Raw genomic sequence first — 72089 nt, forward strand, 5'->3', positions numbered from 1 at the left:
CTGTGTCTGTGGAGGTGGGGGCTTGGCTCACATAGAAGGAGCTTGGTTAGGGTAGCTACCTGTTGGGGCTCTGATCCATGGGTCTCTCATCCTCCTTCTGACACCTGCAGGCTGGGCATGGTCTTCTCATGGAGAGGGCAGAGGTCAAGAAAGCAAGCATAACCATATAAGGCATCTTATTGCCTAGTATCAGAACTGAACACCACTGTCACCTTTGATTGGTCTGTTGACCAAACCAAGCCACGTGTCCAAACCCAAAGTCAGGGGGCAAGGAAATTTACTTCGTTTATGGGAAGAACTGCAGAATCACATAGCAAGGGGTGTAGATAGAGAGAGAGAGGTGAAGAACACGGGCCATGACTACAATCTATATAATCTACCACACTGCCTGTTTTGTTTTCCCGAGATTTCTGTAATTCAAAGAGTCCTAGCCTCATATTTCTGATAACAATAGGCATTCTGATATATGTAACATGATGGATATTGAATGGTTTCTTTCACATATGCTGAAAAGGGATCTGCTTAACACTTTAAACTCAATTTATTCCCAGTCTTTTTTCATGCTCATCGTTAATGTGACGTTACAGAAAACCACCTCATGCTAATTACAAAATCAGTTCAGTTGCCCAATGTTATAGATTTTTTCCTTGCCTGATAATATAGCCTTTCAGAAATGGTCAAATCACACTGGGGAGAATTGCTGAATGTAAATAGTGGTGAATAATTCAAACACCAGTCATGAATCTATTGAGAAATACGTTCAAGATAGGAAATCCAAGGAATTCATCTATCTATTAGTAGTATTAAAATCCTACTTTGCAACAACTCTTTCAGATTATAAAACAACCTTTAATTTTCTACCTGAAGTACCGTATAAGGAAAATGTTTTCCGTAGCTTTGGCAAAAGACTGACTTAAAGGTAAAGCAGGATGATTGTCTTAGGTGCTATGATTTGAAGGTCTCTTATCACACTATATCCCTCCCTGCCTCTAAAATTTCACCCTTAGAGAGCTACTCTTTGGGCTAAGATTGTATTGATTTTTAAGACATTTATAATCTATCAGTTTATTCTGTTTTCCAGTTCAGGAGGAAGATGGAAAAATCAGTTATCAAAATATCAACCTCCAAAGAGGCCAACCTTTTACATAATTTTTCACTTTAGCTACCTTTGTTTTATTCTTCTTATCCCAGAATGGGCTATTGCCTTTTATAACTAAAGTTCTCATTAAAAATTATGGCTAAACAAAGCAGCAATTTTTCCTTAGGACGAATTCTGTTCCTTTCCTAGAATTGTACTCATGGGATTACTGTGAGGATTAAGTGATTTAACACAGGCAAACCACTTAGGAGAGTGCCAGACACAAAATATATCATGACTAATGATATTTTGCCATAGCATCTGCATCACTTTATTGCATTTATTTTTAGGTTGTCTGTCTTTTCTTATTAGGTAGAAGTTTTTTGAAATACCTGGAAAAGTCCATAGCAAATAATATGTGCTAAATATTTATTAATGGAATGAATTTGTTGGGCATTGATTATGTGTCAGAACCATGCAAGGCATTGGGTATGCAAAAATAACAATTAGCTAATAATGTTATTAGCTGCCCTAGAGGAGGGCATAACCTATGAGAAAAGTCATACTTGTACACAAATCATAAAATATAATATGAAAATGGATAGAATAGAGGAATATAAAGAGTAGTGTGGGGACTAGAAGTAGAAAGACACTCAAATGATCCCACGGTCCTGGGTCCAGAGTCTCTAGTTTAGTTGGTCTGGGATGGGCCTGAGAATTTGCATTTCTAACAAGTTCCCAAATGATGCTGGTCTAGAAAGCACACTTGAGAACCACGAAGGAATGGGGAGGTAACACTATAAATAGAGTCAATTCTCGAAACTCTGTCATCATGGAGGGACTAGAGAAGTGCAAACACTGAAAGAGGTGGAAAGGCACCCTCACGTAAGGTGCTTCACATTTACTCTCATCTATTCCTCCTGCAATGTTATAAGGTAAGTGTATTAAGCAAGGTAGTGTCTAGGCTATGCTGCTGGTAAAAATAAACCATGAAATCTCAGGATTTAACATACACACACACAAATGGTTTATTTTTACTTATGCACACGTCCTGTGCAGGTGGATGGGGCTCTGCTCTACACAGTCACTTAGGGACTGTAGGGGATACTGTGGACCACCAGTCATAGGGATTAGATACTCAATCCCCTCAGCTGTTGGGACTTGTTACCATCTGAAGACAGCTGCTACGCCCTAGGGCACATTCACTCCCTAGGGGCAGCCCACATGCAATACTTGGACAATGTGGGAAATAAAGGCCTAGTCCACTTGTGGGAGGGTGGGACAACTCTGTAGAGCCTTTCAGCTCTAGAACTTGGTTGGACTGAACTAATTTAAACCTAGACTCCTGTAGGTTCCTGTCTTAGGCCACATTCCCCAGGAAACAGACTCTGACACTTTTTGTTCAGGAAGTTTATTAGGGAGTGCTCTAAGAATCAATATCTGGAGGGACTGAAGAAAGTAGGACTGGGCGGCATATGATTGGATATGAGGATATGATTGGGTTTAGAGTCTGGAGCTGAGATGAGTGCCTACGGCTAGCAGGGATGCTTAGCTTAGAAGCAGTGACATGGCCTTAGCAGTGAAGGCTCATCACCATCATGCAAGAACAACAGGACCGATGGATGAGAATGATGGGCTCTGCTTTGGCTGGCTGAATCTTTGGAGAGCCACACTGGCATTCTCCATGGATTTCACTGTTCTCTTCATTGATCAGAAATTGATTACAGCATCAGTGTCATCTGGAGGAAGTTTTTTGAAGTATATAATCTAGGCTCTGCCCAATAAACCAATCTGTATCTCAGACTCACTGGGTTTGAGTATCATGTTTCATTCTGGGCAACATCTTGTTCAGATGACCACTAAGAGACAGAATCCCGCAGAGAAGAGGCTGACTGGGATAATGAAGGGGTCTGTAAAACACTTCAAATGAAGATATGTAGCCTAGAAAAGAGACACAACTTGAGGGAACCTGATCATCATCTCAAATGTTGAGACCATCCTGTGAGAGAGGGTATCAACTCACTCTGGCTCACTCCAAGAAAAGTCTTTAGCTAGATGTATAATTTCCAATGGGTTAGGGATAGTGTCTGTCACGATTGCATTGTATCCCCAGGGCTTGGTATAGTACCTGCCACAACAAAGTTCATGCTCAAGAAATATTTGATTAAATAAAAGAAACTGAATAAATGTTACATGAGTTCAATTTTAACTCAACAGAATGAAGGTCTGCACACTTAGGACTTTCTCTAAAACAATGGAATAGGCTGCCTTACAAGCTAAGTCAAGACCACATCATTGAGAGGGCCTGGATGTAGGTGGGATGACTTTCTCTCAGCAAGGGATATTGCAAGATCAAATTCTTGCTTTGGATAGAAAGTTGGATTTTTAAGACTTCTTTCAATTTTAAGATACTTAATATATATATATATATATTTTGTGTGTGTGAGGAAGATCAGCCCTGAGCTAACATCCGTTCTAATCCTCCTCTTTTTGCTGAGGAAGACCAGCTCTGAGCTAACATCTATTGCCAATCCTCCTCCTTTTGTTTTCCCCCCAAAGCCCCAGTAGATAGTTGTATGTCATAGTTGCACATCCTTCTAGTTGCTGTATGTGGGACGTGGCCTCAGCATGGCTGGAGAAGCAGTGCGTCGGTGTGTGCCCGGGATCCAAACCCGAGCCACCAGTAGTGGAGCGCACGCACATAACCGCTAAGCCACGGGGCCGGCCCCTAAGATACTTAATATTTTAAGGGTAGAAAATGACTATTCCTTGTGGAAAGAACTTCTAGAAGGCATGGTGGCTACTATACACAGGAAGTTTTGAATTTTCTATCTTACTGAATTCCCACAGAGATTCCAAAAACAAGTTGAAGGAAGTCACATTCACTCTGTGACATTCAACTTAAAACATCAATTATTAATATACCAATTATTTTCCTGCACTCAGAGATGGTTTCTTGGTGAAGACCATGGGATCCCCAGAACTTCTGGACATGTAATGACAGAGGGTTGTAGATCCAAGAATGATTCCTATTCTCATGCACCCAGTACCCCAAGCTAGTACTAAGGAGTTAAATCCTTTATACCATAATTCAGGATAATGGAGTAGGAGCAGAAATTACGGTGCAATCTCTGTCAGGTAGGAAACCATGATTTCTAAATTCAGAACCATGGTTACCTTTGAGGATTTGAAGAAAGCTTGTATAAATTATATGAAGAAAAATGCATACTTGTATGATATTTTACAAACATGGACTTCTTAAAACCCATTCATGAATTAAGAAGCTTGGGATAAAGATGGAGATGTTTAGAGGCCCCGTGCCTTCTCGGTATTCCCCTTTAAAGCATAGAAAGCTACTCTCAGCTCTGATGCCCTATAAGGAAATAATTTATAGAGATATGACTCATTGCATTTATGAAGTCCAAGGAGAGAGGAGTGAGCTGACTCAGAGTCATACAAGATGGGTAGGGAACTGATGTCTCATTTATGAGCTGGCTATATGGAAGCAAGTCAGGCTTTAGCTTACAATTACAATAATTCATCATAAATGGTATTGATTGGCACTTGGTCTTAGGAATACTTGTCTGCTTGTGTCATATTTCAAAGTCCTTCTAGGTGTGGTACTCTGCCTAGGTTGTTGAACATCATGCTTACTTGACCTGATTAATGGGCAATGATGGACCTGCCCATTGTAAGATATGTCAAGCCAAAATGGATATATGTCTGAAATTACTCCCATATGGTGAGCCCTTCAGGAATTTCTGGATGCATGGACCAGTTAATAGAGAGAAGGCAAAATGTGACTTGAGACGTTCTGTGGTAAAATGAAAAGGACGCGGCTTTGGGGACAGAAAGATCTGGGTTTGAATTCAGTTTCACCACTTGTTAACTATATGATCTTAGGTCAGTTACTTAGTTATACTGAGCCTGAGATACTTCATCTGTAGAATGGGCTGAGAGTACCTCTTTCACAGCTCTGTTGTGATAGTGCATGTAAAGCACTTATCTTCAGGTTTGGTACAAAGAAGATGCTCCATCTTAGTTTTTGCCCTCTTTTCACATAGAACACATTCTAGATAAGTATTATCCAATAACAGATTAGTTTCTTTGACTGAAAGAGCATCAAGAAGATCTCTAGTAGACAGCCTCTGCAAGAGGAGCACCCTGCAGGGAATACTGAGAAAGTGAGATACCAGGAGGAGGAGGCAACAGGATAAAAGGAACTGGGTCAGCCAGAGGGGACAGGGAGGCAAAGTTCACCTCCCTAGTGATTCTTTCCTCCAGGGCCAGTCCTGAGCTCTCTCCATATCTCTTCAAGATCTCCCTAATTCCAACCCTTCATTTTCCACACTGGACACTTCACATTGGTCCAGAAGGAATGAAGTTGAAACCTGACTGATTCCCCACATTTTCACTTTATCTGCATTAATCCTTGCCTGAACCAGGAAAAAGAGTTAAGAATGCCGAGTTGGTCACACACAGAGGAGAGATATGTGACCCTCTCTTTGGAGGAGTTTTAGAGAATTGGGAATATAATTGTTGGAAGGAGTTTTACATTTTTCTAGGCATTGACAATTTGGGCTGGATAACTCTTTGAGGCTGTCCTGTGCATCCTACAAGAACATACTGAGCCGCATCGCTGTTCTCTTCCCACTAGATGCCAGTAGTCCCCCCTGCTCCTGAGTTGTGACAAACACAAATGTCTCCAGACATTGTCAAATGTTCCCTGGGGAGCAAAATTGCCCCCAGTTGAGAACCACTGTTATAGCCCAACCTTTTATCCAATAAATGGCTATTCTTTTCATGGCTTTTTACTTTCAAATTAACCTCTGGCTTGATATGCAGATATTTTCATCTTCATTTATATTACATAGATGTTTAACTAGAAACATGAGGATGAGGAAACCCACATTTAAATTGTGGTTGACTGGAATTTTAGTAATACAAGGCTTTGAGCTAGAAATCTTAAGAGAATCCAGTATTTTCTTTTCATGGTGGATTTTGGAGTTAAAACCTGATTCATTAAGGGCATTTTTGATGTTCTATTAGCTAGAGATTTAAGAGATTAGACAACAAATCTTAGATTTTCCTGCCCCCTTTCATTTGACCTTTGGCAAGCTAACTTTGGCCTCTGAGAGTGAGGATAATCTCTGAAAGGTGCCTCAATGCCACTCCATGGAGACTGAGAATAAAGTTGTTTTCCAAATCACACCTGCAGGAGCATTTCAGACAGGAATGCAAAGAGAAAATGCATTTAGAGGATCTTGTACTATATGTAGCATGGTATTTACTAATGGATATTGGCTATTATTATCATTATCATATGGTTATCACCAACACTGCCCTAGTTAAACTGCTAATCCACCTATAGCTAAACTGTAAGTCTTTGCTTGCTTGTTCGTCTGTTTTAATTTTTGTCTCTTTGAGTGATAAATTCATACCTTACATTAGGTTATAACGATGAATTTATTTTGAGTTATTCAGTTAGTAGTGCAAATGTAAAAGCTTTATGTGGTTCCATCCAGTTGACAAAAATTATAGGAGTACGCTGAATAAGCACTTGGAAATTAAATAGTCAAGACCCGTAAGGTATTTCTTATGTCTTGTCAATGTCCTCCAAGGACAAGTAGCAGATTTTAGCAAGGGCAAAGAGACAAAAAATAGAAAGTCATTGTTGGCTAATTGCCAGAATAATCCCAGGTGTCTCTGTGAACATCAGGGCAAAAATAATTTATTTTAAAGCAACCCTGAGGGAAGCTCATGGGCTTTGAGAGCCAGAACCTCATCTGAACCCATGTTTTGCTTCTTAAAAAGGACTCTATCTTCTTTGAATCCCTGAATTACTCTGTTAGATGCTGAGGCATTGTTCTGGAGAATTACGGAGTTGGATTAGAGATAGTAGAACCAGCTAAGAGATCATTATAACTGATTCTTAAACGGGGTAGGGACTGTGAGCCTCCAGGCTACACTGCTGACTGAAGGGTCTGGTGAGGAAGTCTGGATGCTCAAGTCCTTTCCTCTGGAGCTAATTAAGGGAGGAAGTGAGCTGTGGATGGGGAGAAGGGCAGGGTAGGAAAATACACAAATCTGCTTAGGTATACTTATCCAGGACACAAGTAGGGATTGCCTGAAGCTGTAACTGTCGGTGGATTAGCAGTTTAGCCAGGGCAGTGCTGCTGATAAACATAATTATAATCATAATCAGAGCCAACATTCCTTAGCATGTACCATGCTGGACACAGTGCCAGGGGCTCTACATGCCTTCTGTCATTTCATCCTCACAGATATCCTGTGAGGACTGTTATTAACCTTCATTTTGCCAATGAGGAAACAGCAAGATAGGAGCACGAAGGAACTTGTTCCAGTGGTAGAATTGAGTTTCAAATCCAAGCACAAACCCAGGGCTCTTAACCGCTTCTCTCTACTGCATGTCTCAAGATGTGGAGCGTAGAATCAGGATGGGGGTCAAAAGGCCAGAATGGCCGGATCAATACCAGCAAATAAGTATCATGGCAACACCCACCAGAGGCCTGTGGCAAGTCGTTTCTGAGGAAACTGGAGGCAAATGGTGTTTTTGTGTGCTCGTGGGAACTCGTATTCTGAAGAATGGCAGAATGAACAAAAGAATATCCTGATTTCTATGGAAATATGTCTAGTGGCCTGATATTGTAAAATTTAGCCAGTCTGGTTTGTATAGGATAAGATTTCAATACTGAAATGCTCCATGGCTCAGTTTCCTCCATGCCCAAACCTACCAATTCTCCCTCACATCTTCTATCTGGAGCTGTGAGAATGGTTCGTGGGATCATGTTCGTGAGAAACTCTTTGATTTGCTTTGGGAAAATTACGCAAATACGTAATGTAATAATCTGATTTATGCTACCTGGAGAGAGTTAAATGAAGAGGAAAATTAAATGATCATGGGCCTAAGTAGATGATTTATGAGTAAGGGCTACAAAATGTAAAAGTTCTAACAACAAAATCCCTATAAAAGTTGAGATGAGAGAAAAATGATGTGGGTTGGTACAAATGCTTCCAGGTAAGATTAACAGGCTGACATTGAAAAGAAAACAATTTTGTCTCTTATGACAAGTATCAAGACATTCAGATCAATGATATACTGAGTACTTTTATAGAGACCTTTATACCCTCCAATTCTAGAGGGCCTGAAAACAAAATACGGCAACATACAACATATTTGGAGGTAAGGAGAGTGGAGGCAGTAGAATATAGTGATTAAGGCTTTGGGGACCTTCAGAGATCCCCAAGCTCATGACGGCTAAGGTTAATGGCAAATACAGTTTCCGTGACTCTACTGCTCAAACTTAGAATATATAAAACATACATTAAGAGTTAGAATGCCTCTTTCAGATCATCTATGATGTATGGACTCACATGTTAGCATTATATAATCTTAGACAGATGAGATAAAATATTTCTATCATACAAACTCTACTGAGTGTGGGACAATTCTGTACCAGTGTTCAGAGAAACTATAAACTGTGTAACTCTCTTCAGAGAAATAGTACAGCAATACTAGACAGAAACGCTTGGGCTGGGTCATGTTATAGCAAGGAGACAAGGTACCCAGTGTCTTGAATAGTATTTCTGCCCTATGTGTGATTTGATGCCAAAACTTATGGGGAATTATGACTTTAGAAAAAAGGTGAGTGTTGAAAACGGAAGCAGTGTGTTATCATGTGGCAAGGTGGAAGAGATGGTCAAAAAATAAATAAAAACAAGTATTGGCTCTTTTGGGTCATCTTGAGAGGAATCATTTCATTGCAACAACAATCTATTGAGAAATGACTTTGTGCATGGTGCTATTCTAGAAACTCAGAAGAGAGCAAGATAAACATCAGTGGGTACTCACAGTGTAGTGAAAAAGACACAAATCAACATTAAAAATAATGATGTACACCTGAAATTTATACAATGTTGTAAACCAATGTTACTGCAATAAACAAAAAATTTAAAAAAATGATCCTTGAATAAAAAGGCAGGCTAGAACAGTGTATAAAGGGGAGATATAAATGGGAGGAGGGGATAAGAAGAAATTCACGTAAAATGAGATAATTTGGGATTAGTCTTCAAATCCCTTAGGTGGTGAGGGATAGCAAGCAGAAAGGGATTTATGATAAAAAAATTTCCCAAATTAATTTGCAAGATAAGTAGAGCTGCCTTGTTTTAGCAATTACCATGGCAGAAATACTCTCTTTCTAACTTATTTTTGGTTGTGTTTCAGCACAGGCATAAGATATGAATGCACAAATTTATATAGATATATGCAGTATTTTTCACACTAGAACAGTGTATAGTTTTAAGAATGCTATTGTATAAATCATACACACACGTATGTATAGACTTGGGGTCAAAAAGACCTGGGTTTGTGCTCAGATCTGCAGCTTTCTAGCTGTGTAACTTTGGACATTTAATGTTTCTAAATATCACTTTTCTTATCCGTGAAATGGAGACAATGATGAGGTGTGTGTATGTGAAATTCTTAGACACAAGCTAAGATGGACCATTGTGTAAAAGGAATAATCAGGTAAGATTGGTGTGATGAAACCACGACTGGAGTGTCAGCAGTGGTATGCCGGTAAAGGTTTAACAATTAGCTTTTTGGGAGAAAAAGCCCTAATGTGTAATGTTTGGCAATTCTTGTGGTGTAAATACTCCCACTATGGTTCATGTCAAGTAACAACATGATGTCACTGAATGTAGAGTTGGAAATTGATGTACGTAATTAGCTCTTATTCACTGACGCAAACCAGGCTCAGCAAACCACTGGATGTCAGCGTTTCAATGTAATGGAATTTAAAACTAAATAAGCCTAATGAGAAAATAAACTGCTGACAATTCAGATTTTCTTGTTTGGATCATTGTGCCAGAATATAAACTGAAGGAACAGTTAACTCTCCTGGGAAGGAGTTAATTTAGTGACAGGAAATAAGTTAGTGCGGATAACATGGAAAGGAAGAATTTCCTTCTCTCTGGGGCTGGTGGGCAGGTAGACTTAGGCTCTAAACTGGGAAGTTGTATGGAATATTTCAGATGCTGTGAGAAAGCTAGTCTTTGCAATATGGAGATAGGCTGGCACTAGGCAAGGAATTGTGCCAGCTGATCTTAGGTATCTGAGACTGGTTTATGTCCATGGGCTTTTAAAAGTAGAGATTTCCTAGAATCAGTTTTAAGTTATGCAGTTATATTTCTGTTTTCTGCTCTGCTAAATTGCAGTGTCAAGTTATAGTTGGGTGTCAGTTGTGAAATAAAGAGTTAGAGAAACTAGGATCTCTTTCATAGCAGGAGTAGCTCTGGCTCCTGGAACTTTCCAAACTAAAGGAGACAGTCAATTACTGAATCCATGTTTATCCCATGTTCAAGATATAAGGGTCTCTGCTTCTTGAATATCAAATTCTCTTAAGCTAGGTCCATGGCTTCCATCTGCCTCTCAAAAGGACCCATGGCCCCAAAAGATTAAGAACCACTTATGTGTACACTACATATCTTGAGCTTTTTTTCCTATATTAATTATTTTAAATAAGTATTATATCGTCCTTCAAGACATCTCAAATTCTCTTTGGCGAGATGGTTATAAATGATGCATGAAAGTGGACGAATGATGATTATTTAATTGACTTAAAACTGCATTCTAGTTCCTCAAAAATTAAACATAGAATTACTAGGCGACCCAGAAATTCCAATCCTAGGCATATACTCAAGAGAATTAAAAATTAAAAAGCAAAAACCTGCACAAAAATGTTCATAGTAACATTATTTACACTAGCTCAAAAATGGTGATAACTTAAATGTCCACCAGGGGCTGAGTGAATAAATAAAATGTGGTATATACCTACAATGGAATATTATTCAGCCATAAAAAGAAACAAAGTACAGGAGCTGGCCTTGTGTCATAGTGGTTAAGTTCACGCGCTCCGCTTTGGTGGCCCAGTGTTCACAGGTTCGGATCCCAGGTGTGGATCTATGCACCGCTTATCAAGCCATGCTGTGGCTGGCATCCCACATGGAAAGCAGAGGAAGATGGGCATGGATGTCAGCCCAGAGCCAATCCTCCTCAGCAAAAAGAAGAGGATTGGCAACAGATGTTAGCTCAGGGCTACTCTTCCTCACCAAAAAAAAAAAAAAAAGAAAAAAAAAGAAACAAAGTACTGATACATGTTACAATATGGATAAGCCTAGAAAATATTATGCTAAGTGAAAGAAACCAGATATAAAAGGCCACTTAGTATTTGCTTCCATTTATATGAAATGTCCACAATAGGCAAATCTGTAGTCAAAAGGTAGATTAGTGGTTGCCAGTGGCTAGGGGAAAGGAGATGTTGGAATAACTGTTACTAGGTATGGAATTTCTTTTGGAGGTGATAGAAATGTTCTGGAATTAGATAGAGGTGATGGTTGCACAATATAGTAAATATACTAAAAACTACTCAAGTGTACATTTTTAAATGGTAAATTTTGCTATGTGAATTATATTTCAATTAAAAGTGCATACGCTAACTCAAAAAAATGAAACTAAACTAAAAACCCACGTCTATGGTGGCATTCCAAAGAAACACAGGAACCAACTGAAAGAGCTCCTAATGGCCAAAGCTCGTATAATTCGAGAAAAAAGAAAGGTAATTAAATAATTAATTTGGAATATAATCTGAAGTATAAAATAAATATCTGTAAACCCATGAATAAATTATTGAATTAATAAGTAAAAGGGGAGAATAAGCGAATCTCCTCTATGGAAGAATTCCAAATAATTCATGTTGATATTCTGCCCTGATGGAAGGGGGAGAATAACTCCCTATTCCTTAAACGTGGCTTGTACTTAGTGACCTCCTTCCAAAGAGTACAGTATAGAAAAGGAGGGAAAAGGCTAACTTTACAGTGGAGAAATATGACAGATACTACCTCAGGCAGGTGATCAAAGTCAGCATCAACAATGATAAGTCACACTGATAGTGTGTGTTATTGATATGATGTGACGAAAACAGCGCTTTATCTCTGTGATCTTCCTCCCCTGAACACACAATCTCAGTCTAATCATCAGACTAATTTCAAAAGAGGGACGTCCTCCACAGCACCTGACCAGTACTCCACAAAGCTGTCAAGGTCATCAAAAACAAGGAAAATCTGAGAAACTGTTCCAGCCAAGAGGAGCCTATGGAAACATAACAACTAAATGTAATGTGGTGTCCTGGATGGAATCCTGGGACAGAAAAAGGTAAAAAACAAAAACTAAAAAGGTAAAAACTTAGGAACTATGAAGAAACTATAGACTTTAATGAATAATAATGTGTCAATAATGGTTGGTTCACTAATTGTAACAAATGTACCATACGAATGTAAGATGTTAATAACAGGGAAACTGTGCAGGGTATGTGGGATCTCTCTGTACTATCTTCTCAATTTTCCTGTAAATTTAAAACTGTTCTATAAAATAAAGTGTTATTAAAAAATTGCATGTTAACATTTAGAAAACAAATTAGTTATATTTAAGTGTATGGATGTATAATCATGGAAGAAAATAAATATAAGATTATATGAGCTGAGCTTTGATTTATTATATCAGCGAGTTTTATGTAGGAAAAACATTCAGTCCTGAATTTCTTTCAGCTTAATCCCTCATGAATTTAGCAAGACTATTAAGACCATAAGAGTTGGAAATACAAATCTCACGCTGTCAATATCATCTGGAGATATATCCTCAGTACCGATCTATGCAGACGTGAGCAATGGACACCAATAAATTAAAAACATTCTAAAATAAATTGGGGTGTAGCCATAAACCAACCCAATTACACTCCTGGACCACACTGTTACCTCTAGTTATAGAGGAACCATGTCTGATTTGTTCAGTGATGTAGCTCTACCGTGCGTTTCAGTGTTGGCCACGTAAGACATGGTCAACAATATTGGTCAAATGAATGCGTGAACCAAATAAAGGAAGAGAAGGGGGCTCTATAATTCATGATTCATTGAAGTTTTTGAAAGGTACGATGCCAACTTGACTATCACCTTGGTCTCTAATCAAGGTTTTTTTCTTTTTCAGTTTTCTTCAGTAACATGATAAAGGGAACACAGAAAAAAAGTAGGACTGAAGGAAATAAAAGGGGATTTCTCTCCCTTCCAACACTAAATAGTATTCCTCTTGCATTCCTAATAGACTAAAAGTCTTCTTTGAGGAAGGCCAAAATAATTTAGTTTTAATTTGATCAAGGGGACTTTGCCAGATAAAGACTTACATGTTTGGTTCCTTAATCAACTGTTAAAGCAGCTGGTGACATACATGTTGATTCATTCTTATATCATACAGGTGTTTGATATTTTTTAGAGGATATCTTAGTAAGAGATGCAGATAAGATAAAAAAAAAATTTATCTTTCTGACTGAAGTATGGTCTTTAAACATTGAAACTGAAGTTTTTTATATGTGGAATGTTCTTCTTGAAAGCTATATTTTGTTAAACTCCCACTTAGTTTGATATTTCCAAGGAAAAAGATTGTCCATTTTTATCGTGTCTATCTTCTTAATTCACTTAACTGTATGGAATTTGTATTTTCCACTTCTAATCTGAGTATTTATTTTTAAGGTCCAATTTAAATTTCCCTAAATGATATGTTTATAATTCTACTTCTTGATTTATCAACTTTAGACATTATCTGTTGATTCCTCAGTATAAAAATAACAATGTACATTCATATAGTCCTTGGATTTAAGTTGTGGCTAAGTACAGCATTTTTAAAACATAGCTGAATACAAAATCTTTCTTTTAGCTTTATTGCTATTTTTCTTGTTATAGAAGTCATACACACTACAGTAAATGTTCTTGGTTTCTTGCCCAGATCTCTTTTATTGGATCATTGCCCCTATCCTCCATGTGCTGTGCATGCTGCTTGCTGATGGCTGATGCCCTGATCAGGTGGCTATCCCCACCCCCAATACTCTGGGAGCCTTTCGTGCAATGGTTGACATTGCCTCAGACCAAGGGGCCAACTATATGGGAAAGTGGGTATGGCTATGGATACATAACCATGGGATCCCTGATCCTACCACATAACTCATGATCTAATTGCTGCTAGCCTGATTGATTGGTGAAACAGATTCTTGAATCAGCGGCTGAGCTGCCAGCTTGGGGATAACACCATCCTTCCAGTATATATCTTAATGAATATTACAAGGTTTTGATAGGTATTAAACATGGGAGCAGAACCACAAGGTAGAAACAGGAGTGATCTTATTCATTGTCATTCTCACTCTCCCACTAGGGCCATCTGAGCTTCTGTCCTAGCAACTTTAGGCTCTGTGGGTCTCAGAGAGCAGACACTTCCACCAGAGGCACAGCAAGCATTCCATTAAACATAAAGCTATGGCTGCCATTGGTCACTTCAGGATTTTTATGCCAGCAGGACAGTAGTCAAAGAAAGAAGTCACCATAAAGGCCAGGCTATTCACCCTGCTCATTTTGGGGAAGTAGGACTGTTGCTACGTAACGGGGGGCAGGAAAGAATATGTTTGACAGTCACATGACCCACTCGGGCATCAACAAGTACTCTCACAGTAGTTTGTGAGGAAGGGGAATAACTTTGTCTTGATAAGGGCATGGCAACCAGGGAATAGGCTTCTTGGGAATATGTCAGACCACCAGGCAAGACACCTGCACCGCCAGAAGTGCTGTCAAAGGACAAGGAAGATATAATATGGATGATGGATGAGGGAGATGATGAGTATCAGTTATGGTCTTGGAATCAACTGCAGCAGGGGGGGCATGTAGTTCCCACTAATGTGCTCTTGTAACCAAGAAGAACTCTGAAGTGTGCCTAGATGGAGTGAATTTATTATGAGAAAGCAAAAGGTTCTGAGCAGTACAAAGTATAGACTGTAGAAGATGTTGTTGGTATCCCACCCACATCTCCTTTTCAGGCTGGTACATTTGTCCCCGAGATGCCATAAGTGTTGACTGCTCGTGGCTCACAGCTGCTGCCCTCTCCAGTGAAATGCCCTCAGCCCACCTTGCCTAGGAGATTATATACACTCCTGGGAGTGGCTTGCAACCAAGGGCTGACTCTCGGGGTATGTAAAGGGATGGAACCCTGAAATCGAGGTAGGGCTTACTCTGCGTTGCTATTCATGCTCCAAAGCTCTCCATGGGGTGAGGCTGATGTTAGACTTTCTGGCTTGGCTTCTTCTTCTTTCCTATTCTGCTCCCTTCTTCCTTCCAAGTTCTTTCTGAGAGCTCTCCTCCAGTAAAGTATGTACGCAAGGATCCCTGCTTCTAGGAAATTCAAAACAAGATAATGTTCACTACAAAAAATTCAATGAACAAGAAAAATGTTTTTAATTCATTCATAGTCCTACCTTATAATGTTTACCACCTATGATAGTATATAGGCTTCAAGATGCTTCCATATTTATTGAAACATTTATATAAAATGGAATCATATACATGGTATGTGTTTGTGTGCATGAATACACAACTGTATGTAGTGTGTGTTTTTGTGTGTGCATATACAGATGCATACAATGTGCTGAATATCTTTTTTAGTCAATGGGTAAAACTATATCATCATTTAATACATATCACCTGTATAAATATACAATTATTGAACCAATTATCTCTTTGTCCTAATAGTTAGCTCTATAAATGCTATGATAAAATTATTGATGCATACATCTTTGCAGACTTATGCAATTATTTTCCTGGGATAATTTTTTAGAAGTGTAACTATTAAGTTAAAGTGCACAAAATTTAAGTATTTTGTTTCCTTCTGGAAAATTGCCTTTCAATGAGCTATGTATGAGACTGCCAGTTTCTCTACATCTTTGCCAACACCTGGTCAACGACAATCTTGTGCTCAATAGTCCGATATATTAGAAGTGACGGTTTAGAGTAGACGTTTTAGAATGGCTGATTAAATTGAGTATTAAGATTATTGATTAATTTAACATTTTAAATGAATGGCTAAAATAAAAACAAAAACTATTAAGTGCCTACATGTTCTGTGCTTAAGATAACTTCACGGAAGCTTTTTAAAACCTCAAGAGGTAAGTTTGCTATTATCCAATGTAACAATGAACAAACCATCTGCGAGACAGACTAACTTGCTTATATTTACACAGCGAGTTAAAGACAATTTGGTCTGCCTGATTCCCAGCTCTGCTTTTTCTACATTGCCCACTATCTCCCACAGGTTATCGTAAACCTCAAAATATTATAGTATGAAAGTAAAGTCAACACAGAAAAAGATTTGATGAATGTTAATTAGGAGGCTGCTGATATCTGAAGTGTTAGTGAGAAGCATCCCTTTGCCTTTCCCTAGGACCTATTAAACCTTTCCCATCTTACCTGTTGACCCTTTCTCCAAAGGTAGTCATTGCTTTGGTGGATGCTCACTGTCAAGAACAAAAATGTAAGACCCTAAATAAACAAGGCCAAAAGGATATCCCTCCTAATATGACATTAGACTAGTATGGAGGGGCAAAGAGATTTCTTTTTCTGTTTATTTTTTTACCCCACCCCAGTGGTGATTAAAAAGGGCTTGCAGTATTTCCTTAACAAGTCTTTCCAAGAAGGGGGTTTGAGGAGTAGGAGATCATCCTTTCTCTGCCAGAGAGAAAGGAGACCGCTGAGCTGCACTCCTCATGGTTGTATCTGCTGTGACTGGGGTGAGCAGTAGGAGAGTGGTGACACAGTGGCATGATGTCTCCAGGCAGAAGATGGTGGAGGTTGTCCCCTGTTCCCGTGGCCTGCTCATGTGATGGAAGGAATCCAGATGAGGGAGCTGAAGATTGATAACTACATTGACTGCAGGGTGTCACCAAAGAACAGAGTTTGGGCACTGAGAGGACCAGATAGTTGTAGCCGCCAGGGGAGTGGGCAGCCTAACTGGGGGCTTACCCCACTGGGGATAGGAGTTCATCTACAAGAAATCCAAAGAAAGCATCCATCAATATTAGTATTTTCAAGACACTCACCTAAGTTGCCTTTTCTATCTCTCCCTGTTCCAGTCAGTCCAGGGGAGGGGATGAAGAACTGCCTTGTTAACAGACTTAAAACATTGTAACTTTTCTAAATTGACTGATAAATCACTTGATAGCCCTGAATTTGCTGAAGGCAGTGTAGATGCAGTTGCAGTAATGTGGAATGTATGTGAGTGGGTGCGGTACAGTGTGCTCAAGACCAAATTATTTCATTTATAGAAATAGTTTCACCACTGTACATTAGGACTTGTCTACTACCCTAACTTTAAAATATCTGATCAGTTACAGGTGCAATGATAACATCTCAATCCTAAATTTAGTAAAAGTGATGCAATCCCATGCTATTTTATGCAGAACATTGCAGTAGATAATTGGGGAGTAATTGAAGATGTAAGTCAAATCTTCGTTATGCCATGTGAATTTTCTTTAAGAATTGGCTTTATGATTCATATGCTAGCTTGAAAATTTCTTCTTTCAACAACTTCATCAGTGTAACAATTGCTGTATTGTAATAGATGCTTTTGGGGAATGAAAGGGGCCTCAAATCTTATAGCAGTGATTGAGACAGAACTTTATTGAACAAGCATCAGCTAAAACCATAACTTTACCCACAATACAATATTTGAAGAAAGACAGGAAGTTTCATAATCTTCCACTCCACAGCACACACAAAATTTGATTCTATTCATAGGTGAGGTAGAAAAATAGAGAGGAAGATGTGCTATTTATGGAATCCTAACAAGGAGAGAATTCCTGCCTAAAGAGAGGCAGTTTGGTTTAGCAAATTTACAGGCAAGTTTTAACATGTAATATTCTCAGGTCATCTAAAGCCTATGCTACTTGTACAACTCATCTAAGTTACGAGAAAGTGTATTTATTTCTACGTATTTTTATAGATATGAATTCACAGTAACATTTGGAAGTGAGAAATGTCCATTTTTTTCCCTTAAATCTAGGCCCAAATTCTTATTCATCAGGGTGAAAAGAAATTCTATCTCATTGTTTTGGAGGCGAGGAGGACCAAAGAGGTGAGAAGTGGATGGAGGGTATTTTCTATCTCTGGATGATATAATGATCCAGGAGAAGTATAACTAGCTCCAGAAATGAGGTAACGACCTGGTCCTTATTTCATGGTGCCTAGTATAAAGGGAAATCATCATTGATGTCATCTCCTACATATAGGGCAAAATGAAGCAAACACTCTGCTCTTGGCACTTAAGGGGCTTAATATCCCAATGAGGAAAATGAGACTCACGTACATGTGACTAGATAATGTAAAAGTAATTAACTGGATAATCCAAAATATAAGGGCTTTAGGACTGCAAAAGCTAACTGCTTCTAGAAGGGCTGATTAGATTGGATTGGGCAAGACAGGCCAGTGGCTTGGGGAAAAGTTAATGTTAGTTTTGAAGCAGGATGATGGGATATACTATCTGTTCTCTTTAAGTGAATGAGAGGCACTTTTCCCCTCTCCTATCCCAAGAATGCAGACAGACTGTCCTATTCTAACAGAGGCTGGGCTTCCTTGTCTCAAGAGTTCTTTGACAGATTTGTCCTCAGACTAGGAAACAGAATTTTCCAGGCCTCCAGAAGCAATTAACTCCTCCTTTCCAGTCTCATTCTTTTGTTAGTTATGTGGAGGCTCATCGAAGGAGAGAGGAGAGAGGCTGGTACCAGGCATTGAAATGTTCCTGTTCCAGGGACAGGTAGAATTAGCTTCTGAAGACCAGGAAGACATTGGGGTTTTGAGTAGAAGACCTGGGCTTTGCTTACATGTGGTGTTCTGGGTGGGGGAGGCCTGTAGATGCTGCAGAGGTGGCTCTGAGTCCTTGAAGACAATAGTAGGGTCAGTGAAGACAACTGTTGTGAAGGACACCTCTGATATTGTCATCCTTCTCCAGTGCTTGGCTGGTGTCAGAAACAGCACATTTGAACCTGCACATACCTGCAGAATGGAAAGACCAGAGCCATCATCTCATATGCCTTTTCCGCAGACGCTACTATGGGGAATAGACTATTACTGCTGACAAAGAAGCAAGGAGAAAGTCCTGCTTACATCCCGCTTAAATCGTAATTTTACCACGTACATCCCAGCAGACACTCACTCCCCAATTTCAGAGAAACCAAGAAGGGTTGGGGACCAGATCAATGACTCCTATACTGCCAACAGATAAATGGGTGTCACTAAATCAGGTAGATCTGGATTTGAAAAGGGGGAAAAAAAGACATAAAAGTTCTCAGGACAATAAAACAAGAGTCCATTTTAAATAGACCCTCTGGGGATTATTCATAAACAGCTTCAGAAATCCAGAGGATTTTAGACAAATGGAGATTTGGAGGGTATCTGGACTGTCCTTTTTCCATTATCTTCAACCACTGCCTCCATTTATAAATGGAAAACTGTAAAGAGGCAGATGTCAGTGAGATAGTCAGACAATAACAGTTTATTCACAATTGCAAGGCTCCAAAGAGAACTGCTAAAACCTAAGGCATCCCTTCATTCAGGTAGAAAGTTTTCAGAATGAAATGGAAAATCAAAACTCTATTTGAAGAAACTAGCTTTGAGGATTGAAAGTAAAAGTGGACTAGCTATTTCTCAGAGCTGAAAGGATGGCTTATAGTTAGCATGCTGTGACTAAGGCCAGTGCACCGGGGAGGACTTGCTCTGATGTCCACAGCCCCAAGGGTGGGGATTGGCTGACACTTCAATTTCTGCTTTTACACATACTAATCTCATTGGGATCTAAGCTGAGAGAAAACTGTAGGCTAGATGAAAGAAGCACCTTTAACTATGTCTAATCATCCCCATTTTGGTTGAACATGGCTCTGTCTCTTTGGTCCCAAATCTTGACACACTTGGATTCATCCAGATAACTTTCAATTTTGTATTCCAGACTACTTAATCTCTAGCATTAGGACCCAGGCATCAAGGCTGCATGACTCCAATGTGAGGCTGCATTTGAGACCAAATACTAACTTGCCCCACCTTTCTCCAGTATCATCACTCATGCCTTCTAGAATCCCATAGAATCGTAGCGCAGAATGACTACTAACTGTTCAGATGAGAATTTTTGGCAGGTATAAATATCATTTTTTAAAAATAACAAGAAAGAAAAGACAGATAAAAAGATACAACATATTGAGAATGGTAAGTGGAAACTGTACTTTCTGCTCAATTTTGCTATGAAAATAAAACGGCTCTAAAAAATAAGGTCTATTAAATAAATTTTTAAAAATCTTCAAAACTTTGGTAGTCAGTTTGCACTGCTATAACAGAAATACCACAGGCTGGGTGGCTTATAAGCAACAGAAATTTATTTCTCACAGTTCTGGTAACTGGGAAGTCCAAGATCAAGGCACTGGCAGATTGAATGCCCGTGGCTAGGACCCGCTTCCTACACAGCTGTCTTTTCTCACATGTTGGAAGGTAGCTTCACATGGTGCAAGGGGTGAGGGATCTCTCTGGGGTCTCTTTTGTCAGGACACTAATCCGATTCATGAGGTCTTTGCCCTCAGGACCTAATTACCTCCCACAGGCCCCACCTCCTAATAACATCACCTTGGGGGTTAGAATTTCAACAAATGAACTTTGGGGGAACATAAGCATTCAGTCCATTGCATTCCACCCCTGGCCCCCCAAGATTCATATCCTTCTCACATGCAAATACATTCATTCTGATATCGAACCAAGTAGACTCGCCTCCTGGTGAGTTAAATGAGACTCTACACCAGTGGAAGTTGTCTCACAAAGTGAAGTGTATTTGCAGCAAACAGGAGGCCATGAGGAATCATTTCCAAAGTCATGGCATCCCCGAACAAAGCAAAGTAGGAACTTTTATTTCGATTGGGGAATGAATATTCAAAAGGGAGAGGCAGATACACTGCAGATTATGGTAATGAGGCTTAATCTCCTTCTGAAGAGGTCTTCGCATTAAAAATAAGACAAGGTCATGGGCATAGCTCTTGTAGGGAGGCATGGTTAGCTTCAGGGTGGTTGCTGGTTGTGTCTCCTTAACATAAAAAAACAACTTGGAAAAACAGTTAAATGTTGCCAAACCCACCCTTGAGTTCCTCGGGGCACTAGTTGGTGAAAAATCCATCTCAATAGCCCCAAAGACTTAACTTTCTTTCTAGCATCAACTCAAAAGTCTAAAGTCCAAGATCTCATCTAAATATCAGTTAAATCAGATATGGATGAGACTAGAGGTATGATTCATCTGAGGCAAATCCCCCTCGAGCTGTGAGGCTGTGAAATCAAACAAGTTATGAGCTTTCAAAATACAATGATGATACCCTGTTTCCATGGTTTTGTTGGGTACAGACCATGCCCCAGCTCTCACAGGTTGAAGTCTTGTGCCTGTGGCTCTCCTGGATTGGAATCACATGTTGGTGAACCTACTGTTTTAGGGTCCAGGGGATAATCCTGCCCCCCAGGCTCTACTGGGCATTGCCCTGTTGAGGGCTCTCTGTGATAGCCCCATCCCCACAGTGCTTTTCTGCTTGAGTGGCTTGCCTGTGGTTCGGAGCAGCTCCATCCTTCTAAATCTAGATGGAGGTAGCCATGATCCCTAAACTCCTGCACTATGCACACATGCAGAGAGAGTACAGGATGCCAAAGTTAGCTGCCTGTGCCCTGCAGAGGGGTGGCTACTATGGCCTCTGCCGCACTGGGGTTGCCAGAGCCACTCTGGGCGGCCAAGGAGCCTGGCACTGGAGTGTGGGGAGCAGAGTCCTGGATGTGAGGCTACACTTACGCAAGCAATGTGCACCGAGGTACTGCAGGCACCAGTGGCCCCTCATTTGAAATTGTTCTGAAGATCTCTGGATCACCTTGAGAAGAAGGGCAGTCATTCTTCCATTGTCTTGAACCATAGCTCTTGGGTTCTGTTTAGAAAGCTGACTAATCTCCTTATCAGATGATCGTTTGGCCACACCCTGAAAGTTTTCTCTCAAACAGCCCTTCTCATTTTTACAGTATGGATAGGCAGAGAAAATTCCATATCTTTAAGTTTCACTTCCTTTCTGATTAACAATTCCGTCTTTAAGTCATTTCTCTCTTCTCTCATTTTACTCTCAACATTCAAGAGCAACCAGGCTACTCCTTCAACACTTTCCTTAGATATTTCCTCTGCCAAATACCCAATTTCGTCACTTACTTGCTTCACTGTGGAAATTCTACCTTCCACAAAACGCTAGGACACAAACCCAATTCAGCCAAGGTCTTTGCACTTTATAACAAAGTTTGCCTTTCCTTCCAATAACAATAAGTGATTTTGGAACTTCCAAGTTTGCAATAACTTGTTTCTCATTTCCATCTCAGACCTCATCGGAATGGCCTTTGCTGGCCATGTTTCTACCAACATTCTGTTCAGGATTACTTAGGTATTCTCTAAGAAGATTGAAGCTTTTTCTGCAGCTCAACTCTTTTCTTTCTGGGTGCTCACGACAATCTCCCTTAATGGGCCATTCACAGCAACGTAGGTTTTTTCAAGCATGAATCTCAAAACTCTTCCAGCCTCTACTCATTACCCAGTTCCAAAGCCACTTCCGTATTTTTAGGTATTTGTTATAGCAGCACCTCACTCTAGGTACCAATTTCTGTCTTAGCCAGTTGGGGCTGCTATAACAGATAGTATGACCACCCTCATGACAAAATCATCTCTCAAAGCCTCCACCTCCTAACACCATCACCCTGAGGGTTAGGATTCAAAATATGAATTTTGGTGAGGACATAAATATTCAGTCCATTGCAAAAACCAAAAAAAATAAAAGGTAAGAAAGAAATAGATGGGTTTACTAATATTAATCTTGCCTTAGTGTTTGTTAGAGACTCAGGTCAAGAGAAACCAGCCATGTGTCTGCCAGCTCAGCTCAGTGGCTTCTCTCTGTCCTTACCACTTTACCTATAGTTTATTCCCCAGCACCAGCTCAGATTAGTTCTATGTACAGGAGAAACTCAGCTTCCTTAGAGCCCAACTGATTGCAGCTCATATGTACCTTCTAACATCTCAAAGCAGGGTTCTTCTCTCTTTCAACACTTGTAACCCTGTGGTGGGCCATCCATTAAGTCCCTCTCTTCTGGCTGAATCAGCTCCCAGTCTTCATTTGCTGAGCCCAGATGACTTGCTTACTCTCAGACCAAAGGGCAAGATCACCTCATCTGGACCAGGTTGAGGTACTTAGGTGCTCTAAAACAGCTCATTTCTGTCACCTAACCACAACAGGTATGAGATATGACAATGACAGCTGCTCATAAAGCAAGAAATACTGCCCATATTTGTGAAATCAGTGGTAGCCATTTATGGTATATGCTTTGCATATTCAACTCTGGCTGCACCTGAATGGGAGAATATTTCAATACGGAAACTTGACTTTTGCTTTTTCCTGCTCCTTTTCTGCATTAGAAGGTTGGAAAAAACATTTCCCTTCACCTTCAGGGAAAGTTTAAACTTTAAGCTCCTCCTGCCCTCAAGGGAAAAAAGAACCCAGATTTTTCAGTTGCTAATGATGCTGGCTTTGAGTTTAATGAGCCATAAAAGTTTAATAAAGAAAAAAACAACAAACAGAGGAGAATGTGGGGGGCAAGAAGAAGAGAGAGAAAGCGCCTCTTGAGAAACTTGAAAAGAGAAAAGGCTTTTCCTCAGATTAAAACAGGTCAAAGCACAGAGGGGAGGTAGACCAGGGAATGAGCCAGGTTAGTTGAGGGGCTCTCCCTGCAGCTTCCTGACACCCAGGAGCCCCCAAGATACACAGGGGCCCTGCACATTGGGTGAGGGTGGTGGGGTTGGTGAATAAATCCCACCGTGCTTTGCCAAGCGACGATACAGCTGAACTAACCCCTGAGCTGGGCCATGGTTTATGACACACAATCCAGTCAGTTCTTTCAGTAAACAGTAGCCTTTGGTGATTGGATGTAGATGGAGGCTCAAATCTTCTACCCCCTTTCCCTACTCCTCTGCTGTCAAGTGTTATGTTATAATGAAAGCAAGACTTAAGAGCAAGGCTCAAAAACAATCACTTTGCATGAGAGATTTAATCCAATATGAGCAAACAAGAGGCTGCTGGTAAAATAAGTTCATCTTCTTGTCAATATTTGGAGATAGGGTCTTTACAGATAAGACTTTACAAACTTTACAGACTTTCAAATAAGTCAAAATGAGGCCATTCGGGTGGGCCCTAATCCAGTCTGACTGTTATCCTTATAAAAAGAGGAGATTAGGACATACAAAAAGACTGAATACACAGAGGAAAGGCCATATGAGGACACAGGGAAAAGGCAGCCAAGGAGAGAGGTCTCAGGAGAAAACAAACCTGCCGACACCTTGATCTTAGACTTCCAACCTCCAAGACTGTGAAAAAATAAATTTCTGCTGCTCAAGCCTTCTGGTCTGTGGTATTTTGTTATGGCAGCCCTAGCAAACTAATACAGTTTCAAAGTTCTACAGGCAGCTTTTTCAACTTGTATTGAACTCTTTTGTTTGAAGTGCATACATTCAAGTGTCCATCTTGTGGCAAGTACATTACTCAGAACCACTAATTCTCCTAACACTTGCTGGATATGTCTTTCTGGACCAGAATCCTTTTCCTTTGTAGTATCAGGGGCCCTTGATGTGAGAATATTTCTTCTCTAGTCATTCCTTTCCATGAGAAGGAATGTTCCATTAAAAATTCTGGGTGTCCGAGGCTCCCTCCTTCCCTTTATTTCTCCCCCAGAAGTGGAGTGAGTTATCTGACTGGTGAGTTTGGGAGCGGAACTGGTTATGAGTATCTTAGCCCCTTCTTTCTTCATTGTCATGGAAGGCAGTGTGCCCTCAGAAAGCATGTGTTCTAGTCTGCTCCTCAGTGCCCTTGATTATATTGGGGAATCCCTGCTTGGAAATGCTGTGATGATCCAGTGCTGTTTGTGACAGAGTGGGGAACAGGAAGCCCACTGCTACTGTACACCTTTCCTAGTTGCCTATTGCTGTGTGAAAAACTATCCCAAAGCTTAGTGGTTTTAAAACAATAATCATCTTATTAAGTTCATAATTTTGTGGGTCAGAAGTTTTGGGCAGGACACAACAAGGAAGACCTATATCTGCTCTGTGATGACTAGAGCCTTAGGTTGGCTCAAATAGCTAGATTTGGCTCTTCTGGCTTGATTGGAGCTGAATGTCATCAGCCTTAATTCCAACCATCAGCTGGGTTCCTCAATTTTTCTCCACATTGCATCAAGCATGGCCAGAATGTCCAAGATTTTCACTGACATTTTCACATCTTTGTGTGGACTGGGCTGGCTGAAATAGCTAGGGCTAGCTGGGCATCTCTACCTTTCCACATGAACACTTTACAAAGTTAGCTTGGGCTTCCCCACGTTATGGTGGTCTCAGAGTAGTTGGACTTCTTACATGGTGGCTGGCTTTTCCCAGAGCCAGCATTCCAAGAGACCAAAGTGGAAGCTGCAAGGCTTTTTCTGACCTGGTCTCGAGAGTGACACAGCATCACTTCAGATGTATTCTGTTGGTTATGAGTGAGTCACAGGGTCAACCAAGGTATAATAGGTGAGGGGTGGATACACAGGGATGTTAATACTAGGAGGTAGTCCAAAGTGCGGGGGAGGAAGTGGTCTTTTTTAGAAACTAGCCACCACAAAGCTTAAGCCCTGTTCTTAAATTTGTAATTAAAGTACTATTGACATCTCCATCTGTCTTACTCTTTTATTTTGCTTTCCGTTTGATTCAAAACTGAGGCCAGGAAAAGTAAAATGTTTTTTATTGGTATTCCCATATATCAACAACAGCTATCATCTCTCCCTGCAATATGGCTTGTATCAGAAATATCCTAATTATAGACAACATTCAAAAATGCTCTGCTTGCATGAAAATAAGAGGATGTAAATAGATGCTTGGGTATTGGGATGTTATCTAGCACCATGTATTAGACACAGATTAGCATCATTAGTGAGTAGGAGTAGGAGGAGTGGGAGATGGAGGGAAGTAGTGGAGGAATAGAGCACTTGGTGAGGGTTTTTTGAATTAAAATTAATATTAATAGAGAAATAATGGACTTGATTGTAACTGCCAGGAAAGAGAAAGGGGAACCATTAGTACAACAGCAAAGTATAGTAGGTAGATCCCAAATTAATAAGCAGTTCTACTTGTAAATAAGCTGCAAACATAAAAAGGAAGAAAAGAAAAATATCAAATTAAAATTAAATTAAAATAACTAACAGAGTAAAATGGAAGATATGGAAAAAAGTGCATATAATATGTATATATTATATACATATATATGTTGTGTTAGTTATCTACAACTGCATAAAAAATTAACCCAAAACTTGGTGACCTAAAACAATAAACACATATTATCTCATAGTTTCTGTGGGTCAGGAATTTGGAGCAGCTCAGATGGATGGTTAAGGCTCAGGGTCTCCCATGAGTTAAGGATATTGGTAGGAGTTGAAGTCATCTGAAGGCTTGAGTGGGGCCAGAGGATCCACTTTCAAGATGGTTCATTCCCATGGCTGTTGGCTGGAGCTTCAGTTCTTCACCTAACCTTTGGAGCAGCCCTCTACAGCTAGAATGCCATTTGAGCCTGTGTTTGCTGCCTGATCTGACTAGAAGATTGGCTGATCCAATCATCAGAATATTTGTTTTATTCATGAAGGGGTGAATTTTTCACACAAGGTATTCTTTGGGGCTCTTAAAAGTTGAAGTGATGCTGGGATTTCATTGAGTTTAGAAATACAGAGCATGTGACTATTTTGGTTCCTGATTGCTAATAAATGGTTGTATGATTATTTTCATTTTAACATACAATCTGATATTAAGATGTGGAGAAATAGACATTTAGTTCTCATTCACCTTTAATTGTTGGAGATTATTAATATTAATTTTTAAAACCCAGATAATCATAAATGATAAAAATAGCTTAGTGAGTATGAAATAATTATTTATTCTTAGACACCCCAAATAATTATAAATATCATTTTAAATGGTCAAATATTAAAACCATTTCAATTAAAACTAAAGAAAGAATTTTGGAAAAGAAATAAAAATATTTCATTTTACTGATGAAAAATTGTGTAACTAAAAAATCAACAAGATTGTAGTACCTTTATAAGAATTAATAGAAAAATTAGATAAAATGACTGGATGTAAGATAAATATATAAAAGGTAGTGGATTTTCTCTACAATAATGGTAACCAGAAGTAAAAGTAGGAAAAATTTTCATTCATAATGGTGACAAAAGTGATAAAGCACTTAGGAATGAACTTAAGAAGAAAAGCATTAGAACTTAATAGGAAAATTTAATAGGAAACTTATAGAAAAAAATTAGTTTTTATTGAAAGACATAAATGGATCTTTATGCAATTAGAAAGACATACCATATTTTTAGATGGTAACATTTAATAAATAAAAATATCAATTATCCCAAAATAATATGAATTCCAATTATAATTGTAAGAATTTCACAAGGACGTTCTTATAGAAGACTACCTAAGTAACAAAAATAGCCAAGAAAAGTATGAAAAAGAAATATCATGATAAGGATATTACCTTGCCAAACATTAGAAGGTGCTATAGAACTTTGGTATTTAAATAGACAGATCGTTGGAACAAAGTAGAGAATCAAAAAATAAACTCTAATATTTATGAATTTTCTTTTCTTTTAAATTGTATAACCCTTTCTAATGTTCCTTTTTTTTTTTTTTTTTGAGGAAGCTTGGCCCTGAGCTAACATCTGTTGCCAATCTTCTTCTTTTTTTTTCTCTTTTTTCTCCCCAAACCCCCAGTAAATAATTGTATATCCTAGTTGTAGGTCCTTTTAGCTCTTCTATGTGGGATGCCACCTCAGCACGGCTTGATGAGTAGTGAATAGGTCCGCGCCCAGGACCCAAACCAGGGAACCCTGGGGCGCCGAAGCGGAACACGTCAACTTAACTGCTATGCCACTGGGCTGGCCCCTGAATTCTTAATATATAATACAATTGGCACTTTATTTCATTGGGGGAAAAGATGGTTTATTTAGTGCAGTTGACAATTAGTTCAGCTGGAAGAAATTGAAGTGAGAGTACCCTCTCATACCATATATGAAAATAACTTCCAGCTGGATTAAAGACTTAACTATAAATTTTTTTTAAAAGAAATAAATAAGAATCTTAGAAGAAAATCTAGGCAGTTACAGTTACTGCCTAGGTGTGGGAGAGAACTTTTTAAACCAGATCAGAAAATCCAGAAAGTATAAAAGACAAACACATTTAAACATATATAAATATGGCAGAAGATATCAAAGTCAATGGATACATGATAGATTTATAAAATATATTTGCAACACAAATTCAAGTAACAGTTTAAAGTCTGCAGAATACAAAGAACGTATAGGATTCAAACTGACACGAAAACATAACTTGATAGAATTGTGAACGATGTAAATAGGAAATTCTTAGAAATAAAAAAACGTGATAAAATCCTTAAACTTACCATTAATAGAGTGAATCTGAAGATAGGAAAGGAGAGGGAAGGTGTGGAGAAGTAGAAAATAAAATTAAGAGAAAAATAAATACTGAACAAAAAATTTCTCCGAATGTTTGATATGAACCTGTGTATATAAAATTTTCAATGTATGTGAATATCTGTATAAAGTCTTTAGAAAATAAATCAAGTTAGATCTATATCTACTAGTACTGGGTATCTTAAATATAAATATAAGTGAGTGAAGAAAACCCATGTTGCATAGTATTGTGTATACTATAATTCTATTTTGTTAAAAACAATAACAATAAAAGTCCTATAGATGTATTTATATGCGTGTATAAATTTGATGGAGAGAATGGTTTGAAAGGGTACACACCAGGCTTGTTACTCTGTGTGTGTATGTGTGTGTGTGTGTGTGGTGGGAGGTGCTGTTGTTGAGAGGGGTGACAGCCAGCAGATTTGCTTATCTGTTCTTTTATCCTCTTGTTTTTACATGTTATAAGAATATATTACTTTGGATATTTGAAAAAGATCAAATACTGAAAATGTATATATATTTATATTTCAGTTTCCTATGCTATGTTAAAATAATAAATATTTATGAAAAATAGAATTCTAAATTGTTGTATAAGGTGAAAATTGGCTATAGTCAGAATTACTCTAAAAATTCCTTATGACACTCACATTGTACATAATATTTGACTTTTGGGATACAAGCCCATAAATATTTTGCACATTAAAGTTTACAAAGGAAACATCCTAAAGAAGAACAAAGGAAAATCTATTTGCAGATATCTGAGCATGAAACCACTTTGTTCTAACACAACCATCAGGACCCTGCAGGTGGCGAGAGATGAGTGTAGAATTCTGAAGTACTCCTTCTTGCCTGTAGAGTTTACTCCCTTCAGGTTTAAAATTAAGTTTCTAAACCATAACACATTTTAATTTATTGTGAGGATAAAAATAAATGGTAGTCAAATTGCATTTTTAGTATAGCTTAGATTCTAAGGTTACTCCACAAGTTATATGATCTTGATGGTTTTATATAATTAAGTGACAGCTCCAACCTAGCTGACAATCAAATGAAACCTGCCTACATATCAGGTTGTTGGATTAACATCTCCATTTTACCAAAAGGAAACCAGTTCAGAGGCTTTAAGTAACTTATGCAAGGACACACAGTCAGGAGCACAAAGGGAATTTGAATCCATACCTGCCCGTAACCTAAGCCGAGTTCTCCACCTGTGCTGACCTGCAGTGGAAAGTTGACACTTTCCAAAGTTGACACAAATCCACCACTCCAGCAGGTCAAGGGACAGAAGATAGAGAGGCAAGGAAGGGCTTAACGTTTGGGTTTCCAGGGATGCCCGTAGATTGGGGGTGGGACGTTCATGTAGGATAAGTGTATGGAAGAGGTGAGAGGAAGTTGACTTGGCCCAGGGAAATCTAATTGGCTTGGGAGTGAGAATTGTGGGTGACTTAAAAACTGCAGTGGCCTCCAACTAGTAATTTGCACTTCATCCTACCTTTATTTCTTGTCCAAAGGGAGGAAAAAGGCCTTGAAGAACAGGAGTAGGAGGGAGAAGAAAGGAAGAGCTGGTGGGAGGTTAAGGCTGGGTTGGTTTCCTTCCTGACCTCACCCACGTTCTCCCACTCTTCCTGTCTGCACCCAGCTGCTGCCCAGGCGGAGGCCAGTAAGGAGAGCTGGGTTTCAAGGAGGAAGCTGGAGGCTTATGATGGAGCACAAGCCCCAGGGTGACTCTTAGGGAATCTGTGGCTGGGATTTCTGTGTCCCCTCCTTGCCATCCATTGAGTTATAGGGGCAGCAACAAGAGTCTCCTATGTGGTAGGTGTCCCTTAAAGGGTAAGTGAGCGAATGAGTAACAAGATGACCATAATCTTCTCATTTGCCTTGCAGAATATGGATGTTTGTGACTCTGTAGTTCTCTGATTCTCTGAACACCAACTGGGTGTCCAACAAATCAATTTTATTCTGACACTACCTACCTGGAGTTAATGTCAGACTTCACAGGTTTAAGGGCCCATTCCCAAAGAGCGTTCCCACTTCAGATGCCAGTTGCAAGTATCAGATCCCAGGTTACCCCCACTTCTGTCTGACTTGCCTGCAAATCCAATGTTTCCCACAACCCTCTTTTCAGGTTCGATAATTCCCTAGAATGACTCACAGAACTCAGGAAAGCACTTTACATACTATTACCTGTTTATTATAAAGGATACAACTCAAGAAGAGCCAAATGGAAGAGATGCACAGGGCAAGGTACGGGGGAAGGGGCACAGAGCTTCCATGCCTTTTCTGGGCATGCCACCCTCCCAGCACCTTGATGTGTTCACCAACCTGGATGCTCTCTGAATCCCATTGTTCGGAGTTTTTATGGAGGTTTAATTTTTAGGCATGATTGATTGAATCATTGGCCTTTGGCGATTGAACTCCATCTCTAGTGCCTATTCTCTCCCTGGAGAGAGATCTCCAACCCTCTAATAATGCCTTGGTCTTTTTGGGGAGTAGCCCCCATCCTGAAGCTATCTAGAAGCCCTCAAGTGTCACCTTATTAACATAAACTCAGCTATGATTGAAAGAGGCTTGTTATGAATATCAAAACACACTCCTATCATTCAGGAAATTCCAAGGGTTTTAGGAACTCTGTGCCAGGAACTGGGGACAAAGACCAAATATATAGTACCCCTTATACTGCAATGACATATTTTTATATTAAAAATGGAACTTTCTTTGGAGGGGTGACTTTTTTTGGTTACATGGGAATAAATCATTTGGCTCATTTTAGGGGTGATCTGATATTCCCCCCCAGTAAAACAGGAATTGTTGTTCTGAATAAAAGCCATCTCACCCTAAAGAAAATGCCAACATCAGCTGTATTAGTTTTCTAGGGCTGATGTAACAAAGTACCTTAAACTTTGGTAGCTTAACCAACAAAAATTTATTGTTTCACAGTTCTGGAGGCTAGAAGTCCTGAATCAAGGTATTGGCAGGGTTGGTTCCTTCTGAGGGCTGTGAGGGAAGGATCTGTTCCAGGCCCTCTCTCCATGGCTTATACAGGTCCTGTTCTTTACCTCCTCTCATCATCTTTGTCTTCCCTCTGTGCTTATCCCTATGTCCAAATTTCCCCTTTTTATAGTCATATTGGAAAGCCTACCCTAATGACCTCACTTTTACTTGATTAGCTCCATAAAGAACCTATCTCCAAAGAAAGCTACATTCTGAGATACTGGATGTTAGAACTTGAACATAACAAATTTTGGGGGACACAATTCTACACATGAACCACTCTTTTTTAGTGGTTTGGCTCTTTATGTGAGATGAACACTTTCTGAATCAGTCACTAAGGGCTATTATGAGGGATTTTGTGTGGAGGCATAAAAGGGACTTGTTATGGACTAAATATTTATATCCACATAGAGTGTGAACACTCTAAGGAGAAAGCACCATAAATTATCTCTTTCATTGGAAAGTCCCTACTTGGACACATGAAACTGCCTAGCCCTATTATCCTATGCTCAACTCTATGCCCCTTTCCTCCAACCTGCACAGTTTGAGACTTCATCCTCCCACATCCCCTGTTATTCACAGACATTGATTTGGCTCTAATGTTTTTCATCAATCCCATCCACATTTCCAGGATATATTGGCACAAAGTAATACTCAGCAGTGTGTTTCCCGAATTCTGATATCTTCCAATCTGGAACACAGATTTGTTCTGTTCAATTTCTCTGTTATGTTTAGAAACAACGGTTTATTTGTATCCAATGGCCAGGCCACATTCCAGCACAGCCAAATCAGAATTTCTGAGAGCGGGACCCTGACTTTTTAAGCTCCCCAGGTGATTCTACAAGACAGAGTTAAGAACCACTGATCTAGAAAAGCAGCATGAGGAATGGCCAGAGAGGGGCTGGCTGTGATATGCCAAATACAAGACTTCTATGTATTTCCCAAAAGCAAACATTATGTCTCAGAGACAGTATCGTCCAGATACATATCATGACAAAGAAATATTTCCTGATTGCAAAATAATTTAAATAATTTTCCCTGCCCACAGTGGATGTAACATCTTACCTCATTAGGAAAAGAAGTTGTAGTTGCTTGGATACCTGATTACAGACTGTACCTTGATGGCTTTTGGCACATAAGAAGAAAACCACACTCAGAAGTAGCTACCCTTCATTCTACCCTTAGCTGCACAAAAAGTTTGCTAAGGTTTTAAAATTAAAACCTTTCCATTACTTTTTTTTCTTGGCTCTTTGCAGTTTACCTTTGAATCAAATTATACATTTACATAATTTAAAGGGCTAAGTAGTTCTAGAATTATTTATTAGGAAAACAGCACCTTCATACCCCTCATCTCATTTCCTTCTCCTACAGTAAAACATTTTTATCATTCGCTGGGGCTTTTATGGAGCACTGCTTTGTAAACTTCAGCTCCTTTTGTCATCTTGCCCTGTCTTAACTGAGCCCTGCCCTCTCTACCTGCGTATCATGTATGTGAGGTGATGGATTCATTCAGTTGAGTAACTTGGTACTACATTTTGATCATAGTTTTCATTTGCTGTGATGCATTGTTTTTCTTGTGGGTGTTATCACATAAATTTGTAGTTTTCCTATCGTAATCTTTTTCTCCTAGTTTCTCCTAGTCTTCATTATCCCAAAAGGAAACCTCTTACCCGCTAAGCGGTCTCATTACTTTTTGGTAAGTTCAAATACTTATTGTATTAGTTATCTATTGCTGTGTAACAAATGACTCTGAAACATAGCAGCTTAAATCAGGAGTCATTTATTGTCTCATAGTCTCTGGGGGGTCAGAAATCTAGACACAGCTTAGACTTCAACTCAGAGTTTCTCACAGGCTATAATCATAGTGTCAGGGGCTATAGTCATGTCAAGGCTTGACTGGAGGAGGGTTGTTCTAAGTTCACTCTCGTGGCTGTTGGCAGGATTCAGTTCCATGCAGTCTGTTGGACTGAAGACCTCAGTTCCTTGCTGGTTTGGGGGCAGAGGCAGACCTCAGTTCCTTGTTATGTGGGCCTCTCCACAGGGAAGCTCATTCACGATGGCTGGCTTCATCAGAGCAAGCAAGTGAGAAAATAATAGAGGATTCTGAAAGAGAGAGAAAGAGAGAGAGAGAGAGAGAGAGAGAAACAAGGAAAGAGACACAGAGAGATTTGTAGCAAGATAGAAGTCTGAGTCTTTTTGTAACCAATCTGAAAGTGATATCATATCACTTTTGCTCTATTCTATTTTTTAGAAGCAGTCACTAGGTCCAGCCCACACTCAAGTGGAGAGGATTACACAAGGGCATGAGTTACCACCATGCCAAGGGGTGGGGATCATTGGGGGCCACGTCAGAGACAACCTACCATGGTATGGCTTTCTCCAGATATTTTCTGTACAAAAATGGTGGCAATTTAGGATCTAATATCCAATTTTTAGTAATCTTTGGTAATCAAAGGATGATTTTGCTTTTCCCATTGCACAGCTAAAAGAATTTGCATTAATTTGAAGGAAAGAAAACTTATACAGGCAAAACATAAAAAGTAAGACAGAACAAAATAAAAATTTTAATATATATGCCTTGCACATGAAAAAGGCAGGCAGATAGAATTGAATAATTATTATAATCCTGTGCCCAAATATATATATTCATAAATTTATATTCTACATACTAGGTATGGAGCAAAATTATATTGATAAGTTAAAAAGGGGAAAATTAATGTTGGCTGCAGCTATTAAGAGGGGAGCCAGTTTTAAAAATATCTTGCTTAAAGGAGAATGAATGGTGAGATTTAAAACAATATTATTTAAGCAATGGGAATCAAGCAATTTTCAGCATATAGACAATATTCTGTGAGTTTTGGCAGCTGTTTCAAGAACAACCAGAAGAAGAGGACTCTGATGTCTTTATGTTTCCCTGGGGGCAGAGATACCTCAGGGTGAAATTTCTTGAAGTTCTAGGTTTTGTGTCTTGGATCCCCCCTCTAACTAGCTATGTAACTTAGAGCAAGTTACTTAATATTTTTAAGTTTCCACTTCACTGTCTATAAACTGAGATAATCATAGTATATATCCCATAGAGTTGATAGAATGATAAACTAAGGAGACGTCCAGGGACAGCTTACATTGGACTAGAGCTAAGGGATGGAAACATTGACGGGGTAGGTTTTGGCTTAACACTGAGAAGAATCATCACTATTCAGAGCAGGAACTGGCAAACTATGAGAGCTGGGATTTTGCCCATGGTCTGTTTTGTTTTGTTCTAGTTTTATTGAGAAATAGTTGACATACATCACTGTATAATTTTAAGGTGTACAGCTTGATGGTTTCATTTACATATATTATGAATTGATTACCGTAATTGGTTTAGTTAGCATCCATCATCTCATATAGATACAATAAAAAGAAAAGAAAAAAAATTTCTCCTTGTGATGAGAACTCTTAGGATACACTCTCTTAACAACATTCCTGTGTAACATATAGCAGTGCTAACTATAGTCAGCATATTGTACATTACATCGTAGTACTTGTTTATTTTATAACCGAAAGTTTATACCTTTTGACCGCCTTCCTCCAATTTCCTCTCCCCTCATCCCCTGTCTCTTATAACTACAAATCTGATCTCTTTTTCTATGATTTTGGAGTTTGTTGTTTTTTTTAAATTTGATTCCACATATAAGTGATATCATACAGTAGTTGTCTTTCTCTGTCTGACTTATTTCAAGGTTCAACCATGTTGTTGCAAATGATAGGATTTCCTCATTTTTTTATAGCTTAATAATATTCCATTGTATGTATATACCACAACCTCTTTATCCATTCATCCATCGATGGACACTTAGGTTTTTTCCATGTCTTGGCTATTGTAAATAATACTGCTATGAACATGGGGATGCAGGTATCTTTTCAAGTTAGTGTTTTTGTTTCCTTTGGATATATTCCCAGAAGTGGAATTGCTGGATCATATGGTAGTTCTATTTTGAATTTTTTGAGGAACCTCCATACTGTTTTCATGACCTGTTTTTTTGCGGACTGTGTCTTAGTTTGGGCTTCTATAACAGCATACAATAGACTGGATAGCTTAAATAATAAACATTTATTTGTCACAGTTCTGGAATCCAGGAAGTCCAAGATGAAGGTGCCGGCAGATCTGGTGTCCAGTGAGAGCCCACTTCCTGGTTTGTAGATAGCTATCTTCTCCTGTATCTTCACATGGCCGAGAGAAACAGAGAAGAAGCAAGCTCTCTCATGTCTCTTTTCATAAGAGCACTAATACCATTCATGAGGGCTCTAATCTCATGACCTAACTACCTCCCAAAGGCCCCATCTCCAAATACCATTACATTGGAGGTTAGGATTTCAACATATGAATTTGGGGGAGACACAGATATTCAATCCATAAGAGGCTGTGAGTGAAGAATGGTTTTCATACTTTCAAGGGGTTATTGAAGCAGCAGCAGCAGCAGCAGTAGCAATGGAAACTGAATGTGGCTCACAACGCCAAAAGTAATGTCTGACCCTTTACCAAAAAAAGGTTTTCCAACTCATGGAAAGCTTTCTCAAAATGGGATGTCAGCCTAGGTAGTGAGTGAGTTTCCTATGCATAAGAGTTTCTTAGAGGTGTTTAAGAAGGAAACACAGTATCTCTTCAATGATGGTGTAGAAAGAATTCAAACCTGAGAGGACAACTGAAGAAACAACCTCGGCAGCCCTCTTCAACTATAAGATTCTGTTAATTTTTGGCTGCCCATTTCATATTTTGACAGCTCTGGTTGTTATAGAGTTCCTCTTTATATTGAACAGTTTCTTTGTAAATTCTATCCATGGCTGTTCTTTTCTGCCCTTCATTCTTTGTTGCTCTGTGTTTGAGAGTGATTGTCAGAAGGATGTTTGGAGAATCGAGGCCTAGGCCATTTCTGAAGTCTTGATACTAGATTAGTCCATATTTTATTGCAAAGTGTTGGACAGCCATAGTATTCGTAACAGTGAAGGGACAAAGGAAGATAAGAAGCCAACCTTCCTGATAATAGTAAGAAAAATAAGAAAGGAAATGTTGGCTTGGACTTATTTAGATTTTCACCCTGACAGTTGGTACCAAGACATATTATAATGACAATAACAAATATTTACTGACCATCTATGTGCACGGCACTGGATATAGATGTACAATTTATACACGTATAAAATCTCATTTAATCCTCACAGAAACACTATGAGGTGCCATTTATTAACACAACGGTAACTGAATACAATAATAACAACAAATCCATATACAACAATATAGGTAACTATTATTATCCCCATTTTACAAATAGGAAAATGAAGCTTAGGAACATTAAGAAACTTGTCTGAAATCAAGTAAGAAAGTGAGTAGCAGGTTCTGGACTCAAGCCGAGGTGTGCCTGACTCCAAAGGCTGCTCTCTTACCTGCCCTAGGACCCAACATATCGTACCCTCTATTTGTGCCAATTATAAGTAATGTGAATACCACTGGTCCAAAACCTCTCCCCTCCTCCTGAAAATAATGGAAAATCCAATTGTTTCATTTTACGTACTTTCCCCCTTTAAGCTATGGAAAAGAGCAGTGTCCCTTACACATCACCTTCTCTGGGTGCCTAAAACATGACTGGTATTTTTTAATGTTTATTTTGGTTATCTAGCACTGTGTGCATAGGGAAATGGGTTGGTATGAAATCCAACATTCTTCCTCTGCTTTGTTTGGCCAAAGAGCAATGGTTTTTCAGGTCTCCAGGCAAGTGTAATGAATATTTTTTAAAGAAAATATTATCCTTGAGCTACCTGAATCTATTATGTGTGGTAAGCTTCCACATTCCTTTCCGCCTGTTTTTCTTGTCCAAGAATTTGGCTCTTCTGTATGCCTTTGTTACTTAGATGAAAGTTTGTGTCTCTCTGCTTTTATTTCTTTTACCTTAAAAGTCATCAAGATGTAAAGAAATTGGGCACCATGTGTGCTGGGGCGACCATTAATTCTTTTAAAAAGATGAATCTTCCATGATCGTCATGTGTACAACAGTGAAAATGACCTCAATGTATGGTGTGCGCATAGCAATGACTTTTCCATTTTAATTTTTTATAACCAGGACGTGTGAATTTGGCTAAAGAACAGAGAAATTCTTGCCTTTGGGTTGAGGTCATGGAGGGAGGTTGAGACGGAGGCGATTTTTAATTTTCGTGAGGGTTGGTGGTGAAGGTACAGAGGGTAGAAGGCTGATGCCTGAGTGGGAACGTTTCTCCAGCACTTAATGCAAACCTAGATGTTCTCCATAGGCTTGGGATAAATTGGGATCTGATCAGTCAAGGGGAGCTGCATGTGACCCCAAGTCAGCTAGTTAAACTAGCTCTCCCCAAAGCTTGAATCCTAAGGTGACTCTAATGATGCTGAATCATTCCAAAGGTGGCCTTGGGAAGAGGCTGTCCTTTAGGTCCTGGGGAGCTCTGGGCTCTGGGTGGCAGAGCCAACTGGGATCATGTGTGCATGCTTTGACTTGGGGTTGGGAAAAGCCATGAGTGACAGAGCAAGCAAAACCACAGGGAGTGAAGGAAGTATAAGCAGACTGAGGTTACCAAGGGGAAAGGATGTGTTGCCCAGGCAAGAAGCCACGCAAATCCTGAAGCGAGTGTTGGTCACAATTGCTTAGCTTTGTTACTAATCCTCATCCTAGCCTAGGGTAGGCCATATCTTGTCATTTACTTATTTTATTAAAAAAAATAAAAGTTTCTACCTCATCATCTTTCTGATGCGCTTGTTTTTACATTGCCTGCAAGGGATGGTGACATTCCTTTATGATTCAATGCAACATCTTCTATGTGTCTCTGCCTTGAAGTAGATAATATCTGCTTGTGGCAACTAGAAATGAAACGTGAATAAAGAAGGTTATAAGCCAATATATCCTTAAGTATTAAAATGTGTGTGAATTAATTAAGTGTGACTGAGGATTTGGAGAGAGATGAGTTCTGATGTGAGCGAAAGATCGGCCCCGGCAATGGTGGGGATGAGAAGGAGGTTTGCTACAGCGAATTCTTCCAGCTTCACAGTCCTTACTTCTATCTCACATGTTCTATGGCCTTGCCTCTGACTTACAATTTATTTAGCAGACTGTTGAGCCGCCAGTTTGCTTAAACCATCTCCAGGTGTCTTTCTTTTTGTGAGGAAGATCAGCCCTGAGCTAACATCCATGCTAATCCTCCTCTTTTTGCTGAGGAAGACCGGCTCTCAGCTAACATCTATTGCCAATCCTCCTCCTTTTTTTTTTCCCCAAAGCCCCAGTAGATAGTTGTATGTCATAGTTGCACATCCTTCCAGTTGCTGTATGTGGGACGTGTATTTAGCAGACTGTTGAGCTGCCAATTTGCTTAAAGCATCTCCAGCTGTCTTTTTCAATATATTTTCTCTAGCTCAGCCTTCCTTTCTCTTCCCCAAGACCACTTTGCTTTATTAATGTTTCTTAATCCATTAATACAGAAACCTAGTATCACCTGTATTGAATCCCTCTCAGGCTGCTCAGTTTGGGATAATTTCGTTCCTTCCAAATATTCCATGCAAATATCTATCATTGCAGTTACCATATGTTATTATAATTTCCTATTTATATGTTTATCTCTTCCCGTGACTCTGTGGCTTATTCTTCTTTATGTAGAGAAAAATAAATGGTGTTGAAAGGCTACAGACTGAAATAAGTCTCTTTTCTGAACAGGACTGGTTTCAGATAAACTAGCCCATGATCACATATTTGACTCATGTTAAATCATCTAAGAAGCCAGATGTGAAAGGCCACATAATTTATAGAAAATATCCAGAATAGGCAAATCCGTAGAGAAAGAAAACAGATTAGTTGTTGCCAAAGGTTGGGGGAAGAGGGAATTGGGGAGTGATTGCTTAATGAGTATGGGGTTTCCATTTGGGGTGATGAAAAATTCTGTAACTAGATAGTGGTAATGACTACACAACATCGTAAATGTTCTTAATGCAGCTGAATTGTACCCTTTAAAGTGGTTACAATGATAAGTTTTATAGTTATGTATATTTTAGAACAATAAAAAAACAAAATAAAAATGGAAAAGTAAACAAAAATACAAACAGCCAAAAAAAGAAAAGTGGTAAGACCAATTCCCATATGTCCCTGGGTGTTCCTAAGACGTCTAATCAGAATGTCCTGACTTCCTTTACCTCCCCAGACCCAAAATCCTTGACCTTTTAGGATGCTATGAGGTGAATCCATAACCTACAGGCTCTCCACTATCATTTTCTTCTGTAACAAAGTTAGCCTGATGGGGCAAAAAAAAAAAGAGAAAGGATTTTCATACAAGGAAAATTGTATTAAATATTATCAGGTAAAAGTACTTATCAGGCATGACCAGGGACTGTTTTTCCCTTTATATACGTAACTGTTTTAATTTGTAAAGTAATAACAGTTATTTGCAAAAAAAAAAAAAAAAAAAAACATAGGACAAGTATATAAAGTAAAAAATAAAAATCATTAAAAAAACCCCTCTGACGGAGACAAAGCTATATATAACCAAACTGCAGTTTTGTTTACCCTTTCTGTGCACACAAACTACATTCCCCAGCCTCTCTTACAGTTAGGGGAAGGACTGTCTAAGTGTGTTCGGGCCAATGGGTGTTAATGGAAGTAATGTAACTCACTTCCAAGGCTGGCAATAAAATCCCTGTGTAGCCATCATGATCTCTCTTTTCCTTCTGCCATGACTTTGGAGATGACGTGTTAGAGATTAAGTAGATCTACAAGTTAGGAGAAATGTGGATCCCTGTGTTGCTGCTAGGGAGGTGAGCTGCCAAGGAGAGTGAGGCAACTTGCATACGATCATGACATAAACGAAGGAAAACCTGTATTGTTATTGCATTAAGCTTCTGAGATTCAGGTCCTATTTGCTATCATAACATAACCTCTCCTAGTCTGATTCTTTTACCTCTCCCTCTTACTCAACAGAGGTAACTGACTGTACAACCAAGTTTTCAATCAAAGTATAGAATATTTCCATGTCATGTCTTCTTCTTATTCCTTTAAGGTAGATCCCAGATGTAGTTTAGGTGACCCACTCACTGCTAGGAAGCCATGTTCTTTCTTAAACCAGGTAAGAGAATTCCATTCTCCTTGTTAGGCATTTGCTTAGGAATGGGTATGTGATATAATTCTGGCCAAATGGAAATGAAAGGAAGTCTAACAGAAGGTTTTTTGGAAAGTTATTCCCATAGGTTACAAAAAGATGGCTGTTCATCTTTTTCTCTGCGTTGTTATAAAGCCTGGATTTGTGGTACCATATGTTGGTGAGTGAAGTTATTGTGAGAACAAAGTTTACATGCCAAGCAGAGGAAAAAGATGGTTGTAGCCTTCGTTCTTCATGACATCCTTGAGCCAATATATTACCCAACACTCGAGATCTTCTTCCCATTAAATTTTTTGCACATAAGATAATAAAGCTTTCTTATTTTTTTAGCCACTTTGAAATGTTTTTCTGATATTTGCAGCCAAAAGTATCCTAAGACATTGATATTTAGGTTGTTTCCAATGATTATAATATTTCAAACACTACAGCAGCAAATATTCTTGTACATTTATATCCATAATTATTTCTGTAGTTGTATTTCTAGGTCAAAGAGTATAAGCACCTAAATTTTTTGGAGATAATACCATATTTCCCTCCCAAAATATTACCTTCCCTTTGGCTTTTAAGTTTGCCAATCTGGATATTATCAATCCATTTAATTTTGCCAATCTGATGGGAAAAATAATATCTCATGGTTTTCCTTTGTATTTCTTTTGTTATTAATTGAGTTGAATATGTTTTCATGTGCTTAGTGACTATTTTTAGGGCTTTTCTAAGCTGCCTATCAACTTTTCTGACCTTTTTTCCATTAACATTTGTATTTTTCTTATTGATTAATAGGAGCTCTTAATAAAAATAGGACTATTAACCTTTGCATTGGAAATATTTTCTTTCGGTCTGTTGTTTATTTATGACTTTGCTTATAACATCTGTTCCCACATAGGAATTTAACATTTTTATCTCATCACTTTCATCACTCTTAAATTGAATGCCTTCCAAATTTTTATATCTTAAAATCCCAGGTGGTATTCCTCTCAGGGGTATTTTCAAGGACCAAGAAATCATTGAAGTGCAAATAATCCAAATTTTAAGTGATTGTGAAGAGATTTAGAGGACGAGGGTCTACAGACACATACTTCTTAAATTAATTCATGTAGATAATTGATTTTCCTGGAAGGGCACCCGAAGGAAAGGAAATATATTTTTGTCAGGTACTTACTGTGGGCTAGGCATTATGCTAGGTGCTTTACGTGTGATTTTTTCCCCTCAACTTTAATCCTTAGGACAATTCTATAAATTGGTTTTTATTATTACTATTTCAAGAGAAGCAAGGTGAATAGCTTGCCCATCGTCACATAGCCAATAACGAGTAGGTCTGTGTTATGAATCTCGATCTTCTTAGCTTTTTTTTTTTTTTTTTGTGAGGAGGATTAGCCCTGTGCTAACATCTGCCAATCCTCCTCTTTTATGCTGAGGAAGACTGGCCCTGAGCTAACATCCATGCCCATCTTCCTCCACTTTATATGGGACACCGCCACAGCGTGGCTTGCCAAGCGGTGCGTCTGTGCACGCCCAGGATCTGAACCCGTGAACCCTGGGCCGCCGCAGCGGAGCCTCCGCACTTAACCACTTGAGCCACTGGGCCGGCCCCTAGATCTTCTTAGCTTCTTAACACCACCCTTAATCAAGGTGCTATATCATCTCTGAAAAACATGGATACTGGGTAAATATGTTGAATAAAATTTGTATTTCCCCCCCTGACACTTCTCTTTATGGTGCTCTTTCTTTTATCCAGGAGTCAGGAATAAAAAAACTAGATCTATGTGACTCTAACACTATTCTTTTTTCATTGTATCATGATGTCTTCCCTTGAGCTTAAAAAAAAAATGGGACATTTAAATTTGTTTTAGCTCTTTTAATCAAGCCCTATTCATCTATAAAACTTAATCAAATCACCAACATTATCAGGAAAACATTCATGATGTTCGCGGGCTAGATCCCTATGTTTTTGGAGACATTGATACATCCGGGGATGGCTTTGTCTCATTTATCACCAGTCTTATTCGTTAGGGACTTACCTTGCTGAATCCTTCCCTGTTTGAACAGTCACTTCCTCCTGTCTCAGCTGGCTGTCTTTGATGTCTAGTACTGTCTGGTATTATTTTTAAGATGAGAATGTGGGAAGAAAAGAGGAAATGTGTCTGCATATTGCACCCACCTCTGATTCAGGAGAACTTTTCTACTTCTGAATTTTGAGATGTACTCTACCAGAGGTTTAAGTTTCTTTGCATACTAATCCCTATGTGAGCCCTATCTAATAGCCTTTTCTTGAATAAACACTCAGAATAGCCAAAATAAAAGAACCTTTAATTCAAAGACTAAAAAGCCTCGAAAATAGGATCTGGAAAAACCCTAACCAAAGATCCTAATCTTGAGAGCTGCCAATTTTTTTTTTTTTAACTTAGCAAAGCAGGTGGGGAGTCAGGAATCTAGATTTCTAAGCTTTATTCTGTCACTTGCTGAATGGCCTTGAGTAAGTCACTTAAATGCCCCAGGTAATGTTTTCTCTAGACATAAAGAGGAGGAATTGAAGCAGGGTGTCCTCAGATTGTTTCTGTTGTTCAGTCCCATGCTAGAACACCAGAGCAGCCCTAGACAAGATCAGAAAGTTGCCAGAGTTGGTCTTATGTGCTTTATCTTCCCTTCACATTCTCTTCTCTCTTCTGAGCATTCTACCCAGTAGATACGTGAAGGTCTTAGGTCCTCTGCTTCTGGGTTCCTTTGTTCTGTTCTCTCTAACATTATCTCTTATTCCAAAACCTTTCATATTTACAGTCTCCTAAGGCCTTTATCCTCGGTATGAAAATGATATATTAAACCGTGCTAATCAAATAATGGGTTACTTCTTCTTAGTAACTTGCTTGCATTCTAACAAGGGCTTTCAATAAACAGAATGTATTTATTCCAAAGAAATGACCCCCAAAATGGAGATTACAGGCTCTTTGTTTGGGCCAGTGGGAAAGGTTGAGGGTGGGGGTAGAGCCAGGGGTCATCTCAGAAATCACTAGATAAGAGCCACTTGGTCTGCTTTGTTGAACAGAACATAAATGCATTATATTCCTGATCTCCTTGAAGAAAATAAATGATCTTGATCTTCTTCTTCTATTTGTAAAGTCTGATATGATTTTTTTTTTTAACAAAGAGTTTATACACCTTAAAGAGGGAAATGAGGACCAAAGCTTCCTATTAATTCTGAGACGCCTAAATCCCAGTCAGATGTCAGCCAATTCCTATGGCCTCATCAGGGAGTAGGGCATAAGGAACCTGGCAATATCACTGTGGCCTCTCTCTTAAGCTTAAGATCCTTACGCTCTCGTCATTGCTTATAGAGACATATTCTTTTCCTGAAGAGAATTTAGAGTTCTCTGTGGTCATGGCTTGGCCATTTTACTTTTTTTTTATGCTCCGTGGTGCCTAGCACAGGCTGGGAACATAGAATTGCTTAATGAATACTTGCTGACATATCATCTTTCTAGAAAAGAGACCAAAACAGTTATGCAGTTATTATCTCATTTTTCTGGGATAAAGCAACTTTTGAAAATATCAATAGCATCAGTGTCTTTATTTTCCAGAGATAGGAAAACAAAGAAGCTTTAATGACTTGTCTTATGTCACAACTAGAGAGTGTGACAGAGTTTGGATTAGAATTAAATTTTGACAAGTAGCTAAAGCAGAAAACACGAGAGGGATCATCTCCTCTGTTATAGCTCTGCCAGCCCTTGTACTCTCATGAGCAGGTTTTGAGCAAATGGAGAGAAAAGAGAAATGTCTGAGAGTGTGAGCTGGTTTCACAGGAGAGTTGGAACCAGACAGATTCTAGATATGCTGGATATCGGTTTAATAGTGGAGATAAAATGGTGGGCTTTGTGGTTGCACTTAAAGATGCCATCCACGGTCTTATCTGCTTCCCTAAGAAACCCTTTTTTTTTTTGTGTCACGACCTCAGATTTTGAATTGGAAGACTCAAATTCATGTCCCAAATCTGCCACTTGCTAGCTGAGAACTCTTTGGAAAGGTACGAGGAAAAGATTCCTAAGCTTTTCCAGTTGCCCACAAGACCCTACATTATGGGGCTCCTGACTACGTCTGTTCCAGCCCCATGGTCCACCTTGCTGTTTCCTCACCACACCAAGCATGTTCCTGTCTCAGGGCCTTTGCACTTGCTGCTCCCTCTTCCGGAATGCTCTTCTTTCAGAGAGCTGCATGGCCAGTCCCTCACTTCACTTAGATTTCTGCACCTTATAGTGGCATTGGGCTTTCCTGATAGTCCAATCTAAAATATAGTCTCTGTGTTACTATATGTAAAACAAGAATAATCACCCTACTTTCCTATCCTTAAAGAGTTAATATACGTGAAAGATTTTAGTACACTTTAAGGTGCTGTACAAATATAAAGAGTTTTGGTAGTTTTTATAACTCTGAGAGACCTGTAAGAAATTTACTAAGGGCTATAAATTTAAATATTGATCAAAACTTTTTTCTAAATTGGATTGACCTTTTGAAACTATTTCATTGATTTTTTTTTCTTCACATTTTAGGGATTATAGTCATTGCATATATGATGACTGATAGATATATACAATGACTAACATATATATCTGGAGAAGAACAGTGACCTGTTCACTGGTTCTGTTTTTCGATTTCTTCAGTCTTTAATTGAATCAAGTCAAATTCATGAGTCTAGCTATCTTTGAGATCAGGGAATTTTTCCAGTTTAACAACAGTTGGTAAACCAGGAGGAAGAACTCTTTTTAGGTGGAAGATGATAAGCTTTGCTTCAGACGCAGCAACTATGATGTGCTGGTGTAACTTCCATACGAAAATCCCTAATGGGCTGTCAGATATTAGCAACTGGTGGGGCAGGAAGAAGTTAGGAAGTGTTATTTATTGGGTTTCATCTGAATGGAGATACTAGAGTTAAATGTGAGAATTGGCCATTCCCCAGTTCAAGTTCAATATTAAGATAGCAACTGTGAATGACACAGTAGTGTTAAGTGCTTACTATATGCTAGAATCATGCTTTGTGTTTTTCATGCATTATTTCATTTAATTCTTATAGTAACCTTATAAGAGAGTGCTATCCTTATCCTCACCTTTAGTTGAGGTGACCAAGGTTTAATGAAATAAATTAATTTGCAAAATCTCACAGAGCTAGTGAGAATAGGAACCGGAATTCAAACCCAGGTTTGTCTCACTCGAAGGCCAAAGTGTTAATCACTGTATTAGATTGTATAGTGGATAATTTATACAATAAAATGAAAAGCATACTCTCAGCAGGAAGGCTGTCCCCTCGTAATGCATTATATGAGAAGCCTGTGAAGTCTCTGAAATAACTCCAGTTTCTCAGTTACTTAGCTCTCTCAGAGTAGAGTCCAACATGACGCCCGAAGGGAGATTTCATATTTCCTGCTTATACATTAGGTATTCGTTACATGTCCTGTAGGAAAACATTATCCCTCTTGTCTTAAAGTGGTAGTGCAATTGTATGTGACCCGGGCTTTCGTGCAGAGTTCACTTTTATCTCTGTAAGTATATGGATATGTATTATATGAGTTTTTGTATCTCTTTGAAATAAATATAATGTGCATGTTATAACTAAACTGAAATAGTTCCTGGCATGAAAGCAAAGAATGATGAATGAAATCTACTGTGATTTGCCTATAATGGTGCTCCCCTGTGTCTGTCTTATGTCCTTTCCTTCATTTCATTCCAAACAGGTCTAATACAAAACAAATAGCCGTGCTAAATCATGCTAAATAATTCAATACAGCATTTGCAGATGGTTTGTGAGTTATGTATATTAAAGATGATGGAAATCGTGGTAGGGAGGAGAAAGACCAGAGAGCTTCCACGTACTCAGGAAATGTGTTTAGAAACGCATTTATATTCTTTTCTTTGTTTCTTTTAAAGATTTAGTTTCTTTCAAGCTTTTGTGAGTGTATTATAGGAGGAGTCGGGATATGACCTTTTTTTCATTTTCTCTATTAGATGCTTTGGGGACAAATACCACACTGAAGAGTTTAGCAGTAGGGGAGGTAGTATGGGTACACAGTGGCACTGGGGCTTCAAAACAAACCCACACACACACACCGGAAGGTGGCCAGAGGAGGGAGAGATTCAAGGAGTGGTTCTAGAAATCCTCATGGGCCAGCAGCAACAGACAAGGCAGTCTTCTGGTGGACGCCTTTGCACTTGGCTAGGTGTTACAGTCAAGTCTCCAATTCTTGGCAGCTAGAACTGCCAAGAATAAAGCAATTTTGAATCACTAGGTAGATTATAATGATGGAGAGGGAGACCCAGAGAGAAGCAGAAAGAAGTGCTGTTTTCAGAACCAGGGCAGGAGGGCAGGGCTGAGAGATACAGGTGTTAATTCTCAGTATTTAGCTGGAGCAGTTTAAGTATCTCCTGTCCTCCATCAGCACAGTGCAAAAGATCAATGAGACCACTTCTGTAGGTGGGGTCAAATAGATCCAGGCACAAAACACAATTTTTCATCCTGTGGTTTGCATTTTGCTGCACCTTCAGTGAACAAACCATACACAATGATATTGACTGGCACTAGCAATGCAATTGATTAATACTGGGCAACAGAGCAATTCTGTGCGAGTTGCTGAGTTTATAAATATACACAAATGAACAAATGTTTATCCAACTCAGAATTATCTTTATTAGTGAGGGTCCTAGTAAGAAACGGATGGCACATTCATTTGCAAAAGAGGTAATTGGGAAAAGCTTAATAGATTATTGACAAGGGTGTAGGCAGGGAAGGAAAACCAACCACAGGATGATGGAGCACCCTGCTGCTGGTAACAGTGGGGAGTTATTACCATCCATAGGCCTGAAAGGATGGGAGCTGAGAACAGAAACCACCTACACCCACACAGTTTACAGTCTACATTAACATGACTTCGTTATTTCGGGCAACTCATGCCCAGGAAGATGAAATTTCAAATAACTTTATTGCTTGTTTCAGGAACTTCCTGAAAGTCCATTCATCTCAATACCATGCTACTTAGCTTATCTTCACTTGAGTAAACATCCCCTTCTCAGGATAACAGATAGCTCCACCAAGCTTATCAAGTTATTATTCTTTAACTCACCTGGAAACTCTGTCCTGCTGTATCCACCAATCCTAAACTATTCTATCACGAGCTTTGCCCAATCCTAAGCAAGCCTTCGGTTTGAAAAATCCACCTTAAACCAGACCTTTAAAACTTCATATATATCCTGGCTTTGCTCTCCCTCCTGCAAGTCACTGCTAAGATTCTGTCAAGGGAGTCATCTGTCTTCCTGTGACAAGCAAAAAATTCAGCTTTGCTTTATCAACAGATTATTTTGGTAATGTTTCCTGGAGCCAGTGTTTGACAGAGCAGTTACTGGACACTGGGACAAATGTTCTAGCTGTAGGAGATGGCCACCCAACAGGAGCTGTGGCCTCCGTAGTAGAAGGATACAGCCTTTATTGGCCAGGTAGGGGATAGGCCTGAGAATAAATACCCAATATCTCTCACCATCTGGTCTCCAACTGATGTCTCCCCTTGTTCACGTCCAACTGGAAACAAGAAGGAATGGAAGCTCTGGATGCAGTCCCTAGATGCAGAGTAGGATAGCAAAGCGTGAAAGACAGATCTGGAGGTAAAAAGGAGACTATACAGCACACTGTGACCAGAAATAAAAATTAACACAAACCCCAAAATGGTGCAGATCCTTAAACACTTAGATCTGCAAAAATTGACCTAGAAAAAGTGGACTTCCTAGAAATACACTGAAGTAACATTTTAAAAACTGGTTTTAAGTTCTAAAATAAGTTGAAAATCACGTATAGTAAAAGTTACCCTGGAAAATCCCTAAATTGCCCATAAATATAGAGTACAAAGATGCTTGGTACAGTACAGCGATATGTATGCATAGCTGGGTAATATATGTAACATACAATTTGAAAGAAGGACCATAATCAGCAAGTAAATAATTCAAGTGTTTTGCAACACTTCCATAATTTTGTGAAAATTCCAAATTGCTGGCTCTAACATTATCATTATTTCATACATTAGATTCTAAATTTTTTTACAATTTTGGTGAGCGTTTCTCTAAGGCCTTCAAGTAATTCTTTTTTTTTAAAGAATTAAAACTATGTTGGAATAATTTCTAATTTAAATAAAATTTTCATGAAATTACAAAAAACTATATACCCTTTACACGGATTTACTAATTTTGAATATTTTGCCATCTTTTCGTTTTTATTCTCTCACTGTGTGCGCACACACACACACGTGGCTTTTTGCTGAACCATTTGAAAGAAGATTGCATGCGTCGTGATTTTTTTATCACTTAATACTTCAGTGTGTATTTCCCAAGAACAAGAGTATTTTCTTACATAACCACAGTCTAGTTATCAAAAACAGGAAACTCAATATTGCTACATGGATTTTATATAATGTATAGTCCATTTCCAGTTGCATCAATTATCCCAATAATATCATTCATAGCAATTTTTCTTCAGTACAGAATCTAGTCTAGGATCATGTGTTGCACTTGGTTATCACGTTTATTCAGTCTTATTTAATTTGGGATGGTTTCTTTTGTCTTTCCTGACCTTGATAATTTTGAAGGTTATAGGCCAGTTATTTTACAGATGGTCGTACAATTTGGTTCAGCTACTGTTTCCTCATAGTATGATTCTGGCTACATATCTCTTTTGGGTATGCTAATATATGCTATATAAATGATGTTACCTGTTTCTTTGGTTATCACACCTGCAGGCACATCATGTCTGTTTACCCTTTATTCACGATGTTAATTTTTATCACTTGGTTAAGGTATCATTTTGTTTGTCCACTGTCTAGTAACTTGTAGTTTTTGTAAATTATAACGTGTAGGGAGATATTTTGAGATTATGTTAATAACCTGTTTCTCATCAACACTCTCCCCTCCTTGCTCTCCTCACAAGTTAATTCCTTAATTTCTTCTTGGGAGAATCAGTACCCAATTCTGTCCTCACTATGTATAAAACCTGGTAATGTTCGGAAATCCCTTGGGGTGGATTTAGGAAATGACCGAAACTCTTAGATTTATTTTAATTTTTGGCGAAGCTGATTGAACTCATGTAAATTAAATGTGAGTCTGTTGAAGCTCTATTATAATTACCATAAAAGAAAGTCCTACGGGTAGAAACCATAATCAGTCACATTTGATATGGACAAAATGACTAATAAATCAGATGTTCAGTGTATGGTTTACAGAAAAGTGACCCTGATGAATATAATTTCAGAAAAGTAAACATAAAAATGTTTTAACTGTGCTGAATAGAAAATTCAATAATAAATTAAACTAGCCTAATGATATTTGCTCTGTAAAGTGCTTGCTTGACAAAAATTTTTCAGTGGTGTGATAATTCTGAATAAAATGTTTGCATTCATAAAGATGGACCCCAGATGTCCATGGCATCAAAAAAATACAGTGAAAATTGCAGAGTGAGGAGTAGAGCTGGGTGTTTTAGCACATGGATCTTGGAGCTTGGACACCAGGGTTTGAACTTCACTTCTGCTAGTTACTAGATGTGACCATGGGCAAGTGATTTAATCTTTGCCTCAATTGCTCTATCTGTAAAATGAGAAAATAATAATACACAACATTGTATGAGTATGATGAGGATCGAAAGATTTAACACATATAATATGCTTAGAATAGTGCTGGCACATAGTTAATCTCAGTGAGAGTTACCATCATCATCATCACCATCTTCGTCATCTTCACCTCTATGCTGTATCTTTCTAGCATGGGGAAAGGGGATATTTCAAGGGTGGGAACCTCATCTGACCTGAGACTAAATGATAAAATAAGAAAATAATCCAGAGTATTGCTTATAATTCTTTGATAGCAATCATAATGCTGTGGCAACTGGTTAACTGAGTAAAGTAGCACTATAGATGTTCCTTAGAAAAGGTCGTTAAAAGAGTTGTCTTTAAAATGATTAGATTATACCTCTCAGTTGAGGTTTCATCCCTGAAAACATCATTTTAAAACCATTGCTACAATTATAGCTGTCAGGCTGTCGGTTTTAATTGCAATGGCGTGCTATGAGTTTAGACCAAATTATCTCATTTAGTCCCACCAACAACTTTGTAAGAAAGATATTATTATTAGCCTCATCTTATTAAGGAAGAAACAGGTTTTGAGAAGCTACAAGATGTGCTCAAGTTCATGGATCTAGGAAGAGACAGAACTGGAATTTGAACACTGGTATGAAAAGCCAAGTACTGATCCACTACACCATCCTGCTTTCTGGAAAGATACCTCCTTGTCAGCAGGATTATTGTCACTGCACTTGGCATTGACTTTGCTTGTAATAGATTTGTGGTTCTTCAAATCTGGTGTTTTAGTAAATGATATTGCTTTGCCAACTTCATTAATCAGAGTTCTAGAAGGAAAGGAGATGTGGTACATGTAAGAATAATTTAAGAAAATATAGTAAAGAGGCTGTATACCCAGGTATGGGCAAGGTAAAGGGATTCAAAAATTGTTAGCAAAGCAACGACAGGAAGCTGTACCCACCATTAGGCTGACACGAGCAAGGAGAGGAGGCTACCACTGGAATCTGGAGAGAGCTGCAGCCCTGTGACAGGGGCTGTCTGAGATGCCAACTCCAGAGGAACACAGCCCCTGCTAAACTGTCGTCCAGTTGGAAGAGAGTAAAGGTAATAATACACCAACCTCTCTCTCCTCCCACTATCTGATCTCATGTCAGTGCTTCCTACTGGCCAAACTCAACTGAAAGCCAGAGGGCAAGGTAGGCCAGGTGACACAGTTGGTGGGGGTCATTCTCCCTGGGCACAGGTTAAGGCTGAGATGGGCAGAAAGTAAACCTGGAGGGAAGAATGGAGACTGTCTGTCACACGAAGCATACTTGATATGTTATTCTAAATTATGATCACTTAGTACAACACTACTAAAGAAAAAATGAGCAATTCAAGAAAAAAAAATGCAAATTTAGGTAAATGATAAATAGCCTACACTTCTAAGTGTGAGAGGGAAAAAAAAGCGTTTCGTTAAAAGAAGACATTCTGAAGGTAATGCTGTTGTGTATGTAGGTAGAATGTAAAATATCCAAATGTGATCAAGAGTCTTCTTCGAGTTGCTTATGGTTTGATAAACTGTCCTTTGATCAGTGGCTATAACTGCATTTTAAGGAGTCTGGCAAACCTTGCAAGTTTGCCACTTTGCTTTCAAATTCGCTTGCCACCTTGGTGCCAAGCGAGTTTACCAGGCTGGTGTGAGCTGTGCTCTGGTTTCTGAATGGTTTGCAGCCCTGTGGGCCCCTCAGGATGTTTCTTTGGACACTCTGCTTTCTGTTTCTCTACTGCTCATCATCTGCTGAGGAATCACATTCTCTTCCGTTCTGATGTGTCCTCTCTTCTTGTGCTTCTGAGTAAGGAGTCTGTTTAGCAGAATTTGATTTATGTGAAGGAAATTGAATATGAGTATTAACGGATTTTCCTCTCTTGCTCATTTAGAAGATTGTTCATACGCCTTCATTTTGGTGTAGTGTCTGCTACCCTTCATTTTAGTTTCCTGCTTTCTTACTCTCAAAGTGTACTTCTGAATTGGGGCTTTTCCTGCTTTTGCCTAGCAGCACATAGTGAAACAAATGCAGCCTTGGTCATACCCTAACAGGCCACAAGGCTGAGCCTAACACAGAAAAAGCCTCACTGGCGGGAGACAGCTGAAAACTGAAATCCATTAATTATTTGCAAAGCTCCATCTTTTCTCATGTCAAGCAAAGAGGTGTTGTTTATACACTATGTAAATCCCTTCCAGCAATGCTTTCAACTTAAGTCATATATCCAAGCGGGGAGGAATTCCTGGAGCTAATCGAAACAAGGGGAATTTATGAATTTAAAAATTAAAATAAAATAAAAAGATGCTTCTAAAGCTGAGTTGATGGAGGAAAAAGAAAGGCTTGGGGTTTCCTTTCCGTTATATTTTTTCAAAAATCTCCATTTTCAATTCCTCTTATTTTAATTTTTCCAATGATTGAAACACTTTGTCTAGGGCGGAGAAATACAAATCGATAGAGAATTACTTAACTCGGGAATGCAAATCAATAGCAACTTCCTTATGCAGGAACTTTTTGGTCTGAAATATTTAGCAATATGCTATTTGTTCTAAAAATATGGCTTTAATAAGTGATAGCTTAAGGTGATGCTATTTACATACCAAAGCTCTGTACAATAATCTTTCATGATCTCAGGGCGCAACCAACCAGCAATTTTTGGTGCATTCTATGTCTATGATAAAGAGAAAATAAGAAAGTAAACAAATCAAAACAGAAGAGCAGTAAAAAAGACAGTTTCTAGTATGAGTTAATATATAATACATGCTTAACCCAAATATCCTATTTTTACTATTAATAAATCTCTAATGAGAATTGATTTTCATAATGATCATTCAGAAGAACTATAAGTGGCTTTTGAATGAAAAAGTAAGATTATTTTGTGTTTGGTCTTGTTTTTGTTTGGTATTCTGATAATTTGCTATGACAATAAAACAAAAATGTTGAGCAAAGAAAATTAAGTTTTTTAGTAATTACTGTCAACTATTAGAGAAAAAAACATTGTACTAGAAATGCCCCTTAGTTTATGATCCTGAATCTACCACGTATTAGCTGTTCAGCACTGAGCAAATTACTTATGGAGTGGTTGTTTTGTCTTTCCAGATTCTTCTCGGCACAGATCCTTGTCTGTGCTGACTGTGTGCCAATGGTTTCCCTCATATTTTTATAAGACTCTGCTCTCTGATAACAGTTGAATTGGGCCCCGCTGGACCAATTAAGTTGCTCCCCTAGGATTCGGCTTGGTCCAGAGAGAGCATCACTGCTGTGGCTGAAGCTCTGTGATATAGAACTTATGAACTGTCAGTAGCCATGTTTTCCCACTTCTGAAGAGTGCTGGTCTACAGTGACAGAGAATAGAGCCAATGTGCAGAGAGAAACAGAGGCAGAAACAATCCTGGTGAGGTTCATGTCCAGTTCCAGTTGACCTTGATGCCCTTCTGCTTCCCTGCACTTCCAGAGACTGAGTTGTTCAACTCTTACTTGGCTTTGGCTTTTTCAAGTTGGGTTTTCTCTCATTCAGTTCTGGTTAGAATATTAACCCCTCACTTTCGTGAGCTGCATCCAAAGGCCTGCATGTAATTTTATGTTAATTTTTTAAAAGATGGCTTTCAAAATTGTGTAAGTTTAATGCCCCCATAAACCTGGACTCACTTTTGATCCTAATTAATACAACTTAACTTCTCTGATTTTCAGTTAACTCATTTATAAAAGATAGGAAATCAATCTTACATGTCACTAAAATTCTGTGACTCTACTACTGTATAAAGTATGACTTCCCTTCATGTTCCATTCATGTTTTACAACCATTGGGAAATGGCTCCTTTTGTTCAAATTTACACTAAGACTGTAATGAGGTGCCATTGATTAGTAACAGGAAGAATTTTAGAAGGAAGTGACCAGGAGAACTGGAAACTTGAGGGGATTTCAGGTAAAATTCTACCTCTCATTACCCCTCTGGAACAGACAAAGGGTCTCAATATTGAAGGAACAATTGCTGAAATGAAAATTCTAGGTATTATACGTTGGGGATTTTTTTTCATTAAAATATCATACTTCCTCCCTGGTGATTAGATGATACTTGGAAGTTTTGTGGTCTAGTGTTTGGTTCTTTTTTTTGCATTTTTTCCCATTTCATTCGTTTTAACATTAAAAATGTAACACCTTTCAGATGTATTAAATATATTGTAAATAGTCTTCTCTCAGAAAAGCTTTTATTATCAAGAGATGAAAATTTTTATCATTGTTTTTTGTTGCTGCTGTCCAGCTGTCAGACACTGAATCCTTGTCATATGGTTCTGGTTGCCTCATAGCTTCTTACTTCTGTTAATGCATAATGCATCTCAACATTTTCCAAATGTTCTAAAGGTTATTACAGTTTTTCCATTGGTTTGATTATGGCTTCACTCACTTTTAAGGAAGAACTTAGAATTACAAGGTGGCAATTAGAACAGGGTTTTTAACTTTAAAGAATCAACAACACTTGACATACGTGGTAATAAAATGCAGCCTCAATTGCATATGATATTTTTTATTATTCTTATTGCCATGTCCAGTCTCAAAATCACAAAATGAGTACTGTATTCAGAACAGGAGTTAACTAGGGCCAATTTTACATATGTTTGAAATTAGCCGCGGTTAAGATTAACTGATAGAAATGGTCACTAAGAATCCGAAGTCAGTGGAGGAAAATGTCTACCTAACCCTAGATGTCATGACTCATGTCATGACTTGGACTTAGAAGGACTGGAGGGGACAAATGGAGAATGCTATTTGTTGGTATTCAGACACACAAGAGATCTACCAGGATAGCACAGAAAATAATGAAGACCCGACCAAAAGCATATGTGGCATTTTTATTTTTTTTGAAGGTGAAAGGAGGCAGGTTGCGACTCAAAGACATGGCAGTGCATGTAAGATAGAGAACCTAATAAACAATAGAGTAAAATATCCATTTGATGTAGGGCACAATAGATGGAAGGCCAAGAAGAAGCGCCCTGACTTCCAGGAAGGAAGAAACAGGTAGCAAGGGGTGGGGTCCTGGGGTCTGGGCTGGCTCAGTATCTCAGTACTGGAAGACTAGGGTTGAGCAGCCAGAAGCCACTCCAGGGCCAGTCTTGATCTTGCTTCCAAGTCATTGTTCACACATAGGTGTCAGATCTGCAAATGTAATCATGCCTCTTCCCAGTGTAAACATTTTAATGACTTCCGTTGCCCCAATTCCTTAGCATGACCCAAAAAGTCTTTCGTGAACTGAGTTATGCCTTTCCCACCAGCCTCATTGCCTGTTCTCTATGTTCCGATACACCAAGCTATTACAATTCCAAAAGGGCAACTCTACTTCATGCATATTCCTTTTGCATATGCTGTTACCTCCGACTGTAAGATTTTTACCTTGAAAAATCTTATTTGTCCTCCAAATCTTAACTCAAGCAACCCTTCCTTTATGAAGCCTATCTTACTTATTCTCCCAATCAGGTTGATCCCTACTATCCTTGTACATTCTCAAATTATAGTAATATTGTACAGTGCTGAAATTTTATTTTACATGGTTGTCTCTTGTACTAGAAATATCATCTCATTGTGGATAGATTCCATGTATTATTCATTAATCGTAATCTTTAATGTTGTGTCTGGCCCTTATTGGACCCTCAATGCTTATTGAATGAGTAACAAGACAAGTCGTCAATGAATAAATCCGGGGCATAGGTGGAGGCTTGAGACAAAATAAATAAAAGTAAGATCTGATTATAGAAAATAGAAGAGAAGGTGATAGTGTGCCCACCAGCAAGGGTTTCTGTTAAGCTCTTGAGTATGAGCCTCCATAACTTCCTTCAAGCTAGAAAGAGGATTATTTTCGGATGGAAAGGCAGAGTTAAACTTATATCTGGAATTAAGTAACAGCAAAGATGTAGGTTAGAAGGATGTAAAAAAAGAAAACTATAAGCCTGATAAGCCAACTTTTAGAAATGCAAGTTTCCTTTGACTTCAAGACGCATCAGGTAGGAGAGAGAACCTGGGATTTACAGTTATACAGAACTTGGTTCACAGTCATTTGTTAGGTGTGAGATATTGGACAAAACACTTTAATTCTCTGAGCCTCAGTGTCTCCAATTTTAAAAGAGAGATAATAATACTAACAATACAGGGTTTGTGAGAATTAATTGAAATTATAAAGTGCAAATGTGACAGCACGGGCTTCAAAAACATTTGTTCCCTCCTTATATGCCAAACCCCACCTACTTATTGACTCTTTTCTGACCTCTGAGAATTGTTTTGAGAAAAAAATCAGGTCACAGATAAAAATACACATCAAAAGTGGTACACAAAGCAAAATTTTAACTATTGAACATCAGCTACTATGAATGGTGAAATCACCTAGCTAATGTCAAATGTTGAATATATTTGAAATATTAGCCATAAATATATACATAAATATAAGTTTTTGTGTATGATTTAAAAGTGTGTGACTAATAACTTCAATAACATGGATAAAGTTATATGAAGATACTGAACTTCAAGAAAGTAGTTTGCTGATAAATTGTTTTATCCTCAGTACACACCTGGAGGTCTTAAACAGAACAGATTTAACCTTTGTGGAGAATTATGGAGAACTTTGCAGCAATAGTAGCTTAGTCAAAGGTGTGGTCTTTCTTATGAGAAATGAAAGATGCTTTATCCGATTATCTTCCCAATTTTTCCCCACTCTAATAACTTCACCCTGTGTTTCTGTCAGAGTTTGATCAGAGAGAGACAACCTCTCTGAAATATACAACAATATCTAAATAAGGGATTTATTATAGTGGCCTGGCCTTACACAGCTGTGGGACATGGTTAAACCATTATGTGAGGCGTTTTCTTCTCATCTGATGGTGGAGACAGAAATCCACAGAGCAGGCAGTTGAGAAGGAGGATGGATGTGAAGTGAGGGAAGTGAGCGTAGACAGGAACCTACAAAGCTGACTGGAGCCCGTAAGGACAGGCTAAAATCCGAGGCAGTCTCTCCCTGCCTTTACAACTGCAGTATCAACGGTGGGGGTACCCTGCAGGGAAGCGGGTACCCTTCATCGTGCAGCTACAGCTGCACCTAGCACAGGAGTCAGAGAAGCCCAGTGATGACGGGCAGGAGCTGCAGGAAGTATAGGGGATGCTCACCCCAAGGTGGTGAGCCAGCAATAAGCAACACTGTGTGTAAGCCGCAAGGAGCCTCGTTGCCTGCTTTGACCTTCGGGATGCCAAGTGCATGTGGCTGACACTTCATGCTAACCAGAAACTACGTAGGGAGTGGAATTTTGAGGAACCTGGTTCCAGCTGAGCTAAATTGACATAATATAAATCCACCACATTCTGAATGATTGTGTAAAATTCCATCTCTGTATCTTTCACTTTCTTTAACCTAACTTGTTCTCAACTACGTCCTTGAGATTAAATTCTCTCCCCAGACAGCCTGACTCTCCTTGCCAAAATTGAGCTCTATTTGCTATTCGATAGATAAATGAATTCAACTCACTGTATCAATTTTCCAGGGCAATGTTTAACTTTTATTTGTTTCTTAATGGCTTCCCAGAACTAGTAATCACACTCGACCCACACTGTCTAGCAGAAACTTGTTTAAAATGAATTCTGGTTTAATGGTTTTTCCATGTTACTCTGTAATGCAGTCCGTGCTTTTTTCGCCCATTTCTTTTGCAGCTAGGCCTTTTGTTTTACAAATGTAGACAGATCTGTATTATACGGAAAATCCGAAATGGATTAGTGAGGTATCCTGGATATTGGAAAAACGAATTTAACGTTTAAAATGAGAGTAATTTGTCCCGGTTAAGCTTTGAAGAGGAATATGGAAAGTCACGCCATTAGCAATAATTTATTCATTTGTATATGTTATACAGATTTAATAAGTCTTTGCTTTAAACTTGGCTTTCATAGGGAGATTATAAAGTGCTTTGTCAGGTTCGCAAATACAGTTTGAAAACTTAGCGTCGACTAATACACCACACTGCCATTTCCCCCTCCTTCCTACTTCTACATGATAGAAGCGGGAGCTGCATACACAGGAACTGGTGCATTAAGGGAGTGGAGGTCATGAAAAGTTGATGAAATGGGGGACCAAGGAGAAGGTACAGCCCAAGCCCTAAAATCATCACGATGCAATATCTCAAGGCCAAGTGAGTACTGTAGCTTCCTACAGAAGTTAAGAACCTCCTGCAAAACAGTGTACCAAAACTGATGGGCAGCTGTTGGTGAGAGGATGGGCCAATCCTCTGTGGTCTTGGCAGAAACTTATCTCTAGGAGGAGGAAAAAAGACAGAGGGAGCATCAAGAAGCTCTGGCACGAGAGGAAAAGGAAGAGTTCAGATGCAGCATCTGGGAAACTCTGGCTCTTGGAGATGAAAAGTATGAGGCAGGCCAGCACTTATAGAGGGAAGAGGTAAGGAAGCAGCTAGGGCTAGTAGTGTTCCAAAACCCCCAGCTCATCTACATACACACTCTCAAACCACTTCACCATCACCAAGGCAAACCCTGGCAAGATGACCTGGGTCCACCGTATACAGGTAACCTTCAGGCTAATCTTTACACCTCTAATTCACCCTTGACAGCCATTTTGTCCAGATCTCGACTGCACAAAGACCCTTTCGTTGACATAAGGAACACAAGAAATAGGTGGTGTGGTGTGAGATGTTAGGAATTTCATTGAAATACTGTTAATTTAACTTATTTTAAATATATTTAATTCATTTTTAATATTAAATAAATTAAATTTATAATTTATTGTTTAACAATTTTATTACTTAATAATAAATGATAGACGATAAGTAGATAATAAAGATAATTTTATTTAATTTGTTTCTAAAATTGTATTGTGGATATTGCCATTTACAAAATTAATACAAGAATTTTTTTTTGAGGGTGGTCATTCCACAAATATTTATTTAGGACCTACTATGTGCAGACACTAAGGAGATACAAGGAAGAAAAATTCCTTGATCTCATGGAGCTTGCGTTATAGTAACCTTGTCATTTGTTAGTCCTTCCTCCCATTCCCCAAGATGGTGAATCCAAACTCATCTAACCTTCACTACTCTCTCTAAGTGCCCCCATCTTTGTCTCACATCCTTCATCACTCTTAGTAGATGACTTTGTATACCACTTCACGAAGAAAACAGAAGACGGCAGCCCAATTTCCTCTGCACCTCCCTCTAGAGTGGAACCCAGCCTTATTCCCTTTCTTCCTGACTCAGAAGACCAGGCAGTAACTTTGGAACTTTCCCAGGGCTTGGGAGGCCATGGAGCTGTGAATATGCTTGAGTCTCCTACGGACATTTGTCCACAGCATTGAGGGTACCCAATATTTTGCTTAATCCAAGAACATTTCATTTGCTAACATACTTTGAAGCTTTAGCACGCCCCTAAAGCATCCACTGCATTTGACTAACTCATTTTGATAACCTCAGAGAAGACTATACCCACTCTCATTCAGGATATGGAATTGCTTCTTATAACAAATCTTTTACTAGTTGTTAGTTAGCAAGTAATATAGTAGAAGAGTGATGGGATTATAAATACGGAAAGAAAGGGAGTGTCTACAATAACTTTCAGTTCCTAAATCACAGAGATGCCAAGATTTAAGAGCCCAGCAAGTAAATACTAGCTAACCTGATATAGAGAGATAAAGTCAAAAGATGATGGGCTTTGGAACAGAAAGTCTTTGGTTTGAATTTCAGCTCTACTACTTAGTAGCTATGTGACTTGTAAAAGCTATTTGATGTATGTAAAACCAAGTTTTATCACTTGTAAAATGATAATAAAAATGCAACCCTCTTAGGGTTATTGTAAAGAGTATATGAGATAACACAGCCAACATATCCAGCACCTTACTTGGGTTACATGACAATATTTATTGTTAAAACCCAGTTTTCTTAAGAATTTCTCCCCCCCTCACTCCACTCCAGTCTCATTCGTTTGGGTCATAACTCTGTAATTGAGACACAATTGATGGCTGGAGGTTCCCAGAGGAGCTAAGCAAATACAAATGTTCCCAAATAGTTAATTCACTTAGAGACAATATTTGAGTAATTTTTTGTTATTGTGAGAGATAGATCTTGCCTATTTGATGTTTGAGTAATAGAAACCTAATGAGCCTTTTCTCATCAGAATACTCTCTCTACCTCCAAACAAAATGTATTTGTGGAGAGTCAATTATTTTTACGCTTTCTTGGCCAAACTTTAAGATGATCAGTTAGTAACAGGAATAATCATTAGAATATTGAAAGTATCATTCCATTTTCTAGCCATGGAAATTCCACTACTTTACTAGTAAGACATAGGCTGGAGCAGAAACACTGATCAAGAAACTTGTGCCTTCAGATTAAATTAGATATAGTCACATGCTTTTGATTAATGTGGGAGTTTCTTGTCCTTCTAGAGAACTTGTTAATTCATTGGGTGGAATCTGATCTATCTTCCTTAGTGAAGAGAAATGGGATCATTTGCAAGGGTTGCAACAGAGACCAGAGCTCCACATTTGTTTTAATCTCTGGTGATATACTGTGCTGCAACTGAGAAAACACTCCAGCTTTATTTTCCGGAGTTGGCTTGATAGTTACCGACCTAATCCTGATTTAATATGGGAGTAAGATGAAAGTGAGGAATGGAAAATATTCTCAGAGGAAGCTGAAAAAGAAAACAAAAGAAAATTTGGTTTTAATGTATGACTATTAATGAATGTATTCAATTGATGAGGTACCACTATTTAATTATCTGCATTACTGTGGGGATAGAATTTGAGGGAGGGGCTTCTTCATTCCTCTCTTACTTCAGACTTAGTACCTGTATGAAAATTCATATTCATTTGGTCTTAGAGAAAGGTGGGTATTAGATGACAACAACAATGATAATCTTTAGACCTATCTCTTTCTTTTTTCTAGGATTTTTCTATTCAGTACAGAATGAAAATAAGGAATGAGGTAAATATACTTACGTATTAATTCAAATTAAAAATATCTTCTTTTGAGTATTTACTATCAGGCACCAAATTAGGTACCAGGTATGAAGAGATGAATAAATTATCATTTCTGTTCTTATGGATCTCAGAGTTTAATAGGACAATTTGTCACAGAAATCAGTGCACTTAAAGCTGTGTCTTAGGTCAGATTTCCTAAAAGTATGGTCTAAGATGGGTATTCTCATACAACGGATTTACTGATGGAGTGTTTCCAGGAGAAAACTGTAAGGAAGTGAGGGAAGCAGATTTGGGAAGGAGAAGAAGCTAGGAAGAGATGCAGGTTCAGCTAAGTCTAGCCTCAGCCTGATCTCTAGAGGAGCTCTGGAGGGTGAAAAATACCACAGACTTATCTCACTTTGAGTCAAGAGGCTGGGCTTGTACCCTTGAATAATCCAGTCATTTGATGAGGGCTCTCCTCCTAGGGCATTTCTGGACTCCTAGTGGCCAAAGACACTTCTCTGGAGAAAGGTAACTATGAACCATTAGCAGCCAAGGCTCACAGCAGCTGGGAGATCAGTGCACTGGCTCAGTAAAGACAGCCAGGGTAAGGCATCTGCCACTGGGTACAAAGATGAATGTAACAGAGTCTCATTGTGTAGACTGATATTAAACAAACAACCCAAAATACAGTGTGACAAGTATAAACATAAGTTCGTACAAGGTGACATGCACGAGACAGTGATTACCTGATTACATGTTCATTGGCACTTTATCTCATTGCACAAAATACTGGAGGTATTTTTTTAAATAGCTTTGTCTTTCTGGTGGTAAAGAGTATGGTCATGAAAGTCTCTTCAGAGAAGGTGATAACTGAGATGGATTTACAAGGAATAGACTTTGTGAATGTGATACTGTCACCCAGAGAAGTCCATAAAACATTTTCCATGTCTAATGCTTTGTTTTTAAGTTGTGCTTGCTTATAGGAACCAAGGCAGAACAATGCCAGATGGCCAAACCGCAGCACTGGTCCAAACCAGAAAAGTCCAAGATGGCGATGGGTGCCGTGTGCCAAAGGAAACGAGTGCAAAAGGTGCAGTGTGCAAGAAGAAAAGATCTATGCATGCCCCCAAATGCCCCCGGCCCGAGCAATGACTTGAAGACCCCTCCTCTTTCACATCCCATAAGAACTCTGCTACCGTCCCTTCAGGGAGAAGATGTTTTAGAGCCTGAGCTCTGCTTCCCCCATTCATTGATCAGTGAACAAAGTTTCTGCTCTGCTATTCTGAACCCAGTCTCATTCTATTGGTGCAAGCGATTCTAAGCAAAGGGACCCACTTGCGGGTCACCAGGCCCTTAGGGCTTGGTAACAATACTGGTGAATGCAGAATTATTAAGAGTGCAATGTCTACTCTATGACCCTAAATTAAGTCTCAGTGGGAATTCTTTATCAACTCTATTGCCATTCTATCTCATTATGGTATAGTTAAGCATTTATATATAGATAATAGTATAATATAATATATAACATTATATATTTATATTTTCTATGGTATATACAATATATATTAAGTGAGATTTTAAGAAAGGAATAAGATGGGGTTTTAAGGAAGCAGGCCACTAGTAATCCAATGATAAAAGTCTTTTCACAATAGCAAGCACATGGCAATAGTATTCTCTTTTGGAATTAGGAAGGAAGCTATCAGTATGAATCTAATGCTACCAATATGAGTCAAGATTGGTGGAGAGATATAGATACATTTTTGTTTAATAATGGACTTGGCCTATCAAGTTAAGTTATTGAGGTGTGTTTTCATAAAACATTTTTCCAAAGGTAGTCTACAATATCCAGTGATATTTTCATTGAAGGCTACGTTGTTGAATTTGATACATCTTGGAAGTAATGTTGGCTGTAGGCTTGTAGAAACTCCAGGGAAAACAGACCTAGCCCAAAACTGGGAACGTCTCTAATTGGTTCCAGGTTTTCATTTCTTGTCATGTACTCCTCCAGAGTTTATTTGGTTCTGGTGGTAATAAATAAAAGTTATGTTTCAGCATACTTATCTGATACACAGCCCTCTCAAATATCCATGTTTTAAGAACACAATCGAATTAAGCAAGATTTCTTTGTATGTGTGGCTTAGTATCAGTTTCTATGGTTTCCTTATTCATTTTAAATCCTGGAATATAGTGCTTGGCTTAGAGATTGAGAAACTGGCAGGCCATTTATTTAATCGTGTTCATTGTTTATTACTTGAGATTTTTATATTTCATATGCTTTTTTAATGGTCTTCCCAATATTTTCCTATAATTTTCTTTTAATTTGTAACCCAAAAATATGTTTTATTTAAACATAAAAGGAAAAGAGAAACGAAACTTTCCATGACCTACATTTGTTTATTTTTCTTTTCACGTGAACATTTAAAAATATTGCTTTTATATCTGACATTCTATTTAAGAGACAAAATTATATTGTCTAAGAGTTGTGTTCATTTCTCCATGCTTGATGGCTCGGTTGGTAGATGACCATAGAGACAGGAAATTTCTTATGAAGAGAAACGTAAGGGGAGAGAATAAAGGAAACACAGCTACATGTACACTCGAACACACACGTGCGCACACACACACTCATGAGTAAATGACTCTGGGACAGAATTGCCTAATTTAATTAGTATTTGGAGCTTGCAATCAAGAAGACTTTTACAAAGGCTTCTGGAACAAAGCTACATTAGGAGGTATTGGCAATTTATGTCTGTCTGAATTTTGTTAGTCTTACTTATTCCTTTCTGAGACAAAGGAATACGTGGGGTCTTATTTAAATAGAATAAGGATGGACAGGCATAGAAAAGTCAATCTTTCTATTTGCATAACTTCTGTCCTTTTATTTGCCTACTTCCCCTGGGGATAAGTGAATAGTTGGAATTTGAGGAGCTATGCCTTTTAAGGCTGTGTCCCTGTAGGCAAAGTGGAAAGTTTGAAGTAAACATCTGAGTAATTTATAAGAGAGGGTAGAAAGAATCCTTACAAAGAAATTCACTTAGCCAAATTGGCTATTAAAGAAAACCCTAATTAACCTACTTGGATATCTGTTTATGTGCGTTTCACTGACAATGCTTAGACCCAACTTTGTGGCCTCTACAGCAATAATTCCTTTGTGGTTCCAACGAAATTAAATCAGAATAGGCCTTGAATTGTCCTGCTTCTCTTTTGCATCTCCATATTTTGGTTTTGAATAGGAGAAAGCAGGCATTTGGAAGTGATTTTATTTCTCTTCATTAGTAACGTCATCCCATATTGGTTATCCATGGTAGGTTTAGTCCTTTAGGGATGCCTAACAGCTTTTAAAGCTCTTTCTGGTAACAGGACCCTGATTTTCCTTTAGCGAATGGCTCCTCTTTCACTCTCAGTCCATGTGGTTTGAGTAAGACAGCACTCCCCTGCTACCTACCCCTCACCCATCCCAACCCCTTGAGGAAGTCCTATGACCCACGTCTACAACCAAAACAGCTCATCCTCATCGCCAGGATGGGCACAAGATCTGAAGCTGGGCCAAATCATAGATATCACTGTCCTTGCAACCAGACTGTTCAATTAATGCTTTCTTAGGAGGATAACAGGGATTTATCTTTTCTCTTGGTTTTAATTCATAAATCATTATAAATTGAACAGCCAATGAAAAGTCATTTTCTCATTCACATTCCGTTATTAGAAAAATAATGTGTCAGGAACCATGATCGCTACATTTGGTTCATCATCTAATATAATTTTCACAATAACTCTCTGAGGTAGGTACTCCTATTATGCCCATTTATACATAAGAAGCTGAAACTTAGATGTTTTAAGTAGTTTTTTGAAGGTCACATGCTAATACATAAATGGTAGACTGGCTTGAACCTACTTATTCTGACCTGAAACTTGTGCTCCTAACTGCTACGCATTATCTGTAGGCATGCTAGTGACCAGAAGGTCACTAGACCCTCACTATTTTTGCAACATCAAAATAAAATTATATTTGGAGTAGTGGAATAAAGGAGAAGTAGGGGAAAGTATGCGACAGAGAATCACAGAATCAGAGGGACTTTAGTCTGTCAGCTACTGGAGATCAATATCTGAGCATCTTGAATGGTCATGGTGCAGAGGTGAGTGACACTCAATTAAGCTGAATCCTGGTTAAGTACCTGCCAAGCTATATCTGCAACTCGAGGCAGCCCAGGGGCATCACACCACCTCAAGTGTAAGGGCCATATTCTAGAGTATTCTGAAGTTTGCTAGAATGAATGAAGTAATGAATCTGGCTTGGTACCCTGTTGTTTCATACATTTGTTCATCCATTAATTAATTTATTTATTCAATAATTTATCCTTTCAATTTTTATTGAACATCTGCTAAGTGCCAGGTATCAGATGCCTAGAATATATCAAGTTATCAACTCTCAAGAAACTCCTAGTCTAGAGCAGGAGATAGATGAGTTAAAAAGAAATTATAATGAAGCAATAAGAGTTCAACAATTTTAGTAATATAAAATAAAGAAAGAAAGAAAAGAAATTATAATGGGGTAGATTTGGTGACTGGGCCTGTATCGGAACATACAGTTGAGCCAAGGAAGATGCCTCTAATATTTACTTTCAATAATTTTGTTTATTTAATCATGGATAAATTTGATTCTGGAAATGTTCCCAGATACCTTTCCCCACTGGGGAACATAACAGTTTTATAAGTAGCAACCTTCCCCTCTTAAGCGGACAGGAAACCATCTAAATTCTTCAGTGCCTCTGCCAGAAGCTACATTTAAAGGATTTATGCTGAATTATTGTGGTATAATTGGGAAAAATACAAGGAATCAGATACACACGGGTTCCAATTCAACCCAATTGCTTACTAGGTTTATGATATTGTGCAAATTATTTAACATCTCTGAGCCTGTTTCTTTAACTGTAACATGGGGATGGATATGTAAAGTTTAAATGAATTTATAAATATGAAGTACACCTCATGTTAGTATTCGCTTGCTCAGCAAATGTTAGTTTTCTTCCTTTCCATGGCTCCACATTTTCCCTTTTCTCATTTATCAAATTGGAATAATAATATTTACTTGCAGGACTGATCATTCAATGAGAGAATTTATGTCAAAAAATGGTTGGCACATAGTGTATGCTCAATAAGTGTCAAATTCTCCTGGCTTTTCTCTTACATTCTTAAAATGTAAATGAATTTCTATCTTCACTGACAAAACTATTTCTCTGATAAATTCTAAGAAGAAAAAATTCTACATATCTGAATAATTATGGGATCTTGATTCAGGGTCAATTATAGCTCTCTACTTTGCCTGAAAAGACACAATAGAAACTTAAAGACAAAGTAGGAAGCAGATCACAAAGACATATAATGTATAATGGAACTAGTTGAGACTTTGGGTAGGATGATCTATACGTATACCCTCAATGGCTTGATTAACATTATCCTAATCTTATAAAAATAAAAGCAATACTTTGGAACCATAGATGCCACAAGGAAAACCATTCCCTTATTTATATTATGGAAAAAGTGATTTAGAAATGAATATTTGTTCATTGGACACATATATTGTTGAAATACGGGGCTCAAACCTTGTGATTGACAGTCTGGTTATAAAGAAACCCTCACCCTGCTGAAAAGTAGTTTTCTAATCTAAGTCCATTCTATTTTTATTTACGCTGGAGTGATGAATAATGCAGTGGAATTGCTTTTTTTTTCTGATTTAATAATAAAATAGGAACTCTGCTCTAGAATAATATCCAATTAAAATTCACTGTGACGGATGTGGGTGATGGACCAGGTCAAAAAGGCATAAACTCCTAACCCACCTTGTGATTGTTTTAGTAGAGGATTTCCAGGTGTTACTTTGAATGATCTCAACCATGCATTGCAGGTAATGAGGGAGGCACAATTTCATATCCATAACTCCTTGGCTGCTGTTAAATATGGCTTTATTTTTCATTTGGTGGGCTGGAACATCCCTGCAGATTAGAGAAAAGGCAGCCTTTTGCAGTTTATAACCACGGCTCTGTTAGGAGTGAGTAATAATAACACGGACTCTGATTTTTTATAGTCAATTTTATTTCTACTTCAAGGTACAAATTCTTTGTCATTACACTTGTAAGCAGAGGCAGAATGGCTCTTGGTAAAAGTTAAAGTATGAACCATATCAGCAAGGATGATTGAAATCTACACATGTAAATCTAATCCTACTTGATTTTTTTCCCCAAATAGTTATTAAGTCCCTGCTATATGCAAAAGAGTATGCTCAATGCATATATGTTGAAATAAGCGTGTCAATATCCATTGTTCAGATTGGTCCACCAACATTGAATACGATCTCCCAATAGTATGCAGTTATGCAATTCAACTAGTCATGGATAACTTTAAATTCCTTCTTGTCTTCTTATTGTTACCTATAAAGTTTTAGAGACAACTTACATTCTCAGAATACATTTGCTTAAGTAAAAGCTAATTTTCTGAGGGAAATCTCATGTTAAGATTCCAGCAGTGTATCAAAGAATCAAAAAGGAGTGTTTTCTGTTTAGCCAGCCTCTTTCTTTCCTATCAGGATGATCTAAAATTGACTGGTGTGGCAGGCATATTCTTAGGTGTCTCCCAATGATCCCTGCCTCTTGACATTCACACTCTCATGCACATCCTTTCCATTGAATGTGGACTTGCCTAATGACTTGTTCCTAACCATTAGAATAGGGAAAAGATTGTGGGATGTCACTTCTGTAAACAGGTTACATAAAATTATGTCTTCCCTCTTGTTACCAGATTCTCTCTGTTGCCTTCTCAATTTGCATACTGCCATGTATGTGGAGAGGAACTGAGGTACACTTCTAGCCAATAGTCAGCTGAGAACAGAGGCCCTCAGTCCAAATACCCCTGAAAAACTGAATTTTGCCAACAAGCCTGTGAGCTTGGAAGTGGATCCTTTCCCAGTCAAGCTTTCAGATGGGATCACAGCCCTGGCCAACACCTTGATTGCAGCCTGTGAAAGACCTCGAAACAGACAGCCAAGCTGTGCCTGAATTTCTGACCCACAGAAACTGTGAGATAACAAATGTGTGTTGTTTTAAGCTGCTAAATTTGTAGTAATTTGTAATACAGCAATAAAATAACTAATACCATTAGATAATCCCCAAACCTGTGTTTGAAGTCTTATCAGCCCTACCACTAACTTCACTGATAAACTACTTAATTTTTACTTTGACTTATATTCATTTTGCTCTTATAAGAATACCAATAAATAGTAAAATGGTTACAAGACTGAGGGAGCATAAAAATTATTCCTAGAATCTCTAATGTCTTTTGCCCGGGTCAACTACTGGAGAAGGTGGTTGTCTAATAATACCCACGAGTGATGCAGTGAAGGAAGACTTTGCTGCTTAGTTTACACTTAACACTTTTGAGCCTCAGTTCTTTTATTTATAAAATGAAAATAGTAAGAGTAAAAATGGCTAACCTCTGTGGAGGTCTATATTGTATTGAGTGCTTTCTACTCATGATCAACTTTGAACAATGCAATAAATCTTAACTTGTATGCCCAGAATCTCTGAGATGAAGATTCAAGAAAGAAAGAAAAATAGTAATATAAAATATATTATCAGAGTGATGTCAGTAAGATGACAGAATAGAAAGCCCTGGACTCTCCATTCCCCCATGAACACACCAATTCAACAACAAAATGTGGACAAATTCCCTTTGTGAGAAATCCAGAAACTAGTCAAGAGGCTCGTGTACCCTGGGCAAGCATGAAACTAGCCACATTGAAGTCAGTAGGGACTTCAAAACACCCTCTGATTATAATCCCTACCCCAGCACAGCACCATATGATCAGGAGGAAATCCCCCAGATCCCAGCCTCTCCCAGGGAAAGGAGATAGTTGGACCATGAATCCAATGCCCCAACTTTTCTGGGGTCTTCCCAGAAGACTGGCTTCTGTCTTGCCTGTTTCAGAATGCTGATGGGAACCTAGCATACTCTAGCCACTTCAGGACCAGTGAGATCAGAGATGGTAGTTTAGGCTGGCAATTACCATAGCCCTCCCCCCAAATCAGCACAGAGTGAGCAAAGGAAAAATACTAGCTCCTAGTTTCTCTCTGTGGAAGGAAAAAGTTGGATCACACACCCAATGCCCCAACTTTTCTGGAGACTGCCCAAAGGACAGACTTCTGCCTTGCCTATCTTAGAGCACTAACAGGATCTGGCATACTCTTGCTGCCTGAAAGCAAGTGAGAACAAAGATGGAAGTTTGAACTAGCAGCTGCCGTAATTCCTCTATCCAGCTCAGCAAAGGGCAAATGAGCAAAGAATCTCAGATCACAGCTTCTCCCTAGGGAGGAAAAGAGCTGTACAGAGCATCCAGTGATCTAACTTTTCTGGAGGCTGCCTGAGGGACTGGCTTGTCTTGGAGTACTGATGGGATTCAGCATACTCTTGATGCCTGGGGGCCACTCAGAACAAAGAAAGGGGGTTTGACTGGCATGAAGGTTAGAAAAGCCAGCAAAATCGCTAGCCATCCTGAGGCCCAATAGATCCCAAATAAAATTAACCCCCCAAAGTCCATGCTGTGACACATTATAATCAAATTATCAAAAGTCTAAAACAGAGAATTTTGAAAGCAGCAAAAGAAAATGACTTGTCACATAAAAAAGTGTCAAGAGTGGACATCCTTGCCTTGTTTCCAATCTTATACATAAAGCTTTCAGTTGGTTTTGGTATCAGGGTAATTCTGGCCTCGTAAAATGAGTTGGAAGTGTTCTCTCCTCCTCAATTTTTGGAAGAGCTTGAGAAGAGTTTGGAAGAGTTTGAGAATTCTTTAAATGTTTGGTAGAATTCACCTGTGAAGTCATCTGATCCTGGGCTGATCCCCATACAACTATCAGTGGATTTCTCAGTAGAAACATTGTAGGCTAGAAGAGAGTGGGCAATGTATTCAAAGTGCTAAAAGAAAAAAAACCCTGCCAACCAAGAATACTACAGTCCTTAAAAAATGAGGGAAAGATAAAGTCTTTCCAAGAAAAATAAGAGCTGAGAGAATTCATCATCATAGATATGCCTTACAAGAAATGTTAAAGGGAGTTCTTCAGTTTGAAACAAGAGGACACTAAAGAGTAATACGAAAGCACAAGAAAGTATAAAACTTGCAGGTAATGGTAAATACATGGACAAATACAGAATAATGTAATACCATGATGGTGGTGGGTAAATTACTTTTAATTCTAGTATAAAAGTTAAAAGACAAAAATATTAAAAATAACTAGAGATAGAAAATATGTTAATAGATATATAATTTTAAAATATGTTAGTTTTGACTTTACTGAGCGGGAGAAGTATAAGTATAGAATTTTTGTATGTGATTGAAGGTGAGTTGCTATTAGCTTAAGGTAGACTATTATAACCATAAGATATTTTACGTAAGCTCCATGGTAACCACAAAGAAAATACCTATAGAACATACACAAAAGGAAAAGATAAAGGATTCAAAGCATGCCAATATAAAAAAAAAAAATCAACGAAACACAAAGAAAGATAGCAAGAGAAGAAGAGAGACAAAAGAAGTACAAGACAGAAAACAATTCACAAGATAGCAATAGTAAGTCCTTCCTTATCAATAATTACTTTAATGTAAATGGGTTAGACTCCCCAATCGAAAGATATAGAGTGGTGGAATGGATTTTAAAAAATGGTGCAACTACTATTGCTATCTACAAGAGACTTGCTTTAGAAAAAAGAGAGAAGACTCAAATAAATAAAATCAGAAATGAAAGAAGTGACATTATACACATTATAACTGATACCACAGAAATAAAAAAGATCATAAGAGACTACTGTGAACAATATACGCCAACAAATTGAATAGCCTATAAGAAATGGATAAATTTCTAGAAACATATATCCTACCAGATTGAATCATGAAGAAATAGAAAATCTGAACAGACCTCAAAGCAGCAAGGATATTGAAACAGTAATCAACATCTCCTGACAAATAAAAAGCCCAGGATCAGATGACTTCACAGGTGAATTCTACCAAACATTTAAAGAATTAATGGCAATCCTTCTCAAATTCTTCCAAAAATTGAGGAGGAGAGAACACTTCCAAACTCATTTTATGAGGCTAGAATTACCCTGACACCAAAACAACTGAAAGCTTTTTGTATAAGATTGGAAACAAGGCAAGGATGCCCACTCTTGCCACTTTTATTCAGCATAGTACTGGAAGTGTTAGCCAGAGCAATTAGGCAAGAAAAATAAATAAATGCATCCAAATCATATGGGAATAAGTAAAATTATCTTGCTTGCAGATAGCATGATATTATTATTAGAAAATGCTAGAGACTTAACAAAAATCTGTTAGAACTAATGAACAAATTCAGTAAAGTTGTAGGATAAAAAATCAACATACAAAAATCAGTTGCATTTCTAAACACTAACAACAAACTATCTGAAAAGGAAATTTAAAAATTAATCCTATTTACAATAGCTTCAAAAAGAATAAAATACTTAGAAAAAAATTTAACTGAGAAAGGAAATGGCTTATATTCTGAAAACTACAAAATATTGGTGAAAGAAATTAAAAGAGATACAAACAAGTAGAAAGATATTCATTGATTGGAAGACTTAATACTGTTAAAATATTTATACTACCCAAAACAATCTACTGATCAATCCAATCCCTATCAAAATCCTAATGGTATTTTTTTACAGATATTAAGAAATAAACAATTCTAAAATTCATATGGAACCACAAAGAACTGCAAATAGCCACAGCAATCTTGAGAAAGAAAAACAAAGCCAGAGCCATCATTCAAAATATATGAAAA

Source organism: Diceros bicornis, chromosome 21 (genome assembly GCF_020826845.1).
Source record: "Diceros bicornis minor isolate mBicDic1 chromosome 21, mDicBic1.mat.cur, whole genome shotgun sequence".
NCBI classification, from domain to species: Eukaryota; Metazoa; Chordata; class Mammalia; order Perissodactyla; family Rhinocerotidae; genus Diceros; species Diceros bicornis.